Source organism: Hevea brasiliensis, chromosome 1, assembly GCF_030052815.1.
Source record: "Hevea brasiliensis isolate MT/VB/25A 57/8 chromosome 1, ASM3005281v1, whole genome shotgun sequence".
Lineage (NCBI taxonomy): Eukaryota > Viridiplantae > Streptophyta > Magnoliopsida > Malpighiales > Euphorbiaceae > Hevea > Hevea brasiliensis.
In genome coordinates this window covers 24,802,423-24,874,511 of record NC_079493.1, presented here as the reverse complement: position 1 = coordinate 24,874,511, position 72,089 = coordinate 24,802,423, and the positions used below count along the sequence as shown (strand labels likewise).

The 72,089-nt window shown below is 32.0% G+C and overlaps 5 protein-coding genes and 1 non-coding gene across 11 annotated transcripts; 2 read left to right on the top strand and 4 right to left on the bottom strand.

Moving 5' to 3' along the window:
- Positions 1-3,137: 3,137 nt before the first annotated feature.
- On the bottom strand, positions 3,138-6,174 carry LOC110652505 (uncharacterized). Of its 3 annotated transcripts, none has more exons than XM_058144819.1 (2): positions 5,682-6,174; positions 3,138-3,561 (listed from the first exon to the last, which is right to left on the bottom strand). In XM_058144819.1, exon 1 carries the CDS (start codon positions 6,098-6,100, stop codon positions 5,717-5,719), a length of 384 nt encoding a protein of 127 aa, XP_058000802.1. In that variant the 5' UTR covers positions 6,101-6,174; the 3' UTR covers positions 3,138-3,561; positions 5,682-5,716. The 3 variants fall into 3 exon arrangements, with proteins under 3 accessions (XP_058000802.1, XP_058000804.1, XP_058000806.1); XM_058144821.1 differs by having other exon boundaries at positions 3,138-3,541; XM_058144823.1 differs by lacking the exon at positions 3,138-3,561 and adding an exon at positions 5,239-5,255.
- A 77-nt stretch (positions 6,175-6,251) lies between these two features.
- Positions 6,252-15,428, top strand: LOC110652504 (uncharacterized). The gene is made up of 12 exons (XM_021808114.2): positions 6,252-6,475; positions 6,811-6,887; positions 8,928-9,003; positions 9,089-9,161; positions 9,259-9,310; positions 9,775-9,836; positions 11,402-11,465; positions 12,329-12,386; positions 12,485-12,571; positions 13,149-13,242; positions 14,405-14,502; positions 14,969-15,428. The coding sequence occupies exons 1-11, from the start codon at positions 6,378-6,380 to the stop codon at positions 14,495-14,497; spliced, it is 834 nt and encodes a 277-aa protein (XP_021663806.2). The 5' UTR covers positions 6,252-6,377; the 3' UTR covers positions 14,498-14,502; positions 14,969-15,428.
- A 605-nt stretch (positions 15,429-16,033) lies between these two features.
- On the bottom strand, positions 16,034-17,209 carry LOC110666406 (tetrapyrrole-binding protein, chloroplastic). Its single transcript, XM_058144811.1, has one exon. The coding sequence runs from the start codon at positions 17,108-17,110 to the stop codon at positions 16,301-16,303; it is 810 nt and encodes a 269-aa protein (XP_058000794.1). The 5' UTR covers positions 17,111-17,209; the 3' UTR covers positions 16,034-16,300.
- Positions 17,210-20,583: 3,374 nt separating this feature from the next.
- Positions 20,584-20,655, top strand: TRNAT-UGU (transfer RNA threonine (anticodon UGU)). Its single transcript has one exon. It is a non-coding gene; the product is annotated as a tRNA-Thr (tRNA).
- A 651-nt stretch (positions 20,656-21,306) lies between these two features.
- LOC110652932 (serine/threonine-protein kinase-like protein ACR4) lies at positions 21,307-25,017 on the bottom strand. Its single transcript, XM_021808555.2, has one exon. The coding sequence runs from the start codon at positions 24,220-24,222 to the stop codon at positions 21,451-21,453; it is 2,772 nt and encodes a 923-aa protein (XP_021664247.2). The 5' UTR covers positions 24,223-25,017; the 3' UTR covers positions 21,307-21,450.
- A 7,193-nt stretch (positions 25,018-32,210) lies between these two features.
- On the bottom strand, positions 32,211-63,130 carry LOC110650682 (uncharacterized). Of its 4 annotated transcripts, XM_058144790.1 has the most exons (9): positions 62,977-63,130; positions 62,115-62,249; positions 49,831-49,960; positions 49,599-49,702; positions 48,067-49,149; positions 35,117-35,154; positions 34,825-35,029; positions 33,495-33,575; positions 32,211-32,412 (listed from the first exon to the last, which is right to left on the bottom strand). In XM_058144790.1, exons 2-8 carry the CDS (start codon positions 62,247-62,249, stop codon positions 33,573-33,575), a joined length of 1,698 nt encoding a protein of 565 aa, XP_058000773.1. In that variant the 5' UTR covers positions 62,977-63,130; the 3' UTR covers positions 32,211-32,412; positions 33,495-33,572. The 4 variants fall into 4 exon arrangements, with proteins under 4 accessions (XP_058000773.1, XP_058000786.1, XP_058000778.1 ...); XM_058144795.1 differs by lacking the exons at positions 32,211-32,412; positions 33,495-33,575 and adding an exon at positions 47,533-47,666 and having other exon boundaries at positions 34,928-35,029; XM_058144803.1 differs by lacking the exons at positions 32,211-32,412; positions 33,495-33,575 and having other exon boundaries at positions 34,862-35,029; positions 35,119-35,154.
- Positions 63,131-72,089: the final 8,959 nt, after the last annotated feature.

Sequence of the window (72,089 nt, the reverse complement as noted above, 5' to 3'; positions counted from 1 at the left end):
AAATTGTCAGTGAGCCGAATGACCTTCTTCCTCCGCCCGACCACCTCGGTGACCACCACAAGTCTGTGAGTAAAATATTAATTTTAATTGTAATTTCGATATTATTATATGTTCGATGCCCATGCATCACTTATATGCATATATTTATGTAGTTAAACTCTAGGCACGATTTATGATGCATTGATAACTATTAAAGTGCCATGATGTTGTTGTGGTAATTTGGAAGCGGTGTGCGTGCGTTGGCGTGTGATGTGGTGTGGACTATGGATAGGACGGGTAGTCACGGCTTGAGTTCTTCAGGGACCCGATCCTTCGAGGGGTAGTCACGGCTTGAGTTTTTCATTGGACCCTCGATTTGGTTTATTAAGCGAAAGTCCGCTTGAGTTCTTCACGCACCAGTTGGATTTAAGAGAGCTGTATAGGGGATCAGCTCCCATATGTTATGATTGATGCTACAGGGTGCGTGAGTGCTCCAAATTACCTTTTTGATGTTATGATGTGAAAATGATGTTGATGTTGCATTTCACTCTACAGGGTGCATTAGTTTTAGATAGTTATAGAGATTATGGTTAAAATTGATATTTTACTCTCTGAGTCGAACGCTCACTCCTGTTCAATATTTTTCAAAGCTCTGAGGATTTTATTTTTGGTTAACCTGCTTTTCTCCTTCGCAGGTTGTTTATCAATATTTGTGTAATTTTATTTACTCCTAGAATTTCCGCATGTGTTAGAAGTATTTATTTGATTATGGTCTGTAATATTATTATCATGTTGGACCTGTAAACATATAATGATATGTATGTTTGATGGATTGGATGAGGGAGCTGAGCTCCCATTTATTTTTATGAGGATATGAGTATGTGGAGGGTGAGCTGAGCTCCCCAATTGAGTATTTATTATGTTTACAGGTCGGGTGAGTCGAAAACTCCCCGTTGGAAAGTCCATTTTATGGCCGGACTCTGTCCGTTTGGTTTCTTGAAATTGGGCCCAAATGGGCCTTAGAGTTGGGTTAATGAACAGTTAGGCTTACTACGGGCCTCGGGGGCTTTAGGCTGGCCCAGGTCCTAGTGCCGGTCCGGCCCATAGGTTGGGTCGTGACAAATATATATTTATGATATATACTTTTTTTTTGTTTTAAATACTTTAATTTTTTTAAAAAAATTTTAATTTACTTAACCTAACTTTTTACTTATAGTGTTGCATTCTTTTCCAATAATTAGTTAATAAATATAAAAATATGAATGACAGACTTTACAAAATATCAAATTATTTTATAATTTTTAATTTACAATAAATAATATTAACATATTAAAATATTAGTCTTATTATAATTCTTATTTAAAAAAATATTTATATAGATAAAAATCTTAACTCATAAATAATTTTATTAATAGTAAATGATAATATATAATTTAAAGAATTAATATTAAAAATATATTTTTTTGAAATTTTATAATTATAGATAATTTTTTTAACAATTTCAGCATAGTTTTAAAAGTTTTATTTTTTTTAATCTATAGTCAAAATTGAGCTAAATTAGTTATTTTAAAAGTTTTGTTTTCTTTTAATCTATAGTCAAAATTGAGTTAAATTAGTTATCAGAACGTAATTTTGATTGTTGGTTTATCTTATAGTCATAATTTTAACTATTAATTTATTTTAATTTTCACCGTTTACTAAAAATAATTAATATCAAATCAACATATAAAACTAAACATAGAAGTAAAAAAGATAGCATAATTTTTATTAAAAGGTAATTATTATTTTAATATTTTTATTTTTTATTTAAATTTAATTATTACTTATTTATATTTTATTTATTTATTTTTTTAGTATTTATATTAAAGTAATAATCTTTGATTTTATAATCATATATAAAAAAGTAACAAAAAAATTATATGAAAATAAATTAAATCACGAATAAAGGATATAAATAACTTACTAGCACATATAAAAAACTAATATACATAAAAGGAATTTAAATTTAGATATTTTAAAACTATATAATTCATTTACAAAATCTTTTTTAATCTTTTAAATGATATATAAACATTTGAGATATACATAAAAATATTTTATATTTAAATTTTATTAAATAGCATATATAAGGTTAGAAATACTTTTATGTGCAACCATCATTTTAATATTTTGATGTACATATTGAAATTTTTAGATGCATTATATTTTTTTTTTCCTTTTAGATATACCAAATACTTGAGCCTAATCTATTATTTTTTTTATAAAATAGTTTGCAGTTGATGATTACTTCTACCACAATTACAACCAGCAACAAAATTGCAACCTTCATTACCCTTGGGTTTCTTAAAATTTTCATCATTCAATATTATTGCAATAACCTTCTCCACTCTAAATGTCTCATTCCCAATAATTAGTGTTGTCACCATAATTTAACATGTTTGTGGGAGAAAGATTAAAAATAAGATGGTTTTATCTTTATTATTAATTTTCATATCAGTACTAATTAATTGAATAATTAATTTATTAAATATATTAAAATGATCTCTCACATATCATATCATTATCTTTCTTTATTATTAATATAATTCTTTTTCTTTAAATATAAACAATTTGTGAGTGTCTTAAAAATATATAAGCCTTATACTTCATAGTTTTAATACTATTTAAGTGATTTCACATAAGTCTATCCCACAAACAATTTATTATCAAAAGAAACAATCACTGACTATTTTTTCCCAACAAAATCACTCACAAATTACTCAACTACTAACTCATTAATATATATATATATATATATATATATATATATATATATATATATATATATATATATATATATATATGTTGTTGGGTCAAGCATCCATTCAGCGTCTGTTTTACTGTTTTGTGAGGACCTTGGCTCCTTTCTTTTGTTGGGCTGTTGTTTACTTAGGATGTTTGTTGTAGATGGACTTTGAACAATGCAAACCTTGCTTTAATCAGTGAAATGCTAGTTTCTGTTAAGAAAAAAAAAATCCCTTTTTTAATTTATTTTTTAAACTTCCAATTTAAATTTAATCTTTTTAATTAGATTTTAACTCTAACTTCAATCACTATCTTACTTAAGACTCAACTTTTTGACCCAAAATGACTCGGCTTGTAAAATAAGCTAAATCACATTCAAACATAACTATCCAATAAATAATTCAAATCACTAAATTATGATCCAACCTAAATTCATAAAAAATAAAAAGAAAAGACAAAGTCTAAAATAACTCAAACCCCAATGTACCAATTCCAAACGTTCGACCTGACCCCTTTACCATTTCTATATGGCATATATGGATAGCTAAAGAATGCTAAATGCATTCATAACTAGTTGTGAAGTTGTAACTGGTCATCTAAACATAATATTTGGCATAGTACAAGCATGAGTTTAGCAAGCAAATGCACATTTTGGTGGCCACAGTTGCTGCGATTGTTTTCTAATTGAAAAGGGTGGTGATGTTGCCACAAGGAGCGCAATGATCGATGATTCTTCTTGCATTGACAGGATGAGGGACTAGGAGTATCAAAACAGAGGCTGCATATTTAGCAGAGCCACTGCAATGATTAGCAAAACAGAAATAGATAAATCTAAGAGAAACCAATTGCTAGAGGCCATCACTTTGCAAAATAAAAATATTCTCAAGAAATATAACAAATCTCGACTACCTAATTAGTTAGATGTATGATGAAGGGGAAATGAAGAATGAAGAATGAAGAAGAGGAACTGCGAATTCCATCATTACTTAGGATGTAGCATTTTATAGGAAGTTCGAGTTGGTTTGAAATTCTTAATTAGAATTTGCTTAATATTTTATTGTTTAGAACTTTAAATCCTAATCCTAGCAGGATTAATAATTCTACTACAAATATTTTTGTATTCTATGCTTTTTTTTTTACGTTTTTTATGATTTGATAATTGATTTGAGAACTAATAAATAAAAATTTATTTATCCTCAAAATTTGTTTTTCTTCCTCTTTGTTATATACCAGTTTGGTATTCATCTATTACCTGCAAACAATTAAGCCAGATAAGTCCTTAACCTATTGACCTACCTAGCCAACCTTAGCAAAAACTCTGGAGTGGTAGTTTAAGTTCCAGTCGAAGTCTATTGTATAAAAAAAAAAAAAAATCTATGCCCTTCAAATATTTTGATAAAGCATTTCTATAACTAACAATTAATTTAAAAATAAATAAAATTGAAAAATTCTCTCTCTATCCTCCTTTGTTCTATTGGTTATGTTTTGAGAAATGAGAAAGGAAAGGATAAAAAATAAATTGTGATACTAAGCCTAACCCACTTTTAGCTACAAATATTTTACCTTCCTATACAATGTCTGGTGCAAATGAATTGTAGTTTTGCTGATAATTTACTTCCTACATCCTATATATACACCAATATCTCCATTTTTTTCTCCATTGACTAAGGCCATGCCGCAGTGTCTCGTATAGATCCTATCATAATCAACAGTCAATATCTCGCTTTTGACTATTGTACATATGTGATATGACAGTTGCACCTAATAATTTCTGATGCAGCAAAGAGGCAGGAGGGGATCTGTAGAACATTTCCATATCCTTGCTACTGTGATTGTAGATGCATCCTCTCTGCCATGTATGTACCTGTGCTCATTCTTTGATCGGATGCATCTGCAAGTACAATAGCAGCCGATATCTTTTCCTTGATCTGTTTTGTGCAGCATTTCCTGTGTATTTAATTGAGTCTGCTTAATTTCTCATTCCGAGCTCTAGATATTACCTACAGGACAAAACTGCTATCTGAATAGCTCTTTCTCCTCTTTCTCTTCCTCTTCAGTCTTCACCTCTTTGCTTTACATCAGCTATTAGCTTCCTCAATCACTCCAAAAATGGCCTTCACAATAAAGTTGGGCTCAAAATGCAAATGACAAAAGCCATAATATCTTGGCAATTGGGCAGTACACAGAGATCTCTCTTTCATCTCTACCCATGAGCTAACTGGGTTACAGTCCTCAAATTTTTGCTGCAAATAATCAAGCACCTTGCATCATCTAAAGCCTTCCACAAGAAATGGCCATCCATCACCCATTTCCTCATTTGCTTTCCCACCAGTACAATTGTTATTCACTTATAATTTTGGAGAACACGGTTCCATTAATTGACATGGAGACGATCCCTCTGAACCTCCTTCTCCACAAAGGACCGCACATCATCATCACCCACTTTCCATCTCCCCCTGGAGGTTGAAAAGTGGGCCTGAAATTCCTCATATCTATAATCAACTTAATACTTCAATTTCATATTGCAGCCATGAACTCATTGATTGATAATGAGAAACAAATATATATGCACCAAAGAACAACAATAAGACATTGTATGCATAAAATCTACCAGAAACGAGAGAACAACAAAATATGGAAAAACTCAGCACAAACAGAGAACCAGCATTGATATCAGTCATTCCCCAAATTCAAATTGCAAGCTTCTTCTACCTATACACACCCATTGCTTGATCAGCAAAAAAATTGTACCCATCAAAAGACTTTTGAAGAAAAGAAGAATTCACAGTTATAAATTTGGATGCTTGTTTGCTTTCAGACAAATCAGAGGTACTGTTTATTGTTCAAATAATCAATACAAGTATAAATCTAATGAAATAACTAAATAGGCACCACTCCATCAAAATTTTGTGGTATACCTTTCCCTATTCAGTGATCACCTTCCAAGCGTAATCTAACGGGGGCTAACCTCTCCTAATTTCTCTGCCCCATCGACGGCCACGCCAACGCGTTTCACCGAATCGAACAGGGGCAAGACCCTCTTCCTGTAATGAATAGGGCGAGAAAGCTCTTCGTCGAGGTCGATATTGATGCTGGTGACGCCAATCTCCTTGAGGCGGAACCCTAGCTTCTCGCCGACACGCGATGCCATTTTGGCATCCCAGTTGTGGTGGGATAGCGGGAAGCGGTTGAGTCTGGTGCGATACTGGGCGAGGAACTCTTGCTCCGTGGAGGAGGCTATGGCTATGATGGTGGAGGTTGAGGGCTTTGTGACCTGCGCCGTGATTTTCCGGCACGAGAGGACTAGGCGTAGCAGGTGTTGATGATTCGCAGACATTTTTCCTCGCACAGAGAGAGACGTCCGTTAGACGATAAAAAAAGAGAGACGTCAGTCCGGAGAATGACTTTTTTCTGGAGGAATAGCGGTACACGTAGCCACGTAGATCCTCAAACGACACCGTTTTAAAATGGATTTATCTTTTTTATTTTCAAATACAGTTAATGGTCATTGACCGTTGTATCAGGCCTAGGGCTGATCTTGCAAACCTTCCTCGTCGGAAAGCGATGAGCCCTGATTTATCGATTTGATTTTCCCGGAAAGACTTCAGTTATCGATGTCAAAGAGAAGGATGCTCGATTCTGTATCCAATTTGTTCTTTTTACTTTTGCCACTTTTCATCCTTCAATTTTTGTCTGGAATTTCAGCAATCAGGTAATTAGTGCTCTTAATTTCTAATTTAGTTTTCTTGGGCCTTCTGTTAATTTTTTTTTTAAAATTCTCTGTGTCCTATGTTTGGTTACTGAGAAAACAAAGGAAAGTAACTTAATAAGTTTTGCTCTTAAAAAGAGCAAAAAATTGTAGACAGACATTTTAATGTTCATTTAATTGTTTTTCCTTGTATGGGAGTACTAATTTCAAAATTCTGATTTGGTAATGCGTTGAGTAGTTCTAACTTTTTCCTTTATTATCTTATTTACTTTCTTTATTTGGGCCATTCTGCTTCTTCTGGTAGAAATTTTGTGGTATTTCTTGCTATTGCATTACAGGAAGGATATTGGCTTTCAAGAAATAAAAATTTGCAGAAATACAGTTCAAGGAAGATTTTTACTATCTGATGACAACGGTGTGTGTTTTGTTTATGTACCTGGTTTTCTTATTTAGCTAAAATTTTATAGCATTTAGGTTGTCTTGGAATGAATTAGTAGGACATTGTTTTATTTGTTTGATAAATTGAAGTGAGATTGACCTTATTACAAGGACCACAAAGGATTTTTATTTTTTTTATTTTTTTTTAAATTGTGTTAAATAGACAAAAATTTTTGTACTTTGTCTATTTAACACAATTCAACTCAACTTAACCTTTATCCCAAAAATTTGGGGTTGGTTATATAAATTCTCTTTCTACACTCTAAACGATTTTGGGTTAAATCCTCGAAAATGTATAATACTTCTAGATCTAGATCATGTTGTACTATTCTCCTTATTACAAGGACCACAAAGGATTTTTTTTTTTTTTTTTTTAAATTGTGTTAAATAGACACAAATTTTCGTGCTTTGTCTATTTAACACAATTCAACTCAACTCAACCTTTATCCCAAAAATTTGGGGTTGGCTACATGAATTCTCTTTCTCCACTCTAAACAATTTTGGGTTAAATCCTCGGAAATGTGTAATGCTTTTAGATCATGTTGTATTATTCTCTTCCAAGTCAGTTTAGGTTTACCCTTTCTTTTCTTCTTATCCTCTAACTTAATGTGTTTTACTTGTCTAACTAGAGCCTCCGTAGGCTCTAGTTAGACTTGAGACATACGGAGACTACAGTTAGACAAGGAGATATACGGAGGCTCCAGTTAGACAAGTAAAGCACATTAGGTTAGATGATAGAAAGAAAAGAAGGAGTGGACCTAAACTGACTTGGAGGAGAATAGTGCAACATGACCTAGAAGCATTACCCATTTTCGAGGATTTAACCCAAAATCGTTTAGAGTGGAGAAAGAAAATCTATATAGCGGACCCCAAATTTTTGGAATAAAGGTTGAGTTGAGTTGTGTTAAATAGACAAAGTACAAAAATTAAGTCTACCTTCTTTAACCAGAAAGATATACGGAGTCTCCAGTTACACAAATACAGCACATTAGGTTAGATGATAGAAAGACAAGAAGGGGTAGACCTAAACTGACTTGGAGTAGAATAATACAACATGACCTAGAAATATTACAGATGCTCCAGTTAGATAAGTAGAACACATTAGGTTAGAGAATAGAAAGAAAAGAAGGGGTAGACCTAAACTGACTTGGAGGAGAATAGTGCAACATGACCTAGAAACATTACACATTTCTGAGAATTTAACCCAAAATCGTTTAGAGTGGAGAAATAAAATCTATATAGCCGACTCTAAATTTTTGGAATGAAAGTTGAGCTGAGTTGAGTTGAGTTAAATAGACAAAGTACAAAAATTAAGTCTACCTTCTTTAACCAGAAAGATATACGGAGGCTCCAGTTAGACAAGTAGAGCACATTAGGTTAAAGGATAGAAAGAAAAGAAGGGGTAGACCTAAACTGACTTGGAGGAGAATAATACAACATTACCTAGAAGTATTACACAATTCCGAGGATTTAACTCAAAATCGTTTAGAGTGGAGAAAGAGAATCCTTATAGCCGACCCCAAATTTTTGGGATATATGTTGAGTTGAGTCGAGTTGAGTTGAGGTGTGTTAAATAGACAAAGTACAAAAATTAAGTCTACCGTCTTTAACCAGAAATCCTAGAAATTCCATTCACTTAATCGCCTTTTTCAAAAAAAAAAAAAAAAAGCTGATGATATCATAATTGTTTCCAAATACAAACTACTAAAATAAGCAAGAAGCATGTTGCCTGAATGCTAAATCATGTAGAGCAAATAATCTTGAAGGATATTAAAAAATATGGTGTGAGAATTCACTCTTAGAATGTCCAAACGTAATCAATGTCTGCCTCTTCTACAATATAAAATTTGTAATGATGCATTTTGAATGTGCAACTTAATCATGGGGAAAATGCATTCTCTTTGAAAAGGAATTTCCACATTACAAAATGAACACTAAACAGTTCTTGGACATATTATATGATATATTAGTTGCTTGAACTGAATCCACTATCATCTTACATTATGATGCATTTTAGGCCATGTATGTGATGCTTTATCGGTGGATCCACGGTCCCGCTGCTGTCCTGAGAAAGGAGAGAAATTCTCTTGTCAGTGAGTTTTTCCTGAGCAGGTCTCCAACTTTTTGTTCTTTTGACAACAATCAGGAACAGTGATGAAGATTTATTTTTGTTTGCAGTGGATGCAACCTTCTTTCACAGTGTTGCAATTCCTATGAATTTTGTGTTTCATGCTGCCTGAATCCTGCAAGGGTACTTTCTTGACTGCCTATTTGGCTTTGTGGCTTTGCTTTGATTTTTAATCTTGTAGTATGCAAAATAGAGCTTATTTCTTTAATTTATTCGGCAGACACAAGAAGAAGAAGTCATAAAGCTGAAAATAGCCAAGCCAACAACTGCAGGTTTTTAACTTTTTTTTCTTTCTTCTCCTTCTTATATATTTCAGAAAAAGTTAAATCAAAGAAACTTCCAACCTATCAATAAAAGGATGCTTTTGAAAAAAAAAAGGATGGTTCCTGGATAAGATAACGAAGTATTATAATTGTACAATGTGATATTTTACTTTGTTGTATGCATAATTTTGCATTTTCCCTAGAAGATACTATTTTTGGTCTTGGACCTGTATAAGATATGATTTACTAGATCTAATGCAGGAAATTTTTAATTCAATTTTCAATTAAAGTCCAATGATTGCATGCAATTGTTATTGTGATGAGCATTTGGTAGTTGTTTGTAAGATGATGATGATGATGATGATTATTTTCTAGTTGGCTGGGAATTAATGAATTCCAATTGCTGTTTGTGCCTGCGTTTTTTGAATATCTGAAATATGAGAATAACCAGTATCCACATTCCTTTTTGGCAGGGACATATGCAGGCATTTTTGATTTCTGTGCTGGGAGGTGCCGTCATAACTCTGAGAGTGTGGTAAGTGTTACTTTTTGTTTTTGTTGTGTTCTCTTGTAGAATTTATGGAAACATTGGAATGATGTCTATTGGAGGTGATTGGAGTATAATGTCAACAATGTTAGCATTATGTTGGGGGGTACCCAGATGGGAAAAGGGCATGATCTATGTTGTGGAGATGAACCTTTTTAGCTTACTTAGTCAGGGATACTTTGCAATTTTGATAAATATGCAACAGAAGACAGGCATTTGGTCATGGAAAGTGGAAGAACTCATTAGAAAATCAAAATTCAAGACTTTCAGGATCTTCCAAGATTTAGAGGTTTCTCAAAGTGTTTCCTTTCTTCAGCAGAGATAAAAATTGATTTAGAGGAAGAATTTCTTTGATACATGGTTCTATATCTACAGCAAAGCTGATGGGAAGGCTCCAATTCCAATCACCTTTTTAAATTGCTTGTTAGATGGGATTGCTGTAATACTTTTCCTATGTCTTACCTTTTCTGGAGTGTATGGAGTTTTTCCATCATGTTGGATTGGCATTATGAGGCATGCAAGGTGCAGGAATGCTATTCTATGGAAAGCAACTCCTCTGTGCATGTCATGATAAATCTTGCTTGTAGGCAATGAAAGGATTTTTGAGGAGATGAGGACCTTGGTGTAAAATTTGAAGATTGATACTTTGATCACTAATTGCTTGGATGACTACCTTTCCTTGCATTGAATTTCCTACTTCTTTTGTGGATTCCTTGGAATCCTTGCACTTTGGTGTCTAATTTGTTTTCTTATTGTGTTCACCCTTTATTAATTTTATTTATTTCCTCTTGATTGTTTAGATGGACAGGCATTTCCCTATTCTTTTTTTTTTTCAACTGTGTTATTGTATATTGGAAAGAGGATTCTATAATAATTAAGTCCATAAGGAAGTTGAAAATATTGTCAATGTGACAAGATATGCAAGATCATTGGTTAGTGTTAAACCCTTTAAGCAGTTTCCACAAGTGAAAATAAGGAACTGGAAGAGGTCTCTTAGATGAGCACAATGAAGGTTTAGGAAGGAGAATTCCTCTCTTGGATGCTGCAGAAGGCAGAATGTGAATTTGACAAGTGCAACTCTTCTCAACTCTTATCTTACTGGATAGTTTTCCTTGGTGAATTTATGAGTATTTATTTCTTTGGTATTTTATTTGATTTCACTTTGTTCAGCACTCTCAAGGAAGAAATGTTGTGATATCACCTTTATCCTTTGTGATTTATGTGTTCTTTTGAAATTCCCTAATAAGTGAATTTCCTTACTTGTTCATTGATTAATTCTATAAGATAATGGTTGCAAAGATTATATGAGCCGTGACAATAATGATGGCAATGATGATAATCATAATTGATACTCGTTATGAAAAATCAATTCAAACATGTTAAGAATAATTCTAAGCTTAAGATGCATATACATCCTCCATAGATTTGCCTTTACAAGAATGCTAGCGTTAAAAGAAATCTTATGACGGATTTTTATTTGATTGCAAATCATCCCAGTTTGTTAAGATCTGCTAGATGTGAAATTGCACCTGAAATAAGTGTGAATTTTGCAGGTTCATGAGAATGCGTATCTTAGTGATTTCCATCATTGCTATTCCTTGTCATCAAATTCTTCAGGTGTGTGGCACCTTTTGTCATCTTCTTTTCTGCTTCCCCCAGTTTGCCTTATTTTTCAGGTTTAAACCTCTTGTCATATCTTAGCAACGAGATGGGTAAGTAAAACAACTTAAAGTTCAATTGAGTAGAACATCCTTCTACTTTATACATGCTTGGAAGCTTTATGAATTGACTTTTCTTTCTATTGATCTTCTTTCTTTTCTATATTTTTATCCTGTTTTTCCTTTGTGGAGTGATGTGGTGGGTGAAGGAGAGATGTTGTTAATCAATGTTTATTTTTAGCTTTCATTTTTGTTCTTTAAGCTTCAATTTGTTATTTGGCCGATTTTAATAATTTGGTTGCTATACTAACATCACATCCTTGTTAAACTATTATTTATTCAGGTAACATCAAATGCTCCCACCCCTCTTTCTTCTTCTTCTTCTCCTCTCTCTCTCTCTCTCTCTCTCTCTCTCTCTTCTCCTCTTTTTTTTTTTTTGGAGGAAACAAGTCTTCTGATGAGCAGTATTCGTTTAGTTTCTTTTGTTTTAATGTCCTTCGGCCTTCAATGCAATTTGGTAAAATTGTATTGATCTATGAGCTATTTTGATATTTTATACTGATATTGATATTATTTTTAAACTGTGATTACTTAGCTCAAAATAATACTTCTCTTTCTTTCTTTCTTTCTTCCAATTCTGAAAGAGGGAACTGGTTAGATCCCAACCTGCATATGATAATTTAACATGATCTGAATAACATTTCATTGATGTTATTGTTATCTAATTACTTCTTGAAATCAGAGGTTAATTGTTTTATGGATCTTGATCATGTTTTCCATTCCCATTTTGCTAAGTACTTTTTGTTGCCTCCTTTACAACAGGTGCCAATTATACAGAACAAGAAGCAAGACTAGTTGGCATTAATGTAGTTATTGGAAGGTAAGTTATCATGGTGATGGTGATCGTCTCTGTTTCCATTGCAGCAAATGATATTTCCAATTGGAGCTTTTTCCTTGAACTTAATTTCTTGTTGATAGGCAAGGTGAGTCCTGTCATTCAGCTTGCAAGTCAAATGGACAATCATGCGTCTTAAATAAGCTTCTGGTGCTTAATCATTGCGACGTGTAAGTAACGTAAACTTTTATTTTTCTGTTAATTGTGCATTTTTATATGTTTAAATTTTCAGTTTTGGCATATTGTTAATGTTTTCCTAAAAGGAACAAAAAAGTAGGCAGGGGATAAAAGTAAGAAGAAGAAGAAAGAAAGAAACTCCTCAGTAATTGTTTCCTTTCTAGTGTTGATCTATCCTCTTACTATTTTCATATCAATGGTTGTTAAGTATCCAAGTGCAATGGTTGGCATGGAATGACATATGCATCATATTTCTCATGCTGCAACAAAAAGGATTTAGTTTATTGCATTTTTTTAATAATTTTTTTGTCAAAGTGAGGAAATTAGCAATTACATTTCTTTGTGATAAAAATTCATGCCGAATCTGCCTATTGCTTAGCCAATTTAAGTTTCTAGTATCTCAAATATTGACCAATGATTATTTTTCCATATCAAATGCTAGTGATAACACATTAGGATGATATTATGGGTTTAACTTCTCATCCGGTGATAAAATTTTAAGTGTAATATTAGAGCGCATGATTTGGGGCTCATTGTAAATTTGTTGCTTTATATTTTCTTTCTTAACAGTATGCAGAAATATATGAGTTGCAAAGGAACATGTTTAGCAAGCATAGGAGCTGATCAGCCTGCAGAAGTTGTTGACAATGCTCCTAAACACTTGGTATTTCCTCTTCTCTGAAGTTTTATTAACTTTTGGGCAGGTAGTAAAATAGGAAATACAAGCTACAATGCCCGCACAATGTTGCGGTTATAATGTTTTTGTTATTAATATTTTAATAATTTGGTAAAAAAAAATAATTACAGTGATATAATTTTATAAATTAATAGGCTAAAATGAACAATTAGAGATAATTTTTTAATAAAAAAATTTTCTCAAGTCTCATATTCATTATAATTATAGTGTTATTATTCTTTTTCACACTATTGTAAAAAGGCTAAATAATTTTAAAAAATTTGTAAAAAATATAAAAAAATCTCCTTCAGCTTTAGAATGTATATAATTTGATCCTACAATGAAGCAAAATATGTGGTACTCCTTCCTTCCCATATCAAGTATTTTTTAAGGTTTTTGCACAAAGATTAAGAAAATGATTAGATGACCTTATTTTTATAAAAAATACTAGTAATTGGCTAAAGTACCCTTGTATTTAATTAAGATAGAGAAAGGTGATAAAGAAATAAATGCATTATATTTAAGAGATAAATGCATTAGGGCTAACAATAGATAAGGGTAAAGTTAGAAAATAAAAAAAAATGCTTCCTTAATTTTCTAAAAAAGCAAATAAAGTGGGATAAATTTTTTTTTCAAACATCACTTGAAATGGGATGGAAGTGGTACTTTTTTGAAGACGTCAAGGCATCATAAAATCCTGGTTTAGTATTTTGTTATCAGTTGGTAATAATTTATTAATAATATTAAAACTACTTGGTTGGCCAGATCCTAAGTCATGGTGTGGAACTTTAGAAAATTATAGTTGAAACACGTTTGTACATTCATGAAAGATACATATGTTTATGAGGGAACCTTAATTAGCTCCTCATCTTTTTTTTCTCACCATCAACATCTTACCAAAGAATATATATATATATATTCAAATTATTTTGTTTTCTCTATGCTGACTGGGTTTCTTATCTTATTTATATTTCTCGATTTCAAGAACTTTGTGTTGTGAACTATTAATTAAAGAGCTTGGGAGATTCATTTAATATATTTTTTTTAATTAAACTTTTGAGACTAAAGAGTGGAAGTGGACGAGAATATCCTCAAATAAGTTATTTGAAACTAAGCTTTCACATTATATATTTCCCTCCATGTTTCACAGAATCCTGGAGCTTGCTTGTATACTCGAACACAATCAACGCTTTCCTGTGACGGCTCACATCAGTATACCAGAAGACTTTGTCCCTGCGCATAGTGTTCGTAAGTATCAGCTCATTCAGTATATCAGTTGCGAATATTAGAGTTAAATTTCCAATTTGAGAACATTTCTAGTCAATCTAGATGTTGTAAAATTGATGGTGAAGCGGCTGGGTATTTTACATACATGACTGGAACATATACATAGTACACACATATATGCATGCAAGCATAAGTGGTGGGCATTCTGATAACCAAACCGAAGCAAACCAAATTTATATAACCAAAATAACTGAATTTCATATATTCATTTTATTATTATTATTTATAATCAAATATTGCTCGCCCCTAGACATGCACCTCCCAAATTGTGATTGTTTGAAATCCTCTGTAGGGGGTAATGATTGCTTGATGTTCTTATCAATTACTCTGATTTTCCTTTACTTTTGAAAAAGAAATTAATGCATAACCATATGCATAATCATAATTTATCTGCAACTTCTTTCATTATCTACGATTTATTTTGCAGGACTATTCTGTCTGGACAACACGCTAAAGCATGGTGGCCATTCGTTTATGCATGGTTCAGGTTGGCAAATATTACTAAAATGGTACTAATATTTATAGAGAAGCAAAATTTGTAGACAAACAGAAACAAAGATATTCTTGAGTTATATTTGTAGTAGCATAGCATTGTGTAGAATAAGAAGTAGAAGATCATGTTCATCACTCTACCAAAAGCTTTGTTGGGAGATAAGAAGTAGAAGATCATAAAGCCCAAAAACTTTGTAGGGGAGATGATGGACCTAAGAAAGTTCGTACAATTCACGGGAGAATGGTGCAATTTAAAGAGAGAAAATTTGCAAGTGTAAGGTTTCAGACCTCAAATTAGTAGAGTCAGTGTCAGTGCTGACAGAGACCTTAGGTGTTTTGTGAACCATGAGAAATGAATTATTAATAAATAAATAAAAAGTAAAAAATAAGTGAAACATGTGCAAGCACAAACGCCACATCTTCCCATGTCAGATATTTTATCTTACTAACTTGCATCTGGGCTTTCCTGTTGCCACCCATTACCGAAACCCCATGTAGAGCCATAAATTAGTTATGGCTCAATAACAATTTGGCACTACTGTTGAAGTTATTGTTTAAAGAAAAAAAACTTCTCAAATTATATTAATTAAAATTAATTTGAAATTAAATTTGATATATTTTATTTACAACATAATTTTTTTAAAATAGATTTTTTAAAGTAGTGCTTTTTTAAAAAATGTTCTTTTGTTTATCTAAAACTTCAATGTCAAACAAACAAAACTTTAGTATTCAAATACTTCTTGAATTATCAGATAATTGAATTTGAGTGGGGGTATGACACATCCATTTCAAACTTTTATGTAATCAATTGTATTATGGTATAAGTTTAATTTCAATGAGATGAGAGTTTATGGGAAGAGGACAATTACTATGTTTTTTAATTTATTTTAAATAAGAAATGATAATAATAAAAAAGAATTCTATTCCAAAAACAATAAAGTAAAATAAAATTGCCCCACAAGAATTTAAAATATCAAGCAGAAAGCAATTAGAGCAAATATACAAAAGGGCAGGCTTTGATTTGTCCTGGTTCCCCATAAAAGTAATGAAGCATGCGCTCAAGTTAATTAAGAAAGTATTAATTTGCTTTCTATACGAAGCCCTCCAAACAAAGGCCATTGACCGAAAAAAAAAAAAGGGATGGCAAGGAACATTTATCAGATAAAAATTACAGAAAACGTAGTTTGCATTGCATATATTAAAAAACATGATTCCATTTTCTTTTTTCACTGTAATGGGTATCTGCTTGAATTATCAAATGACTCAATCAAAAGCTATAATTTGGTTTAAACAATCTCTTGCTCAATGGCTTTGATGAGTTCTCCTCCTCCCTCAACCCATTATCAGGTTTTCCATGTTTATTTTCTCCATCAACTTCATCTTCTTCTTTGATATCTTCAAAGGCAGGATGGTTAAGAATGCTATTGAGGAGCTGTGTCCCTCTAAGGGCATTTGTCAAAGGCAAGTGTCCTTCAGGAGTGTCATCATTGAGCTCCCAGATGAATTCATTAGGGAAAGATCTGTAGTTGTATTGCACAACCTCCGTATCAAGCTTTTTCATCCACCCAACCTTGAGGAAAAACTTGGTGAAGTCTTTGCCAGCGTTTTTCTGCCATATTCTCTTTTGAATACTGTATCCAAACTTGTTGTTGCTGTATTGTTTCCATAGTTCATCAATCGCTTTAAGGTCTTTCTCTGATATGAACTGAACCTCAGAGAAGAAGACATACCCACGCTTCTGTGTAGCTTCACCTGCCAAGACTATGAGGAGGCGGCGAGTTTCTTCATCTGCTTGGCGGAGGTTTTGGGTGGAGAGGTGCTGGCGGAGGAGGTCAAGGGAAAAAGTTTGGGAAGCTGAAGGAGTAATGGAAGTGGTGGGGGAGATAGAGAAAGTGGTAGTGGTGGAGGAGGAAGAAGATATGGAGAGGGAGAGAGAAGTATTTGTGGCGGTAGAGATGGACGTGCGGGGTTTGAGGAAAAGAGAGGAGGTGGGTTGGGAGTCAGAGTGTTGGAGCCTGAGGAGAGAATGGTGGTGGTGGTGGTGGTAGTGGAGGGATTGGAGGGGGTTGGGGGCCATTTGAAAGAGATGGAGAAGCGTGGTGAAGTTAGGAGGTCATTAAGGTGATGGGGTTGGGGAGGTAGTAGAAAGAAATGTGATAACTTTGTTGTGAGCAAAGGGATGTGGGAATTAATGGAAGATAAGGAATTTGTGAATGGCAATACAATGATGGATTTTGATTGGCTAGATGTGGGTGAGGCTAGATCCTAATCGGATTAAATTCTTCACAAATAAAAACAACATATTATTGCCCCAAAAAGGACTTTACAACAAAACATAAAAAAGCCCACAAAAAAAAATATTGGGTTAACGTCTACAAGTAATTAGGGAAAATTATGTTTGGAATGATTTTATTATAATAATTAATATTAATAAATTTTAGATAAATTCTATTATAATTCACAATTATAATAAGATAGTTATAAGTACATTAGTTTTATTAAATAAAATTTTATTATTTTACAGGTAGTTGATAAATCATTAGTTATTTATACTAAATATTTAATGATGAATATTAGTAGTCAACCATTAATAATTTGAAGCTAATTAAAAATTGATCATTAAAAAATTTTATTTTTTAATGATATTAAAAATTTAATTTAAGAACTGAAAACACTACATTTTTGAAATAGTTTTAATATTATTACATTAAAAATTCATTTATATATTTATCAAATATTTTAAATTAGCTATTGAAAACTTAAAAATCAAATATTGATTTGGTTCTTTATTGCTCAATTAAGCTATTTATTTTATATTTCAATTTTCAAAATTTTATTCTATGTTGAAATTAAATTGTTATAATTCTATTCTCAGCTTTTTGCATAAACCTTTTTAATTTAATAATTTTATCAATTTTAAAAAATTTTGATAAAATAAATAAAGACAACATCTAATTGCATGTAAATTTTTTTAAAAAATAAAAATAAAAAATGCAAAAATTATGTTAAAAATAAAACAAATGATAAAATTAAATACCTAAATGTCGTCCCTTTATCCTTCCCTAAAAAAAGCACTTTCATATCACTGATTTTAATAAACAAATTATATTTTTAATTTTTATTTTTTTTCAATTTTACTTCTGATCAAAATTTTCATATCATTTACTGCATAAAAATTTATTAAATAATATTAGATTTTATAATTTAATGATATTAAAATTATTTAAATAAATAAAATTCTTGATTTAAAAGGTTTAATAAGATTATAAGGAGTAAAGAACATTAGGGATATAATTGGATGTGATGAGATTGAGAGGAGACATCATAATACTTAAGCCATCACATTCCTAAAATTATATAAATTAAAATAAATATAAAATACATGAATATTTCTCTTTTTAATCCCTAAAATTTATATTTCAATATATATATATATATATATATATATATATATATATATATATATAGCTATTAATGCAATATGGATAAAATTAAATTCTTGGAGGTAAGTGAGTCCAGGAATTTCAAGTTTTCAAGAATTGCAAAAAAAATTGACTTGTTCAATTGAGAGTAAGTGTTAACTTCTTGAGAAGTGAAAGACTATTGTTTTTTTCTATTTTTTAGAAAATAAGTTATTTATTATAAAATAGATAACTTATTACTTTTTGATAAAGAAAGTTCTTAAAAATTTTTTCATTTGAATCAAACAAAACCTAAATTACAGTTGTGGCATGAGTAATTATACAATGTGAAAGTCCAAAAATAGTAGAGAAGGTTAACAAGTGCAAGGATAAATTTTGACAACTGTCCCTGAACTTATTTAGTTGTAATATTGCAGTCCCTCAACTTAAAAATGTAACTAAAAATTCCATCAACTTTTAAATTTTGCATAGTAAAATCTCTCTAACCTCCAATTACCAGTTTTTCAATTAGACGCTGACCTGAACAGTTCCAGCATGAAATTTAGTCAGTATTTCTCTTTTTTCTCTCAATCCATGCATTAATTGAATATTTTTTTCTCTATAGATAGAATAATTTTTCATGTATAAAGAGAATAATTTTACACTTTGCATAAAGAGAAGAGAAAAAAAATATTGACTAAGTGCTATGCAGAGCTATTCACATTAGTTTCTAACTGAAAAATCAGTAATTGAAAGTCAGGCAGATTTTACTGTGCAAAATTTGAAAGTTTAGGGAGCTTTACGTTATATTTTAAAGTTAAAGAACTATAGTATTAAAACTATATAAGTTCAGAGACAATTATTGAAATTTATCCACAAGTGCAGTAGTGGAGAAGTGCAATTAAGATAGCATCAAATGATTAATAAGCACAAGAGCTGCTATAAATAAAGCATAATTAAGGTCTTTTGGGTCCAACATATGGCTTATAAGTTGAAGATAAAACTAATTTAGTTCTAACATTTTAGTAATTATCGATCAATTTTAAATAAATTCATCTCACTTTTTATAATCTCTTACTTCTGGCCACTCATTTATTTCCCTGTTGAATTCAATAAAGTAATGGTACTATGCTTTAAGTTGGAATTTGAATTGGTTTTATAGCATCTATGGTGAGTATTTGGTTCAAATCGAACCGAATCAAATTAAATTATAAAAATCAAATTACATATTTTACAAATCAATCCAAATAGAAATGGATTAAAAATCAAATCGAACCAAATCGCTCTATTTTGGTTCAGTTTAGTTCAAACCGATCGGTTTTGATTTTTATTATTTTTTAATTTAAACTTGATTTTTAAGTTATTTGATCAAATTTTTACTTTAGTTTGAACCTAATAACTATTAATAAATGAAATTAAACAATATATATATATATATATATATATATATATATATATATATATATATAATTAAATATAATTCATAAATTCCTCATAAAAATAAATCAATTTAAAAATCGATTTAGTTCGATTTGGTTCGATTTGAATATATAAAATTACTATTTAATTCGGTTCGATTTAACTATTTTTTTTTCTCTTCAAAATCAAACCAAACCGAAGTAACTGAAATTTTTATAATATAAAATTGAACCGAACTGATTGAATTTTAAAATTAAACCGATTAAATCGAATTGATTTTTCGATTTGAACCGAAATTTGCTAACCCCTAATAGCATCAGAACATTAATTGGATAACGGTTTTTTCTTCTACAGTACCTCAACGTGATATGAGCGTGCAAGAAGTTTTCAAGAATCAGTTTTTCTTTTATAAGGGTTAATAAAATAATTTATTTTGGCTTAAATGCATTCTTTTGTAAAGTTACAAAAAAATATTTGCTTGGAAAATTAAAAGTTGGTCATTAAATATTTGCTTGATATTCAATAATGATTGATTTCTGCGTTCAAATTTATATTAATTCTAATTAGCAATTTCACAAATCTTATTACTCATGAATTTTATAAAAAGAATTAGCATTATATTATTATTTTATAATTTTTAATTTAAATTTTGATTTAATCTAAACGCTATCAGAACTCTTCATTTAGTATTAAAGTTCTCTAAGTAAAAGTCTTGCATTTAATATTAACAGCCCCTATAGCTCAGTGGTAGAGCGTCAGTCTTGTAAACTGAAGGTCCGTAGTTCGATCCTGCGTGGGGGCATGTATTGGTCTTCTTTTACTTTTGCAATTGCCCTAAACGACATTAAAATTGAACACGAAAACAAGCAAAACGACTTTCACCAAAATTATCAATACAAATTTGCTTGCTTAGCTTGGAGCAAGCATTCGGTTGATTGAATCGACTGAACTTTTAACAAAATTTTTAATTAATTTAATTATTTAGTAACTTTAAAAATATGAATTAAAATTAAAAAAAATTAAAATTAATTAAAATTAAAAATATTCTATGATTATAAATTGATAATTAAAAATTAAAATTTTTTATTATTAGTAATTAAATAATTAAATTAAATCAAGCTTATTTTTATTAAGATAATCAAATTTCAATAGCCCTTTGAAACCTTAAAAACAACAAGAATCACACTAGCATACAAACACCAGTGCCACGTTTTATAATTTGCACACTTGCATTGTGTAGTATCGCTGATTACAAAAGCAATTTTTCTCTCTTATAATTTTAGGTAATTTAATAATTTAAACATAATTTTCTATTTAACTCATTACTCATTTACATTAAAAAGGAAAAAAAAAAAAAAAAAAAAACAACTTACTGAGACATTTTATGTAGAATTTATCATAAATGACTTTCATATTCCAAAACAACTTCATGTTCTTTGTTAGATTTTCATTCTTGAACCTGCTCTGGTGGTTAATTAAATTTGATATAATGGTTGCTGAAGCTTACAAAATTAAACACAACAGAGACGAGGGAGTGCAAGAAACTAAAATCAAAAAACCAACCACCACAATAAAAAAATCTCAATGTTTGTAAGGATTATTTCAGGATATTATGCTGCAAGAACAATCTTTCTTGAGGAGAAGCAGGTCCAATCTCTTCCTCCAAACACCGTAACCCATCCCCAACATTTCCAGTGTATCCCAAATTTCTTGCTTCTGAGTTTTTCCCATCAACATCTGCTTCTGAGACTGAGGATTTTCTCCTCTGGGAAGAAGTAACACTTGGAAATGTTATCCATGATGGAGCTCGAAATTCGAATCTTTGATCTTCAGCATCTACTACTACATCAGTCTCTGATGCTGATCTATTTGAAAATCTTTGAGAAGATTTCTTGTGCAACCTATTGCTTCCAAGAACCACTTCACTTGGCAATATTAGTTGCTCATTACATGGACTGCCCATCAGCTGAGCAAGGGCACGCTCCAACGCTGTTGTTACTTTATCCATTGATGGCCTTTCCTTGCCTTTCATTCTGACACACTTGCAAGCTACATTTGCAATCCTTTTCAATGCTTCAAGATCTGATGGAGGCTTCAAAACTGGATCTAAAATTGTGGATATATCTCCTGATTTGATTAGAGGAACTGCCCATTCTACTATATTCCCTTGTTCGTATTGCATGTCTATAGCTTTCCGGCCACTAAGGATTTCTAAAAGCAATACACCAAAGCTATAAACATCAGATTTTGTAGTTAGGTAGTGAAGTCTATAGTACTCAGGATCAAGATAGCCAAGTGTGCCTGCAGGTAGTTCAGCTAATGGTGAGTTACTATCAGCTGGTCCTAACAAAGAGAGACCGAAATCAGCCACACGGGCATTGTGTTCTTCATCAATGAGAATGTTAGAAGATTTTATGTCTCGATGAATTACAGGTGGGCAAGCATAACCATGCAGGTATTCAATTCCCCTAGCTGCTTGGACTGCAATGGTGACCCTTCGAATCCAATCCAGCTGCTCTTTTAATGCCTTGTTCTTCCCATGAAGATGTTGGTGCAAGGAACCATGAGCCATGAACTCATAAACCAGAAGCCTTTCTCCACCTTCTTCACAATAACCAAGCAGATTCAGCAAATGGGCATGGTTTAATCTTGATAATACATCAAGCTCAGTCTGGAATTCTTTCGAGTTCTTCTTATCAGATGATCCTATAGCCTTTTTAACAGCAACTACTGTTCTATTCTTCAATATCCCTTTATAAACACATGAAAAACTTCCTTTTCCCACCAAGGATTCTTCTTTGAATCCATTGGTGGCCCTCTCAAGTTCCTCATAAGAGAACACGTGGGCCCTCCTTATCTTACGCTCATCCGAGTCTTGGCGGATCTTTCCATTGTCTTTGGGAAATGAAGCACCACGTTCTTTGTTTTTTTTGGACTTTGCTTCCTTTTCTGAACACTGGCAGTTCCTCAATCTGTAGCGAACGTACAAAGTAGCAGTTGCAGATACAACAATCACCAAGAACACAGCAAAGCCAATCTCTACAATAATGACTGGCAACTGCAGTGACCAAAACCTTTCATCCTTCTTTCCAATAGCAGCATCAGAATACAAGGCAGAACAATTTGAGAAGCATTCTGTCGAATAACAACTTGAACAGTTATAATCACACTGACGATTTGATTTCAAAGTACATTCAGTTTTCTGGTACATCTCAGCAGGGCAACCATTACTGCAGGGGAAGCAGACATGAGAATTGGGAGACTTGCAGGGTGCATTATCATCGTTAAATTCATAGGAACCAGGTGTGCAAGGAGTAGTTTTGCAAAGTCCTGGTGAGACTGCCAAAGGCAGAGAGCTAGGGAACCCAAGACCCCAACAAAAAGGTAGAAGAGATTTCTCAGCAAGAATTCCACAAGTGAAGTAATTTCCAGCAGCAATTTCATACACCTTAATGCCATTAGGAGCTGGGGTGCTTGGTTTTACAATAGAGCCCCAACAAATCACCCCATGGTCATAGCTCTTGATTCCACAAGCATGGAACTTTCCTCCCACAACAGAAAGCATTGGATCACTTGGAGGCAAATCCACATTTCCTTGATTTGAATATGCCACAGAGATCTCTTCCTCAAGGTTCAAGCTTTTTCCCCAACAAAAGGCTCTAGAATTAAGCTCTAAAATCCCACAAACATGATATCCACCAGCTGTAATCCTTTGAAAAGTCATATCTTCAGGAATTAAGCTGATCACATGGCTACTAGTCTCATCACCCCAACAAAAAACACTCCTATTCTGAGACAACAACCCACAGTTAAACTCAGAACCAGCCGAGATTGATTGAATCTGTCCATCAAACACATTGTTCTTGGTCATGTTATAACCCCAACAATCAACAAGAGAATAGTTTCTGTGCCTGCCTGTTAATGGCTTTCTCAAACCGCATAAATGGTAATCACCAGCACTGATTTCTATATACTCAGCTTCCTTGACCATAGGCTGAGGAACACCCATTGGAATATAACCGCTACTTCCCCAACAATATGGCTGGTTAGATCCCATTAGAAGTCCACAAACAAAGCCATCACCAGCAGTCAAACCAATGAAAGGGAAATGAGCTGGAGTGCCATATATTATAGCAGAGTTTGAACCATAACAAGTCACAAGATGAGATCCATCTGATTTTAAGCCACAAAAGACAGAGCCATTCTCTCCATAAGAAATGGCAATGGAAGACATGGAGCCTAGGCCTGAAACCAACCACCAAAAATCTGATAGAACCACAAGTTGAACAAGAACTCCAGCGTTCCCAAATGTGCTAATCTTCAAGACCCAGGTAAGAAAATTTATAAACAAATGGCTGGAAATTTCCATTGCACAAGCTCAACCTTAAAATACAAAAATCAAAGTATATACCTCCAACTTTATGATTTGATAGTTACCCGTCAAAAACTAAAGCTAGGCCAGGACCTCTTGATTGCAACTTGCTTATTAATCAGGCTTTTAAAATGAAGATGAGAAATTCTGATATCGATTAAACCAACAGGAAAATACCAAAAAAATCAACAACTACAGTAAAGCACCACTATAAAAGCTCCATTTGTACAAGTGGTCGATAAAGTTAAGAAAAAAAAAAAAAAAAGAATATGAAGGTAACTCCCATGCATATATGCAGCATTGGCAATGAAGGAGAAACCATATGAATAAGGAATATAGGAGAAGATTTATATTAACACTGCCCAACCAAACTCAGCAAAACCGAGATCAAAAAGTCCCCAACTTTGACAAGAAGCAGCTATAAAAAATAATAATCTCATGAACTCAAAACCGGTAAAGGAATACCCAACTTCTCGTATTGCTTTCCTTTAACACCTACACGAGAAAGAAAGTTGAGTTTTTTCTTTGTCTTCTTGCTCCATCAATAAAGACACTACCCAAGAACAGGAAGAGATTTTCTGCAAGAAGCATTAAATCACACCCACAAGTGGGCTTCTTTAAAGTTCATCATCATAAGTAAAAAATACTCCATTTTTAGCAAAAGATGATTCTCGTAGCTACCCTTTATCATGTTGGTTATAGTATTTAGATGGAAAATGGCTGTGGAAGAAAATTTGGGGTGAGGTAGATTTGTTGATGATGGTGGTTGCAGGAAGTATTGTTGTTTCAAGCAAGAATGGGAGGGAGAGAGAGAAAAATAAATGTCCATAAAAATGGAGCTTGTGAGTATACACATGTGCAGGTGAAGACATTAAATGGGCCGTTAATGCAGTTTGATGTTTTCATGCCCGGATTAATGCTCACACTTAAAATATACTGTAATCATTTGGGATATAATTACGTAATTGCAAAATTAAAAGATAATCATATGCTATATAATTATATATTATTTGGATCGTTCTAAACTCATTAGAATTTATTTAATATTTTGATACTCCTATAGATATTTTGAAATTTTTTATTTATCTCACTTTACTTTTTATTTTAAAAAAATTAAGAAAATATTAATTTTTTTTCAACTTTATATTGATCTCTTATTAGTCCCGATACATATATTTCTTCTTAACAACTTTTTATATTCCAATGATATTATAAAGGCCTAAAGCTCAATTATATGCTTATGATTATTAAGGAAGTTCAATTTAAATTTTTAACTTTTTGTCTAATTTAACTCAGAATTTTCAATTTAAATTTAATTTAATCTAAAAATCAATAAAATAAAGAAATTGAACTTATTAATTTTTGGACTTAAATCAATAAATCAAGAAATGAAATCTCAAAATTAACAAATTGAATTTCTTAATTTTTTATTTAAAACAAAAAATAAAGAAATTTATCCCATAAATTTTAATTTTTGGGCTAAATTGAACTTAAATTAAAACTTTTAGATTAAATTATATAAAAAGTTGAAAATAAGCTAAATTGAACTTCTTTGATAAGTATAGGGGCTTAATTAAACATTTTTTCATATTATAAAAGTATTTTAGTCAATTATTAGTATTTGTTTTTTTTATAAAAATGATCCTATCTAATTATTTCCTCAATTTTTGTGTAAAAACCTTAAAAAGCTATTTAAATGGGATGAAGGGAATAATTATTTGTATTATTATAAAAAATTAATAAATTTAATAAAATATTAAATTATAATAAAATATATTGACAAATTAATTTATGAGCCAAATGTTAAGTTTATAAATAAACTAAATTAATTAATGTGTTTATTAGTTTTAGTTCATTAAATATATTATTTGTAAATTTTAGTGTGTATATATATATATATATATATATATATATATATATATATATGCGTGTTTTCATTTTACCATAAACAACTTTATTTATATAATATAAAATATAAAAAATGCGTTGTGATTTCAAGCTTTGACACGTGACCTTATTTAATTTTTGTCAATTTAATATTTTTTATTTTTCTCCGTTAATAAATGTAGTTTATATCACTAGTTACCGTTAACAAATTGTTTGGATAGAGAGGTTTTAAAGGTAAAGTAAAATAGGATTTTAGGAGATTTTTAGATTATTTGGAATGAGAGTACATAGGAGAGATGGTTTTTTGGTGGTTATTTAGGGCATTTTCTTTCTATTTTTCAATCCACCGTTTTCATGGGTTGAGAGGGGTTAAGGTTTTTATATTTTTATATTATCCTTTTTAAATTTCTAAAAACTCAAAATTACCCCTTTCTTTGTTTTTATGTTTAATTGTTTTATAAAAAAAATATATTGTAATATTTATATTTAACCTTACTTTCCAATACCTTCCCTCCAAATAAAACAATGTTATTACACCTTCATTTACCTTACTTTACTTTATCTTCCTCCCAAAGATAAAACAAACTATTACCTTATTTTACTATATCTTATTATATCTTACTTTACTAAACTTTCCTTCACCCCATTCGAACACCACCACCGACATTGCAAATATATAGGCGATATATGGCAAACATTGTGCTTACATAGCGCTCATGTGGCGCTTATATGGCGAGCATATGGCACTCATGTGGCGCCATGTCAATATTACATGTTCGTCGTGTCAGCATCATTTAATGGTAACTAATAGTTTGGATTATATTTACTAATGAAGAAAAATACAAGGTATTATATTAATAAAAATTAAACTACGATCCCTTATGTGTCAAAGCACCAAACCACAAAGTTTTTTTTTCTTTTTCCTTCATTTATTCATAAGTTCCATAGTTTTAAAGGAATTGCATACATTTTATATCAATTAATTTATTTATATATTTTAATATAACTATACTAAAAATATAAATATAATAATAATAGAGATAAAGAAAGAAAAAGAAAAAGTCATGAAGGGAGACTATTAATTCAGGCAGAGAAATCCAAAAGGATATAAAAAGAGACTACTAATATATGAAAAAAAAAAAGAAATAAATAGTAATAAGAGAGAAAAATAAAAAAGAAAATGAATTACAATTTTAATGTAGCTTTATGAACGTCTAATTTTATCATAGTCCTCTAAACATTGTTTTTAATATTTTATAAATAATATTTCATTTGCAGTGACTAAATTTAACCCCAATTTCAACATGATTTCTAAATTATAATTTATACCAAAGAAATTTTTAAAATTTAATTTATTATAATAAGATCACTATTGTATTTTAGTGAAAATTTGAGTCAAAACATTTAACAAGATATTCCTGATGATCAAGTTACTTATACAATTAAAAATAGAATATAATATAATTTTCTTATATTTAATTAATATTTTTAATATTTTATTGAAATTAAAATTCATTGAGGATGAGTAAAATCATTGTCCACTCATTAAACTATGCATCTAGCATTGTCAATTACCAAATGCCAATCAAGTCAAGAATAACTGTCACTATTTGGTGTATTCCACTTTTACTTATTTTAAAATAAATAAAATTATATTATTATGAAAAATATGGTGATTTAACGAAATTTTACGATTTATCTCATTAAATTTTTATAAAATATTTTTTCCATAAAATGATCAATTATGAAAAATTTTTAATTTAATAAAAAAATAAAATTTATTCAACATTTTAAATTATCATATTTTTCATAATATTTTAAATTTTAATTAAAATAATAGATTTTAAATGTGAAATGAGTATACCTTTATAATATTTTTTAACATTATTAACCAATATTATATATGTTTTTTTTTTACGTAAAGAAATTTTATTTTTTTCTATAAGGTAATAAATTTTTTGTAATTAACTATTATATGGAAAAAGTATCATTTTACAAAAATTTAATAAGATGAATTATAAAATTTCGTTAAATCATCTTATACTCCGTAACAAAGTAATTTTATTTTATTTTAAATCAAGTAACCATAGAATACACTTAACTATTATTTTATGAAATATATTAGTGTGGATTGTGTTTATTTCTGTTATATTTGTAACTCATAATTCTAATAAGATTTAGAGAGATTTTTTTTCAATTAGAGTTTGAGAAATATTTTTTAATAAGATAAAAGATTATTTCTTATATTAAATAAAACTTTTATTATAGTGATATTTTTTAATTGAGTTGTATTTCTAATTAGATAATTATTGATAGAGCTAATACTATAAATAAGAGTATTTATAAAAAGATTATTTGGTTTTTGCAAATAAGAGACTTTGACTTTAGGTGAGAAAAAATATAGAATTTAAGACGGATAAATTCTTATCCATTAATGAGAAGATTATTTCCCATATAGTAAAAGACACACTTTGTGTTATATAATATAATTAAAGTAGTATTAGATTATATTTAGATAAAAATGAAAGGAATTAATTAATGTATATATTTATTATGAGCAATTTAACGTGTACAGTTGAGATGATGAGTAATTAATTTTAAGTTTGTAATTAATTTTTTTTTATTGAATATGTATTACTATATTGAGAGGTTAAATAATGTAAATATTGATGTTTTATTTATTTACTTCATTTTTTTTGGTTTACACAATTTTAAGTTGCACAACAGTTTCTCATATCAAAAGTTAGTTACAAAAGGTAACCCCCATTTTCAAGACTACACTTACTAAAGAAATAACCAATTTAATTAATAAAATTCATATAGATTAATTTATCCTTCTCATATATAATTATTATTTGTCTATAATTTAGTTTATATATATATATAAAAGAAAAATAAAATAAAATTAAATGGAAAACATCATGTGGCAATTTCATAGACAATATTATATAATAATACTGCTATGTGTCAATTCTTTGCGAATACCTTCTTGCTTTATATATATATAAATTTTATATATTTATTTTAATTATAATTGTTTTAAAATAAATAATTAAAAAAAGAAAAAAATAACTCCGCAATTTGATTGTATTATTAGCGTTGGTATATTATATGTTTTTTTTTTATTTATAATGTTAAATAATTAAAAAAAAATCAAAATACACTAATTCAACTTCGTATTTTTTTTGGAATAAGTAAATTTATATAGCTCATAAAATTTAATCGATTATTATAGCGATATTGAACTTTTTACGTATTTTTCATTGATTTTTTTTAATATACAAATAGTTTCGATTGGAATTTAAATTCAAGACTTTACCGCTAAGTTAAAGCTCATGGATTATTTTTGGATTGAGTTAATATACACTTAATACTAACAATAAATTAAAATTTTAAGTAGAATAATTTGATATACATACAACATGCATGCTTTAATTAAAAATTAAAATTTAATGAATTTTGATTCATAATGTAATTTTTTTTATATACTTTATTTTTGTATAATAAAACTCAAGTTTAATTAAGCTTGACTTATAATGTAATTTTTTTTTCTTTATTCACTACATTTGTGTGTGCCTTTTTTCCTTCGATAGAAAAAAAAATCTATTTATAAGTGTTTACATTTTTTGAATTTTCATATGAAATAAATATCATTCTTATGAAAGTAGTTGTACGTAAATATAATTATTAAGATTTTATTATTATTGCCAATAACAAATGAAACAAATACCCTTATAAATTCAATTATATTTATATAGATTAAGATAAATTAATTTTTTTTATGTTCAATATTAATGCATACTATAATATTTAGGATCATTAATATCATTTGTACATAAAAAAAAATATATTTTACATTTTATTGTATATGATTTTAATTTTCTTGCGTCATTTAGTTTAACTGTAAATTAATTATAATTTGTTAATATCTTTATGTGCATGAATATTTTTTTTAATTCATTAGTCAATTTAGTTAAGTTGTTAATTTTGACCATAAAATTATAAGAAAATCTAATTATATTTTTACATATATTTATGTAAAAATGCCTCTTAATATTAATTTTAAGTTATTTATGTTTTAGACTTTTAAAATAATAAAAACGAGACAAAGATATAAAAAGGAAAAAAAATTAACTAGTATTAATTATATAATTAATATGAATTAATTAAGAATACATTATTAAATTTATATTTATATTCTTAATCCATAACATATATAATAGGATCTATAGTTTAAAAAAATAAAAATATTTATTAAATATATTAAATACATTTTAAAATTATGACAATATAAAATTTTAAGATATTAATATAATAAAAATAAAAAAATTATAATGATAATGCGCTAAATTATAAAATATATTTTAAAAAATTATTTTTTTTAATTTTATGAATAATTTTTGTTCACATTAATCTTGCTAGACAATCTCACAATGCAAATTAATATTATTTTAAATTATAAAAAAAAAGTATATGCAAATTAAACTTTGAAAAAAAATTGAATAAATTTATTCAATGAGCTTGCTTTTTTATTAATTTATTTTAATTTTAAACATTTTTACCTATTTATATTTTTAAAATTTATTATTATATCATTTTCTATTATATTACATTTAAATTTATAATCATGTTATTATTCTATATAAAACGTAACTTTCATAAAATATGATCCTATAAAAATATAATAATTTTAAATTATAAATATTGTCATCTATATAATCAATTAAAATAAAATTTATTTTAATTTAAATAGTTAAATATAATATTTATAACACTATAATAATAGTATATTATATATAAAAAATTAACAAAAATTATATATAAAAAATTAAATTACGAGTATGTATAATAAAAAAAATAATGTGCAACGGACGATATAGAAAAAACTAATATATATATATATATATATATGTATATATAATCATTCAAATTATGTATTTAATTATTGTTATTATTTAAAGATTATGGGAATTTAAGTAATTTCATCAAATTATACATTTTAAATTTAAGAAACTTGTTTGACCAAAATCTCTATGTACTTTCTTCTTGTATGATTGGAAGGAACGAGTGGCTGGCTGTACAAGACCTTAAGGAACGCGGTCTTAAGCTCCATCTGTTTTTATAGAAAATATTTTTTTTTTTATAATATTTCAGTATATAAGACATCAATGAAAAATATTTTTTTTTAAAGAAAAATTAAAATATTTTTTTTTAAAAAATACTTTCTTAATTAAAAGAAAAAGTTATTTTTTTAAACTTTTAACAATTATATATATATATATATATAAGCTCCATCTGTTTTTATAAAAAAACATTTTTTTTTGAAAATATTTCAGTATTTAAGACATCAATGAAAAATATTTTTTTTAAAGACAAATTAAAATATTTTAAAAAAAAATACTTTCTTAATTAAAAGAAAAAGTTATTTTTTTAAACTTCTAACAATTTTATTAAAATGTAAAAAAAAAAAAAAAAAAAATATATATATATATATATATATATATATATATATATATTATTAATTTAATATTACAACTAAACAATGAAATATAGTGAAATATATTGGAAGACATTTTTCATTTGCCATGACAAACACGAAAAAAGGAAAACCAGACAGGATTAATGAACTACAACTAGTCCAACCCTCCTTTGTAAAAACAATTATGACCTTGGAAAATTCAAAATAATTCATTTCAAATAAAAATTTGATGAAAATCTTTTAAAAAAAACTTTAAAATTTGCACAGAACTTCCAACCGTCTCAAAATTTATGGAAACCATATAAAACAATCCAAGAGATTCCGAATAATCTAAATCCAACCAATTGGACCTTTTAGCGTCTTTTGCAATTAAGCAAGCAATATTGTCTTTTGGTTTACTGTCATTACAAAGAATCAAAGTTATTAGACGAGCATTATATTGTAGCTGTTAATATCCATGTGTTATGCTTCATTAACACTACATTTCCACTTCTGTGTTATATTTGCTTAGGAATTATAAGCATTTTATTCTAATATAATGAATTAATTTCATTCATGGTAAACCTAAATCAACCCTAGTTGAATTGTTAGACGTATAATAGTTCTCTGCTAATGAAAGTTATGAGAATCATAATGCATAAAAGAATGGAGAAGCGAAAAAATCCAAATGAATAAAATCAGGGCTTAATTCCTTAAAAATACAATACAAAAAATTGAATAGAACATAACAGTAACTACTAGCATTTGATTATTTTTAACACCTTGTAGAATACCTTTAGTAATTTGATTACGTGGCTATTGCTCTCCAAAGAATGTAGAACCTGCAATTAAAAGAGAGTTTAAAAGGCATGCTTAAAACTAGAATGACTAAAGGCTAAACACAAAATTATTAAAGATGGCATTCACAATTCAAACATTATTTTGTTTTTCGCTCAGCTACCAGTATGGTTTGTTTGGTGTTAGAATTGCCTTATGGTCAAACCCAAGGTTGAACCAACAAACCAAATGAAAACCAGCACTGACTTGTGATTTTTAACTAGTTGTCTAGTTTCAGCAAAATTTGAAAATCTGAAACCAAGGACAATTCTAAATTCTTATAGTTTAATTGCAATAATGCCCCTGAATTTTATCGTTTCAAAATTAGCACTTATATCCTTATAAGTTCTGCTTGTGACCCAACATTTTAGTCATTCTCTATAAAGTAATAAATTTTTTTTTTCACGACATTTAGTCCTCCATTTTTTTATATTAGATTACATTTTAGTTCCTAAAATTTAAAATTTAGTTGCAATTTAGTCCATGAATTATTATCTTATAGAACACTTTAATCCCTCAAAATCTTGTATTTTTCACTAATGATGGTATAGGGACTAGAAGTAAATTTTTAAACAGCAAAGACCAAAGAGTAATTTAAGGAAAGCTTTAGAAGGTTTTTCCGTAACTAACAGAACTCTTATCTGTACACTAAAATAGGCACCAATAATATCACCAAGCCACACTACTGATTTTGAAATGCTCAGCATTCTTTATTCATCATAAGTTCACTTATCTGGTCCGATGATCAATCTGGTTCTAAAAACATTGATTTGAACTTGTATCAATCTTTATAAGTGTGCTGGGTATAGGGCTAGAATATATATATATATATATATATATATATATATATATATATAAAGTTTGGAGTGATGTTGAAACTAGTACAATTCTCTTCTACATGACTTTATAACATGACCATGACCTTTCAATTGGTAAGTTCCCCTACTGGTAGGGATTCAGAATTGCAAAAAATGAAGGATTTCTCAATATCAGACTCATTTTAAACATTACACAACAATTGAAGAGGACTAAAATTTTCACATCCAATGGCTTTGCAGAAAGAGACGGTAAAGAGGATCAACTGTACCTCAAAACGGAAGACTCCTTGATAAATAATGCCAAATGGACCAATTCTTGTAGTGTAGCTAGGATTTACACAGTGAACTCACTATAAGGGAAAAATGCAAAAGGAATGGATTACTTAACATGTCAAAAATTGTTAAGGCATAAGCAAAAACATTTGATGAGAAAACTAGCTACTGAAGTCAAGATATAGCAGTCTCCCATAGTGGCAAAAATATAAGGCATATATTCCTGCAGTGGTGAAAAGTAGCTCACGCATTCCAATATTGAACTTCTGCATATGACTTGTTGGTACAGTGACAATGCACAGAACAGACTTGGAAATAGAATAGAACTGAGTTCAGCTGATATCCATTCCAGTTTTCATGTAATAAAATAATTTTTTTTCCTTTTGATAATTCATTTGAAATCATCTGAGTTTGGATTGAACTGCTTTAAACTCATGTTCGTTTTTATCTCTGACTCATGGTTGCTATAGGCGCACTAAGTACAAAGCAGTCCTAGAGCCTGACCACAAATTGGGTAGTAGGAAGTCTTCTCAGTATTGTGAGATATAAGTTTTAGTATAGACTTTTGTGTGTTATCCAAGTAAGAGGGAGAATCCAAAATATTTTAGCAGCCAAATTAACCGAAATTAAAAGATAAAGTATTGATTAAGACCAGTCCTGAGTTTAGTAAATTTATGATAAATTCTTTTAGATCCTCTCTCCTACTTGGATAACACACAAAAGCCTATGCTAAAACTCACATACATGAAACCTCTCTCTCTCTCTCTCTCTCTCTCTTTCTCTCCACACATACACACACAGACATAAGCACACAAAAACCATACTGAAAACATCATATGGGAGTTGGTTCAAACCAACCAGGAAGGTGGCCATACTAAATATGATATTAGATAAAGGACATCCAAACTTTGCTGATTCATGAGTCGCAAACTCTTCCATAGCATATCTTACATCAAATAGATGAATCTCAATCTTTGCATCATTTTCCTAAGCATCAAACAAATTGTCCATGTCCTTGCAATCTGTTTCCACAATAACCCTTGCAAACCCAAAATGTGAGCAAATTGTAAACCTTCATAACTGCTAAGATTGTTAATTTTTGTCAATTTTGTTAAATAATTCTAACATCTTGAATTTAGTCCTTTATGAATTTTCATTTTTTGCACCTGACCTCTCTCAGTTACACACCTATGCTCCAGGAACTCTTTGGGCTTTACCACTGGAGTGTACCTCATACCTTTAATAACTATGTATGATGGTTGTATAGCAATAGTTGTTCTTATGCAATAAATAAATTATGGAAAAAGTGATGTGTAAAAAAGGCACCTTAGAGACAAGCCTCATGGATCTTCTGGGAAGAGCTTCCACTGCAGAATGCTTCTTGCTTCTTAAAATTTTTGCATCATGTTTACTGCAGCTATTTTGACCCTCACTGTCTATAAAAGGCCTCTTTCTGCAAAATTCTTCATTTGATTCGAGATTATCAGACTGTAAACAAGTTTTCTCAACTGAGTTGTCAACTTCTGAGCAACTGAAAGGGACATATCTGTATATGATCAGTTCACAGCAATAATATAAAAGCAGTACAGCAAAAACTTCTAAGAAGAAAAAAAATTACACTGAACTCTCCATCACATTAACAATATTGTTCCATTCCTGCAAAACAAAGAATATAATTACAACTCAGCTACTTGGCAAAAACCCGCATATCTGTGCATCTTAGCAACAAAAACTTTAGGGTCAGATAAGAAGAATCATAATTTTCCTTTTTAACCCATAAAACATTGCAATAACATTCATTAATTTAACTGACCAATTAGTTCACATGTTGACTAGGCCAAGCAGAATGCGGTGAAGACAAAAAGAAGATTTCTCCCTAATGAATTAAGTCACTCGAGATATAATTTGCAAATGCATAAAATATGTATCATGGAATACTCACTAATTCATAACTAAAGACATATATTAAGCAAGAAAAGCTACCTACAGTTCATTGCTCTACCAACACATAAGAAAAAGAAGAAGAAACTAAAATCATAAAAGAGTGACAAAGAGGTGCTATAATCATGTGAACAATGTTGCTATAGTTAGTGTATATAATTTAACCAATTTAGTCCCAGTGTACATAATTTAACCAATTTAGTCCCAAAAACAAAACTGTCCAGTAAAGCAGTGGAGAACTTCAACAAGATAGTAGACAAGAACCAATCAGATGCCAAGGTGGCCCAAGTAGAGTATGCCAGTATGGTGCTTACAACATAATATTGTTAGAACATTCACCAACATTTTTACATCTGTACCATCACTGAAATTGGCATGAGCTCTAAGATCATCTACAATTATCAAATTTGACACTTCCATTCAACAAAGCACCAACCTTATTTGCTCAAGGTAAAGAAATTAATGGATGGAATAAGCGCATATTACTATTTTAGTAAAAAAAGCAGACAAAGGTGGCTAAGAACCACATCTGAACCTTAACTCCATTATTCTTCTGAAACAGGAAATCATGAACATGAGAAACATAGTTGTTAAAGAAATGCCAAAGGCATAAGAAGCTAGGGTTGCACCCCTGCCACCTCAACCCGTAAAAGGCAGGTAAGGTTCATCAGACTTTCCCATGAAATGTGTGCCGTGCTAATATTTTTCTCTAATAGTTTTTACATTTCTTCTTCCTTCTCCCTTCTTTTGTTTTTCTTATTTAAATGGTATTTCATCCATAGATCTACACCACTGCTTTTACTACTGATGTGAGCCTACCATGTTCTCATTCACCTCAGAAAAAATTAAAACAACAAAAGAAAGAATCTATCTTAAGATTAGAAATCAGAACTGTCCTGCAGAAGAAGTAAACAAGCTGCTGGTTAGGGACACAACCAGGTTCTCTCTCTCTCTCTCTCTCTCTCTCATCAGCCTTCTTCACTTTATAATTTCCTTTTCCTCATGTTCCAGCCTCTCTTTTTCCCTTACCTGCCCTTCTCCTTCACTCAATCCAAACAACGATGACCCAGGACCTCCTTTTCTTCATTCCAGAGAGATGGTCTCTACTGCATGCCTCTCAGTTAAGAAAATTCTTTTCTCAATTATCTATTCTCTCTCCTTTTCTAAATGCATCTCTAATGTCTAACCACATTTTTTATATTTTTTTTCCTCTCATTTTTTGGCATCATGTTTGGAATGATTCTTGTGCTATAACTCCATTCAATTCTATTAAAATTCAAATGATTTTTATATTAAATTAAATTCAAATGATTTTGTTTGGAATAAATTTTAAAATAATAAAGTTCATTTGAATTATATTGTTTGAAATATATGAAAAGTAAAATGAACGTGCTTATATTCCTATTTTGCTTTTATTTATAAAGAATAAATATAATTTAATTAGAGGTGTTTCCAGTTTTCGATAAGAGACTTCATTAAATAATTGAATTTTTGCAAAATCATAGCACTTACGGCGTGCATTCATCTCTTTCAAATGACTTTTTTTTCAACTAAAAGAATTAAAATTCTAGCAACTTCTAAACATGAGAATTGGTCAAATAAATTCAATTAAATTGAGTTGATTTCTTTCATTTTTTGACTTTCCAAACACAATAAGGAAGTACCCGAGGAGAAGGGTCACATTTGCAAGTGATCGAATTGAATTTGATAACGATGATGAAGAAGACTATGTTTGTGCTTGATGATAAGCAGTGATTATTGTTGTTTGAGTCTCTTTCAACAACTTACTTTTATTTTTATTTTTATGTTCAAATACATCATACTTAGACTTGAAGAGATCTTTGATTTGTTATGAAAATGAATTGGGAAAGGGAATAGAAACAGATGTCTAGATTAAAAAAAATCTATTCCAAGCGTGTTTTTGAAAAAAAACCAACTAAATTTACTGGGAATGTTAAAAATTATACTTAGAAGTAAAACTCTTTTCCACATAAATTCAAGTTATTCAAATGAAAAATATTATTAAAAAAAAATTTGAATTCCTTGTGAACCAAATATTCCAAAAATTACATAATATTCCCATTTCCAAAGCTAACCAAATATAGCTTAAATGTTTTATGTTATGAATATGAGTAGTCTTAAACAGAATTAGTGTCGTTTATTATGAATGCCTTCTCTCTCTTTTTTTTTTGCACCTTGCTATGGAATGTCAATTTTGTATATTTATTTATATTCCTAACTCATAGCATAGCAGATATGTATTAGCTTAATTATAGGATTACTTTCCTTCTTAGTTAGGATAACAATTGTATAAATATGTTGTAATCCTTCTTTGAGAAATATGAGAAAATATTTTCACAACATGCTATCAGAGCCATTGCGAAGGAAATTCCTGCTTTTTTTTTTCTCCCTTTTCTATTTTTCTCTATGTTTTTTGGCTACTGGAGAATTGGGTCACCACCAACTGTGACCAGATGTCTCACCTCTCATCCCAAACGCCAGCTGGGTCGCCGGCGACCAACTTCCCGAAGCTCTGGTCACCAGTGGAGCCGAGCGTGATCCGCATGCGCCGACAAAAGGATTAACGCAGTTTCACGCACCGACGCGTCAGAGTGCATGTGCCGTTCGGTCGCCATCCGTTTCTTTTCCAAACACTTCCGACGGCCTCTTCTTGGATAGGTATAAGTGATGAAATTAGAGAGAATTGAAGAATTTCTATATGTATTTTAATGTATCAATTGATCTTACAATGATTCAAATTTATACACCAAGGCTATAATCTCAATAGGAAAAAAATAAAAACTAATAAATACAAATATCCCTAATATCACTAATTTACATTCTAATTTACAGTTAATACACTAATTAAGGGATTCTAACACTTCCCCTCAAGTTGATTCATGTATGTTGCACATGCCCAACTTGTAAACTAGGGTATGAAACACCTTACAACTTAACCCCTAAGTGAACACATCAGCTAACTGATCTTTTGAACCTACGTAAGAGACATTCAAGGAACCATCCACAAATTTTTCTTTTATGAAGTGTCGGTCAATCTCTATATGCTTGGTCCGATTATACTGAACTGGATTATGAACTATACTGATTGCAGCTTTGTTATCACAAAATAAAAACAAACCATTAGCTTCAAACAGTTTTAATTCCTCCATCAATTTCCGTAACCAAAATAACTCACAGATACTTTGAGCCATTGCCCTAAATTCGGCCTCTGTATTGGATCTAGCTGTCACATTTTGCTTCTTACTTCTCTAAGTGACTAGATTACCACTAACAAAAGTACAGTATCCTGATGTCGATCTCCTATCATGAAGAGACCTAGCCCAATCTGCATCTGTGAAGGCTTTAATCTGAAGGTGACCATACTTTGAGAAAAGAAGTCATTTCTCAGGTGTAGATTTTAAGTATCGCAAGATGCAGAAAATAGCCTCCAAATGAGATTCACAAGGAACATGCATATACTGACTCACTAAACCAATTGCATATGCTATGTCCGGTCTAGTGTGCGAAAGATAAATTAGTCTGCCAACTAACCTCTAATATCTCCTTAAATCCACTGATTTTCCAACTCCAACTTACAATTTATGATTGGCCTCAATGGGAGACTCTGCCGGTTTACAGCCCAGCATTCCTGTTTCTTCCAACAGATCCAAGATATACTTTCTTTGAAAAATAAAAATTCCCTTATCTGATCTGGCAACCTCTATTCCAAGAAATTACTTAAGCCTTTCCAAATCTTTGATTTCAAACTTCTATGCTATGGACTCCTTTAAAAGAGCCATTTCTTCCTTATCGTCAACAATTACCACAATATCATCCACATAGACAATAAGTAGTGTGATTTTGCCTCTACGATGTCTCATAAACAAGGTATGATCAGCATTGCTTTGGCAATATCCAAAGGAGATCATCGCTTTACTGAACTTATCAAACCATGCTCTAGGTGACTGTTTTAGACCATACAAAGCCTTTTTCAATATGCAAACTTTCCATCTGGTCTTCTCATCCTCAAACCCTGGAGAAATTTTAATATACACTTCTTCTTCCAAGTCACCATGTAGAAAGACATTTTTAACATCAAACTACTGCAAGTCCCACTCAAAATTCGCTGCACATGACAGCAGAATTCTGATGGTATTCATTTTAGCAACAGGAGCAAAGGTCTCTTGATAATCTACTCCGTACGACTGTGTGACGTTTTTTGCTACCAATCTGGCCTTATACCTCTCAATTGAACCATCTGCTCTATATTTCACAGTGAACAGCCACTTGCATCCAACTGGCTTCTTTTCCAGTGGGAGAGTAACCAGTTCTCATGTCTCATTCTTTGCCAAAGCTTTCATCTCTTCCACCATAGCTGCCCTCCATTTTGGATAAAGACAAGCTTTCTTCCAATCCTGTGGGATAAAGATAGAGAAAATAGACAATAGAAAGGCTCAGTAGGATGGAAACAGAGAATTATAGGAGATGAAATTAGAAATAGGATGTTTAGTATAGGTCCTAACACCTTTCCGGAGAGCAATAGAAATATCAAGATCATTATCAAAAGAAGAAAGAACAGACTAAGAATCAAAATTAGACTCATCAGGAGCCAAAGGAGACTCATCACATACCTCAAGATTTTCAGGAATTGAATCCAGAGGTTCCAGTTGATCAGCAATCTCCTGCTCAATGGCTATATCTATCTTATTTCGCCTAGTATATATTCTCAAATCTGGCCTTTTCAGTCTTTATCGAGATTTCGGTGACTCCCCCTAAGTATGATTGTTAGGTATAGACTTACCTAGATTCTCCCCCAGAAGTTGAAGGTTGGGAGAGGATGAGGATGAAGGAAAATACACCTCTTCCTTCCTATGCTCCCCCTGAAGAGATGGATGAAAATAAGATTCAGATTCCCTGAAGATAATGTCCATACTCACAAAATATTTCTGTGAAGGAGGATGATGACACCTATATCCCTTCTGAGTACTAGAATAACCAACAAAAATACATTTCAAGGCCCAAGGTTCTAATTTCCCACTATTAAGCTTATGAACAAAGCAAACACAATCAAATACCTTTGGAGGAACGGTATATGAATTTTTACCCTGCAAAACTTCTAAAGTACTCTTAAACTCCAATATCCGAAGAGGCATCCTGTTAGTAAGATATGCAGCAGAAAGAATAGCATCCCTCCAGTAAGGTTTAGCATCATTCATGGTAAACATAAGAGACCTAGCAACCTCAAGTAAGTGTCTACTTTTCCTCTCAGATACCTCATTTTGTGAACTAGTATTAACACAATAAGCCTGATGTAAAATCCCATATGACTTCAAATACTCCTGAAAAACTCCATTCATATATTCTGTACCATTATTAGTTCTCAATATTTTAACATGAGCATCAAACTGTTTACTAATCATTTTATGGAACTACTGAAAACAAGAGAAAACTTCATTTTTCCCTTTCATCAAATATACCCAAGTTAACCTACTGCAACAATCAATAAAGATCACAAACCATCTATAACCCGATAAAGGCACAGTTTGAGTAAGCCCCCATATATCAGAATGGATAGATATAAAAGGAACTGAAGCCTTATTATTTATTGCAGGATAAGATTGTCTAGTATATTTAGCAAACTCACAAGCATTACATATTAACAATTCATTTTTGCATTGTTTAAACAAAAAAGGATAAAGCTTCTCTAAAATAGTAAATGAAGGATGTCCTAATCTCCTATGCCACATGATAATTTGTTCCTCAGTACCCATAGATTGCCCCAACATAGCCTGGCCAACATAATCATTCAAGAAATATAGCCCATCTTGCAGTCTACCACTTCCAATCATTCTCCTTGTCGTCAATTCCTAAATTACACAGTGAGTTGAGAAAAATTCAATTTTGCAGTTTAGAGCTTTTTGTGATTGAACTGACAGACGAGATTAATAGGAAAGCTAGGCATATGTAAAACAAAACTAAGACTTATATTAGGAGTGCATTTAACAGAACCTATTCCAGAAATACTAGATAAGGATCTATCCGCAATGCAGCCTTTTTCTTTTCCTGAACATGAAGAATAGGATATGAATTTATTTGAAGAGCCTGTCATATGCTTGTTTGCTTCGAAATTTATAACCCAGAAAGAATTATCAAGATTGGCAAGAAAAGCATTACCTGAGTTAACGAAGTTAGGAGAGGCAATTGTGGTGGATTGCGATTCAAGTTGTGATAGCAAACGCCTTAGAGTCTGTACCTCTTCATTGGAAAACATCCCAGTGGTAGCAGTATCTTCAGACAGATTCACAGCCTCGGATACATTAGCTGGTGGTCTAACAGAGCCCATTCTTTTTCCTCCATGCCCTTTAGTGGACCATCCACGCAGTTTCCAACAGTGTTTCTTAGTATGCCCGTTTTTTCCACAATAGTCACAGCGTAGCTGATCCTTATCTGATGAATCATGTGACTATTCACGTGAGGAATTAGCAGCTAACCCTGCCTTATCAACAGACATAGAATGAATCATGGCACTCCTCCTGCTCTCTTCCTGCTGAACATAAAAGTATGTCTGTCTTAAGGTAGGTAAAAGATCCTTCCCAAATACTTGAACCCTAATTTGATCATATTCCACATTCAACCTAGCAAGAAAATCATAGATCCGTTCTTTCTCAATCAACTTCTTAAATTTAACTGCATCATCAGGACATGAGGCCTGAAAGTCCTGGTAAAAATCTAATTCCTGCCATAAACCACTCAATTCTGTAAAATATTGTGCAATAGTTAGCTCACCCTGTTTTATACCATGAACCTTGTTTCAAAGCTCATACACTTGTGCATCGTTCCCAACTTGAGAATAGGTTTGAGAAACTCCACTCCAAATGGCAGCTGCACTATTCAACAGTGAATATCCACGAGCTATATGTAATTGCATGAAATTAATAAGCCATGACATGATAAGAAAATTTTCTGACTCCCACTGACTGTAGGTAGAAACAGACTTTTCTGGTTTTTGCTTATCTCCAGTAAGATAACCCTACAACCCTCTAGCTTGAATAAAAAGAAGATACGATCTAGACCATACAAGGTAATTTGTCTCATAAAGCTTTACAGGGCTAATAATTACTGAGGGATTCTCAGTAACAGTAGTCATTTTCCCTTCAACTACTGAATTTTTTCCATCAAACATAATTCAGAGAACTGATTAAAAGAAACAGTAGGCAAAACAAATACCCAAAAAACAAAATTGCAAACCAAGAGATAGGAATGGGCTAGGCAGAGACGCGATACACTATGAATCTCGTCGAAAAAAGGTACAGCCGGAAAAACTGACCAGGAATAGGCTCACGCGTCGGTGCATGTACACGGGGCGGAAAACTTCTGTCGGCGCTTGGGATCACGCGCCTCACCAAATGGCAGCGAGACTCCAAGTAAGGATCGGCGATGAGGTGCTCTTCCTTCCAAGAGGGATGGTAACAACTACCTTCCCTCGACAGATCCGCTTTCAAGGCTTACCCACACAAACCCTAACTATTTCTCACTGTTCTCTCTCTGCGGAAAAAAAAAATTGCCAGATAAATAGCTAAAGCTCTGATTCCATGATGAAATTAGAGAGAATTAAAGAATTTCTATATATATATTTCAATGTATCAATTGATTTTACAATGATTCAAATTTATACACAAAGGCTAGAACCTCAATAGAAAAAAAATAAAAGCTAATAAATACAAATATCCCTAATATCACTAATTTACCTTCTAATTTACAGCTAATGCACTAATTAAGGGATTCTAACATAATTAAGGGATTCTAACAATAAGTTACCCGGCGTGTAGCTCCTTGATTCTTGTGCCTTTTGTGATTTGAAGGTTTAAAACGGTACTGTTTCCACTATTTTTTGACAACCCTAGCATGTTCTCTTATTTCTGAGTCATCTTGTATTTGCTTTGATATTACTTTCTGTGATTTGGTGTGCATCTTGGTAGTTTTGAAAAAATTTTGGGTAATTTGCTCCTTGATAAATTAGTTGTGTTAAGTTTCTTAGAATGGCAAATACTAAGAATGTAGTTGCTAATGTGATTCCTGTGATAACCAAAATCACGGAGCACAAACTTAGTGGTTTCAATTATTTAGAGTGGAGCAAGACCGTTCGTATTTATTTATGAAGTATTGATTAGGATAATCACCTTACCAAAGATCCTCCTAATGATGATACAAAGCAGACTTGGATGAGGAAAAATGCTCGGTTGTTCCTACAGATTCAAAATTCCATTAGCGGTGAGATAATTAGTTTAATTAATCACTTTGAGTTTTTTAAAGACATGTTGAATTATGTAAAATTTTTGTACTCGGCCAAAAAAAATATTTCTCGTACTTATGAAGTATGCAAGGCATTCTATAGGGCAGAAAAGCAAAATAAGTCTCTTACGGATTATTTTATGGATTTTATGCGAGTTTATGAGAAACTCAATGTATTGATGCCATTTAATCCTTATGTGAAAGTCTAGCAGGCTCAAAGGGAGCAAATGGCTGTGATGTGTTTTCTCGCAGGTTTTCCTCCAAAGTTTGAGACTGCCAAATTTCAAATTCTTTCTGGTTCTGAAATTTCTCCTCTGCATGACATTTTCACTAGAGTACTTTGTACAGAATCTTCCCAACCTTCCCATTTTGTTAACAGTGCTTTGGTTAATTGCAATGATAGTGAGAGTCAGAGCAACAGAGGAGGGTTCAATGGCAATAGGGGTAATCAGCGAAGTGGGGAAGTTGCCCATAACCGTGACTCAGGAGGCATTGTGTGCTATTATTGCCATGAGCCAGGACGTAAAAAAAGAACATGCCCACAGCTTCAGAATAAGAATAAGTGAATTTAGATGGCGAATATGGCAGCCAAGGAGTCTACCATAGCTCCTTCTGAAAAAACTATTTTAGTTTCAGCTGAAGAACATGCACAATTCTCTCAATATCAGGCATCACTAAAGCCCACTAATTCACCAGCTACTGCTATTGTTGAGTCAGGTAATTCCACTACATGTCTTATGTCATCTTCTTCAAAGTGGGTCAATGATTATGAAGCTACAGATCACATGACTGGTAACTCTAGTCTTTTGTCTCAATTTCAACCACATTACTCGTCTTCTTCTGTCACTTTAGCTGATAGGTCCAAATCTTGTATCATGGGTACTGGTGTAGCCAATATATCACCCTTAATCTCTCTGTCTTCAGTTTTATGCTTAACTAAATTTGCTTTTAATTTACTCTCTGTTAGTCAACTTACTCGTACCCTCAATTGTTGTGTCTCATTTTTTCCCGATCATTGTCCCTTTCAGGATCTTACAACAAAGCAGATTATTGGTAAAGGGTATGAGTCTAGGGGCCCGTACATCATTGACAAGCAGGTGCCAAGATCTCTTGTGTGCTCTAGTGTCTTAAGTACTCTCGAAGTTCATTGTCGGTTGGGCCATCCTTCCCTATCTGTCATGAAGAAGCTATGTCCACAGTTTTAGTCTTTGTCAGTTTTAAATTGTGAGTCAAGTCAGTTTGCCAAACACCACCGTTTACCTACAGTGTCTCGAGTTAATAAACGGGCTTCGTTTCCTTTTGAGTTAATTCATTCTGATGTATGGGCATGTTCTGTCATTTCTAAAACTGGGTTCAAGTATTTTGTTATCTTTATTGATGACTACTCTCGTGTTACTTGATTATTTTTAATGAAAAATCGTTCAGAGTTATTTTCTATCTTTTGTGCCTTCTATGCTAAAATCAAAACACATTTTAATGCATTTGTTCGTACCTTGAGAAGTGATAATGCAAAAGAATACCTTTCCAATAATTTTCAGAATTATATGTCACAGAATGGTATTATCCATCAGACCTCTTGTGTTGGTACTCATTCTCAAAATTGAGTTGCCGAAAGAAAGAATCATCACCTTCAAGAGGTAGCTAGAGCACTTCTTTTTCAAATGAAGGTACCTAAATATTTTTGGACTGATGCAATCCCCATGGCTTGTTTTCTGATTAACCATATGCCATCATCTGTCCTTCACGGTGACATTCCTTATAATATGTTGTTTCCCTCTAAGTCTCTGTTTTCCATTCAACCTCGTATCTTTGGGTGCACTTGTTTTGTTCGTGATGTTCGTCCGCAGGTTACCAAATTAGATCCCAAGTCTCTCAAGTGTCTATTTATTGGGCACTCTCGTCTTCAAAAGGGGTATTAGTGTTTTTCTCCTACCCTCAATAAATATCTTGTTAGTCTACCCCATTTTTTCCTCAATCATCTGTGTATGAGAGTCAGGGGGAGGAGGATGATCTCTTATTATATACTACGTCTAATCCTCTCCCATCATCTAATCCTTCAACCTCAGTACCAGTTCGGCCTAAACCTCCAGTTCATCATGTTTATTCCAGAACCTTTCCCAGGAGGATGGAAAAGATCCAAGACTCAGACTCAAACTCTCTACCGGCTTCTTCTTTGGAAGATCCAGTTCCTGCCACTGGTCCTGATTCCGACCTTGATTTACCAATTATTCTTCGTAAAAGTAAACACACATGTACTTATCATATTTCATCTTTTGTTTCTTATAATCAGTTTTATTGTTCTCGGTATTTTGTTACTTCTTTAAACTCTATCCATATTCCCAAAACTGTTAGTGAGACATTATCCCATCCCAGCTAATGTGATGCTATGAGAGAAGCGATGGAGGCTCTAGAGGCTAATGGTACATGGGACTTGGTATCTCTGCCCACTGGTAAGAAGGCTGTAAGTTGTAAATAGGTGGTCACAGTGAAAGTGAATCCCGATGGATCTGTAGCTCGGTTAAAGGCTCGTCTTGTGGCAAAAGGATATGCTTAGACCTATGGAGTTGATTACTCTAATATTGTTTCACCTATAGCTAAACTCGTTTCTGTTCGCTTGTTCATTTCTTTAGTAACTATATATGATTGGCCCTTGCACTAATTGAATATCAAGAATATTTTTCTTCATGATAACCTTCAAAAAGAGGTATATATGCAGCAACCACCTGGGTTTGTTGCTAAAGAGGAGTCGGGCAAAGTTTGCAGGCTTCACAAATCTCTTTATGGTTTGAAACAAAGTCCCCGAGCTTGATTTAGAAGATTTAGTGAGGTGGTGCAGCATTTTGGTATGCAAAAGAGCAATTCTGATCATTCTGTATTTTTTAGGCATTCTAAAAGTGGTCTAATCTTGCTTGTGGTATATGTTGATGACATTGTCATTACTGGAAGCGACTCTGCTTGCATTTCATCACTTAAGTCATTTATATATTGATTAGAAAGCTGAATTATCTAACAGTGACTCATCTAGTTATTGCTTACTCTGTTAGTGTTGTGAGACAGTTTATGTCTTCCCCTACTGTTACTCATTGGGAAGCTTTGGGATAGATATTGTGCTATTTGAAAGGTGCTCCGAGTCGTGATCTTTTGTATAGCAATAATGGGCATTTAAATGTTCAAGTGTTTTTCAGATACAAATTGGGTAGGATAAAAGATTGACAGGAGATCAACAACAGGGTATTGTGTTTTTGTTAGAAGAAACTTGGTGTCGTGGAGAAGTAAGAAGTAGAGCGTGATTTCTCGTTCAAGTGCTGAATCAGAATATCGGGCTATGGCACAATCCGTATGTGAAGTTATGTGGGTGGCTCAGTTACTGGATGAGGTTGGTCTTACGGTTCCATTACCTACAAAATTATGGTGTGATAATCAAGCAGCTCTCCATATTGCTTCTAATCCTGTGTATCATGAGCAAACTAAACATATCGAGATTGACTGTCACTTTATTCGAGAGAAGATTCAACAGAAGGTCGTCTCAACACGACATGTCAAAACAGGAGAGCAATTAAGAGATATTTTTACAAAACTACATTTATAGCAAGTTAAGTATGATTAACATTTACGCTCTAACTTGAGAGAAAGTGTTATGGAATGCCAATTTGCATATTTATTAGTATCCCTAACTTATAGCATAGCAGATATGTATTAGCTTAATTATAGGATTACTTTCCTTCTTAATTAGAATCACAATTGTATAAATATGTTGTAATCCTCATTTGAGAAATATGAGAAAATATTTTCACAACACACCTCATCTCTATCAGGTATACCCTTGCACTTAGCAACCTAGGCTTCAGATCCTTTGTGCTTTAATTTTTCTTGTGCCCTTCGTAACAACAATGAGAAGTTACAAATCCACCTGGTTTTCCATTTATGGTTGTCCTCTGATAATAAATAAAAAAAAAAATCAAAGAATTTTGTGATGGGAATGTGAAAACAATATGATTGATTTCAACAATGAAAATGGAAGTTAGTTTAAGAGTCCCAGTTAGATCAATTTTTCAACCTAAATTCTCAATAGTTTACTGTCAATTTCAACTATTGCACACTGCCTCATAATTTTTCTGATCTTCAGCATGTATAATAATTTATTCCTTAAACTATGTACTAATATAAAGAGGCATAGGTAAGCAAATAATTAAAAGATAAGATACAGCTACATGCCCCATTTCCAAATCTAAATGCACTAAAAATATAGAACGTGCACAAATGGAAAATGCATTGATTCCTATTTCACCAAAGGTAGAATTTTCATCAGAAAATAAAGTAGAAAAGGTCATATACCCGCTCTTCAGAGCATGTAGGCGAATGGTTCCCACACTGATCATTCTCACTTGATGTGGCTAATGCAGCTTGCTCATTTACTATATTGTGCTTTGAATCATCCAGGTCCAAGAGTTCACCATTTTTATTAGGTGAACATGATGTGTCTTTGTGGTAATTTCCAGCTTCTGACAACTGCATTTCTGCAGAACTACTGGCCAAGAATCCAGGAAACACAACACAATTATTCTCAAGATCACTATTGTTTTGCCGGGTTGAATTCTCACAAACTTCATCATCTCGCTTTGAATTCTGATGCTCAATTGCAATAAGATCTACTGAGCCATCGGATATGGTGTTAACAGCAAAATTACAGGCTGTCTTTTCTGTTGGAGTATCAATGATATCTGAATCAAGTATAGTACTATCCCCATTCTTAGTGAAGGATTCTATATTAGAAATTATTTGGTTCTGCACATTAGATCTAGGTTTAGATGAGATAGGTCCCTGATCTTCCCCTAAGCAGTCTGATCCCTCCACACTACATGGTCTTGTCAGCAAGATTGCTGATGATTTATTACCTCCATCTGGATGATCAATCCCTATATTATTTTCCATAACCAAACTTGGAGAAGGTTTGCCTTGTCCACGGCCATCCTCAATTTCATCAGGATTTACATTTTGAGGAAAGGAACTTTTTATTTGTGTATTATCACTTTCTCTAATGCACCCAAGCTCTTGATGAATACTTCGAGACTTGGTACTGTCCACATTCATAGTTAAAGAAACCTGATTTTTGTATTTCTTAATCCAGTCTGAGGGGCTTGAATTCAGATCAACACAGAGTTTGATTCCCTCTTCTGAACTGACATGAAACTCAAAAGAGGCAGGAACCTTTGTATAAGTTCTTATTTTAGGAGAGGCATTCTCTATAGGACAGACACCTACATTTATGTGTCCACAATGAAACTGGGGTGTATGCTCCATGCGGCCACTGAAGCTTGACGGGGTCTCCTTATGGATGACACCACCACCAGCACTTCGAGAAACAAATTGAGGCTGGGATGGACCCGGAAAATAATCAATTGCGCCACCAAAGTCTTCCTGCATTGACACAAATAGAAAATTATTACAGAGTTTGCAGCCATTCAAACAGCAGGCAAAAAAGCCCAAATGATAACATACTCCTTTAACACTAAACGACCAGCCAGGCACAAATTTTCCACCATTTTTGCTATTCTCTTAAACATATTCTAAAGTCACAATTGAGAAAGTTATTTTCCATATTCATTATTATTAAAGTTACACTGGATAGGATAAGATCGAAGAAGAAATTAATCTCATTTCCAATGCAGGTTTCATTCCTTTTGTGAGAACCTATAAAATGGTGCATTTTGATAAACCCACAAAGCTTTTAAGGCAGATTTAGAGACTAGTCATTTAAAAGGGAGGAAGATGAATTATGTAAAGCCTATGCAGCAAATTTTCACCCAATGAACACTTTGTGAACAATATTTTATTAAAAAAAATACATAAATGAAATATAATCAAACCTTGTCATGAGCCCCGAGTCCCGTGCGGCTTTCCAATTCTTTGGATTTAGTGCTTATATTTCCTCCGTTACCTTCTCTAGGACAAGATCTCTGTTGAAAGCTATCTGCAACAGAAGCATTTGATCAACTTTCATCAGAATCCAAATCGATTTGGAAAGGGAGACACCCAAAAAAAAAGAAATTACTTTAATTTTACAAACTTTGAAGCAAAAAAAAAATGTAAAGTGCAAACCTTTTATCATATTTCCTGTCAAATTGAAAGGTGCTTCAGCATGCCATGTTGTTACTGAAGATGAAGGAAGTAAAACCTCTTGGATCCCACCTCCGGTCTTGCCTAAGGATGTCAAGCTTAAATCATTCTTCTGCAAATTTGTCAAGCTTCAATTTAGGGTGTAAGCACTAAAAAGAAAAGCATTTTAGCGTATTTAAAGAAAAAAAATGTGAACACCAAAACAATTTATTAAACAATCACATGCCACACAAATGCATGGAACTATTTCAGTTTCCATCAAGATTTACCGCTTCAAATTTGCATAAATCTCTAGTTGCTTTAGAGGAATATAGTGACTGGTAGTTAAATACAAGAATTTAACAAGTGTACAAATAATAAGGATAAAGATCAGGAGATGGTAAGGACAAAAACAAGGAGGCTTGGTAAAAGCTATTCTCCCTAGAAATGCTCACCCTTACAAGTAACAATAATGACAAATGGGTATAATTGAGTATCCATATTCAAATGCTAATAATTTCATGTAAGTGAACCTAGAGTCAAAGAAAGTTACCACATCCCCAAGATTGTTGTTTGTTTATTAAATCTTTAAGCTCATTTTCATGTTAAGAATCACAGGCCTAGGAGTCTGGATTAATGAACAAGCAGCCTACATGCTAAACTAGGTAATGCAAAATAGGAAGATGATATTCCTAATACAATTTAGGAATTATATTCCATGTAAAATTAAGAAATTTAAGAGTTTTATTTTTTAGGAATTTTATTCTTATTACGTGTACTGTTTAGGAATTTTATTATTTCCTAGTTTCTTTTGATTTAATTTAGTATTTCTAATCAGGATTGAATTAGGGTTCTAAAATCCTAAAATGATTGGGATTCCTAATTCCATAAATAAGACTTAAGGTTTCTATTGTTGTTAGAAAAACTTTGTCATGACAATTTTTATGAGATCAATAATATCTTGAGAGTTAGTTCTCTCTTCAAGGATTGGTCCTTGATTTCTCATAGTTTTTTATTCTTCTTTATTTGTTCTACATCAATTTAAGTATAAGAGCCTAAATTTAATCCAAATTTCCATAAGCTCCCGCAAACTTTTAGTCCTTCCACTGTACCCTCAAAATTTCCCTCTACTCTTTGTCCAAAACTTTCTGCCTCGTTTACTGTTTAAAGGAAAAAAAAAAAAAAAAAAAAGAAACCCAAACAGAAAATAGAAAGCTTTGAGAAACAACAAAACCCAGCAGGCACTCCCACCCCTCACCATACATCACCATCTGGCCATCAAACCCAAGCACTGCCGCCACCAATCTACCGGCGACATCCAGGCGACCCTTCCAGCGCCTTTTTGATCACTTGCAACTTCACAGAAAAGAAGATTTGGCGGGGTCAGATCTTGACCTAAATCTAAACCTGCAAGCTTTCCAAATTTCTCTAGCATCTAACCCTCCCTAGCCCTTCTCTAATCGCTGATATGCCCACCTCTGTTGTCAGAACTGCTGTCCGACTTCCCAACTGCAAAAATCCATTGGGTCAAGTCAAGGAATCTGCTGGATTTTTTTTTCCTAGAAGAAAATAACTCCTAAATTGCTGAAGATTCAGTTTTCTTCAATGAGATATGCTTCCTTAATTTAAAATTATAATGTGGACTGAAAGATTACAAGATGACATTGATAATTCAAAGGTACAAGATGAATTATGGGATGCAATTCAAAGAATACAAGATGAAATTGATGATTATTATGAACAATTTGATGAAGTGTGTTATTTGATTGATTTGTATAGAGGTCCTAACTATGCTTCTTGTGGTTTACTTGATGAGTACCGAAATATTCAACTAATCTTACAATATAGGAAGAATGCACTTAAAGAATGTAAGAACAAGTACCATGATCAAGCTCATCAATAAGTTAAGAATAAAGAACTTGAAGAATTTGAAGCATGGAAAGAAGTACATCTGTTCCAATTGAGAGAACAATTGGATATAGTAAAAAGTATTGAAAATATAAAAGCAAAAAGTCTTGAAAAGTAAGCCAACAACAAGAGAAACTTGAATTTGAAAAGCAACTTGAGGTTGAAGATGAAATTGAAAATGAGCAACCTGAAGAACCTAAGATCGAAGAATCTGAAAATTTGAGTATTGAACATAAACCTGTTGAAGAGCCTATTCTAGGGCAAGAAGTTGATGAAAATGCAAAAGCTAAGCTTGAGGAGGAAGAATTGCAGAACAAGGAAGATCACTTTATGGAAACTTCAATGGAGATTGAAGAAAATCAAGTTATTTCTATTAAATTGAAAAGCCTTTTGTAACATACAAGAGAAAGAAGTTTAGAAATAAAAGGGAAGAGAATGTTTTGGAGGGAAATGTTTTGCAGGGAAAATGAGTTAGGCTGTTATGTAGCTGGAGTCAATTATGGAATTTGTTAGAGAAAGTAAATAAATAGTTGACTCATAATTGTAGATGATCATTTTGAATCAAATACAGAAATTAATCTCTTTTTTCTCCTCTCTTCTCTAGTCTCTTTCTCTTTCGACCTAATTCTTTCTTTCTTTCTTCTGTCAAGAGGTGGAAACCCCTGAATTAGGGCTTTCTACTAGCAAATTGGTACCAGACTTTCAAAGGGTGGGCATTGCTTGCTTCCTGGTTCATCCGAGTCACATCCATGTCCAGATTCAAATTTCTCTCTTCTTCTCTCTCTCTCTTCTTTCCCTCTAATTTTTCCTTCTTTCTCTCGAGATTTCTCTCTTTCTTTCCCTTTATATTCATCCTTTTCATTTCTGTAGACCCTGTTCTTTTCTTCTTCTTCTTCTTGTTACTTCTTTATTTCTTTCTTGAAATTTTTGAATTAAATTTCTTTCTTTTTCTGTTAATTTCTGGTTCTTTCCTCTATTTTTCTTCTTAGTTTTTGAAATTATTGAAAATTTTCCCCCTATTCTTGAAGAAGTTCTTCCTATTTTATTGATTTTCCCTCAAAATTTCCTTTCCCTAAGTTTCTATTCTGTTTTCCAACAATCAGATTTCGACCTTTCTTGATTTTCTTTGCTTTCTTGAAGTTTCTGAAGTTCTTCACGTGTGGGCTTTGATTCCAAAGGTTTGTGGGGGTGTTGCAAGATGCCTAGGAGTGTAGTGATGAGTCAAGAAGCTGTTAGAATGGATGAATTGGAGGAGAAATTCCGAATCTTGCAAGAAGATACTAATAAGAAGATTGAGCAGAAGATGGAGGAAATGAAGAAAGTATTACTGCATGAGATGCAAAACATTATGAGTGGATTTTTTTTCTGAAAAAGGGCAAGGAACTATTAATGAGGAAGTTGAAGGGAAAGTGGTGCAAGAAGGGCAAGGAAACAAGGGAACCTCGCCAATTCCCAAGGTGGGAGCAAAAGGAAATCCAAAGGAGCATGTAAGTGTATCTTCTTGTATGGGAAATGAGGAGGCATTAGGGCTGTTATCAAAAATTTAGTTGGTTACTTGTGATGGCAGTGAATCCAGGGTTTGGCTTATAAAATGTGAGAAGTATTTTGAGACCTATAAGGTTCCAAGGGATCAAAAGGGTTGGAATTGCTGCTCTTTTCTTAATTGATAGGGCAGATTCTTGGTTTCATAAGTGGAGCAAGGGAAAGGCAGATCTGTTGTGGGAGGAATTTGAGAAGGAATTCTACATTAGGTTTGGGGATGAAGGAATGGAGCATATAGTAAAAGAACCCATGCAATTAAGGCAAGAAAATAACCAAATTGGAATTCATGGTGACATGGATATCAAGCTTCCTCATCAAAGTGTTGCAATTTTAGATAATGAAGGCTGTTGTATTGCTAAATACACAACTCCGGTAGAAGATGCTATGGCCATCAGAGCTTTGCCCAATCAACATTCTATCCAAGTAAGATATGTTGGTGCAATTGAGTACAATTTGTTGTTGGGATTACTGAACAAACAAGCTACAGAAACAGAAGTTGAGAAATCTTCATCATTTGTCCATGTTGAAGATGACTATCTCATGTGTGATGAAGTAAAGATTGGTAGCAGTGTCTTAGCATTGGGAAATTGCAATCATTAACTGCTCAAAAAGACTGAGTTTGAAATTAGGAGGAGGCAAAGGAAGAAGATGTGTTCCTTCGAATATTGTCATCATTTACTGCTCAAAGAGAATGAGTTTGAAATGAGGAGAAGACAGAAGAAGAAAATCAGGCCCTTGCTGCAATTATTTGTTTGCCAAATGACTCTCCAAGTTGCTGGCTCTAGTGTTCTATTGCTGCAATAGAGGTTTCATGTTTCACTACTAAAGAAGAAAATACGCAGTAATATCACTGCAATTATGGATCTTCCTGCCTTGAATAATGATCAGACAGTATAAGTGATTCCAGAAAGGCTGCTACAGACAAGAACAGTCCTGAGGAATAGTCTTCCAATACTTCAAGGCCTGACTAAATGGTCACACTTCATTGAAGAAGATGCAACTTGGGAAGACTCTTCCTCTTTGCAGGCTCAGTTTCCTACTTTTCCACCTTCTTGGGGACAAGAAGGTTCTCAAGGAGAGGGAATTGTAACATACAAGAGAAAGAAATTTAGAAATAGAAGGGAAGAGAATGTTTTGGAGGGAAAATGAGTTAGGTTGTTGTGTAGCTGGAGTCAATTATGGAATCTGTTAGAGAAAATTGTTAGAATCCCTTAATTAGTGTAAATTAACAATAAATTAGAATATAATTAGGAATCATTGTATTTATTGGCTATTATTAGTTTCCTATTTAATTCAAACCTTTGTATATAAATTAGAATGCTTGTAAATCATTTTAGTACGAAGAAATATAAAAGAAATTCTCCAAATTCTGTATCTTCTACATGGTATCAGAGCTATGCCAAAATTTTTTTGGCATGAACAATGTAGTTCTGGGTAGTTTTTTGTGGGTCAAGCTTCTACATCATTCTAGGAAAGGAGGTGACTGTCACCACCCACCTGAGGAGGAAGGATACCAACCGATCGGCCTACGCATAGAGTCCCGCCACAGTCCGGTGAAGCGCGCGAGCTCACGCGCCTCCAGAAGTCTCATGTCATTCTTCGCGCGACGGCGAGTGCACCCTTTTTCCGGCGATTTCTCCGGCTGCGCCTCTTGCTGACGACCTTCCCTATCCGGCGCGCCTCTAACCAACGTGTTTTCACACTTGGTTTGCACATTTTTTTTTTTTTTGCACCTTCTGTTGCCCAGTTTCTTGCTTTCTGTCTCAGTACCTATTTTTTTAATTGAAAAATGACTGATAAAAAGAAGAAAACCTCTGAAACAAAGGCTAGATTTATTGATGATAGTCTCTCTTTACAAATTAGTCCTATAAAGTTGGATGGAACTACTTATTTGGCATAATCTAGATCCTGTTTACTGTTCATTCAGGCTAGAGGATTGCAAAGATATATCACTGGAGATAGGAAAAAGCCAGAAAGTACTAGTTCTACCTACAGCCAGTGGGAGGTAGAGAATTCTCTTGTTATGTCACGGCTCATCAATTCTATGCAACCTCGTATAGCTCATGGGTATTTACTGTTGGACAGTGCAGCTACCATTTAGAGTGTTGTTTCTCAGACTTATTCTCAAGTTGAGAATGATGCACAAGTTTATGAGCTTAGAAACAAGGTTCATAGAATGAAACAGGGTGAGTTGACTGTTGCTCAGTATTATGCAAAATTGAGTGGTCTATGGCAAAAGTTGGATTTCTATCAAGACTTTCAGGCTTCATGTCCAGCTGATGCAGTTAAGTTCCAAAAATTGGTTGAGAATGAGCGCATATATAATTTTCTTGCTGGGCTAAATGTGGAGTATGATTAGATTCGGTCCAAATGCTTGGTAAGGATCCTTTGCCCACCTTAAGGCAGACATACTCTTATGTTCAGAAGGAGAGCAGAAGGAGTGTCATGATCAATTCTACAGCTATTGATAAGGCTGGGTTGACTGCTAACTCCTTGCGAGAACAGTCACATGGTCCATCAGATACGGATCACTTGCATTGTAACTACTGTGGAAAATCCCTGCACACCAAAGAACAATGTTGGAAGCTGCATGGCCGCACAACTAAAGGGCATAGAAAAAAAAGGATGGGCTTTGCTAGACCACAAGCAAATGTATCTGAGGCTGTGAGTGTTTCTGAAGATACTACTTCACTGTGATGTTTTCCAATGACGAGGTACAGACTCTAAGGCGATTCCTATTACAGCTTGAATCAAAATCTACTACAGTTGCCTCTTCTAACTTCGTCAACTCAGGTAATGTTTTTCTTGCCAATCATAATAATTCATTTTGGGTAATAGATTCTAGAGTAAACAAATATATGACAGGCTCTTCAAATAAATTCATATCCTATTCTCCATATTCAGGCAAAGAAAAAGTCCGCACTGTGATGGATCCTTATTTAATATCTCTAGAATAGGTTCTGTTAAATACACTCCTATAAATCTTAGTTTTGTCTTATATGTGCCTAGCTTTCCTATTAACCTTCTGTCTATCAGTTCTATCACAAAAGCTCTCAACTGCAAAATTGAATTTTTTCCCCCTCACTGTGTATTTCGGGAGTTGAGAACAGAGATAACGATTGGTAGTGGTAGACTGCAAGATGGCCTATATCTATTGAATGATTGTGCTGATCAGGCTATGTTGAGACAGTCTATGGGTGCTGAGGAAGAAATTATCCAGTGGCATAGGAGACTTGGATATCCTTCATTTACTGTTTTAGAGAAATTTTATCCTCTTTTGTTTAAGCAATGCAAAACTGAATTGTTTGTATGTGATGCTTGTGAGTTTGCCAAATACACTAGACAATCTTATCCTACAAAAAATAATAAGGCTTCAGTTCCTTTTATGATTATCCATTCTGATGTGTGGGAACCTACTCAAACTGTGTCTTTATCGGGTTATAAATGGTTTGTGACCTTTATTGATTGTTGTAGTAGGTTAACTTGAGTATATCTGAAGAAAGGGGAAAATGAAGTATTTTCATGTTTTCAGCAGTTTCACAAAATGATTAGCACCCAGTTTGATGCTCATATTAAAATACTGTACTGAGAACTGATAATGGCACAGAATATATGAATAGAGTTTTTCAGGAATATTTGAAGTCACACGGAATTTTGCATCAGACTAGTTGTGTTAACACTAATGCTCAAAATGGAGTGTCTGACAGGAAAAATAGACATTTACTTGAGGTTGCGAGGTCTTTTATGTTTACAATAAATATTCCCAAACCTTACTAGGGGGATACAATTCTTTCTGCTGCATATCTTATTAACAGGATGCCACTCCAGACTTTAGAGTTTAAGAGTCCTTTAGAGGTTTTGCAAGGTAAAAATTCATATACTGTTCCTCCAAAGGTCTTTGGTTGTATTTGCTTTGTTCATCAGCCTAATAGAGGGAAGTTAGAACCTCAGGCCCTCAAGTGTGTCTTTGTTGGTTATTCCAGTACTCAGAAAAGGTATAGGTGTTACCACCCTCCTACACAGAAATATTTTATGAGCATGGATGTTTCCTTTAGGAAATCTGAATCTTATTTCCATCCACCTCTTCACAGGGAGCATAGGAAGGAAGAAGAGGTATCTTTCCCTTCTTCTTTGTCCTCTCCCAACTTTCAACTTCAAAGGGAAAATCTAGGTTTAAAGCCTACACCTAATAATGATACTCAAGGGGAGTCACCTAAATCTCGAAAGAAACTGAATAGACCAGATTTAAGAATCTATACTCGACGGAACAAGACAGATATAGCCATCGAGTAGGAGACTACTGATCAACTGGAATCTCTGGATTCAATTCCTAAACATCCTAAGGTATGTGATGAGTCTCCTTTGGTTCTTGAAGAGTCTAATTTTAATTCTCAGTCTACTCTTCCTTCTTCTGATAATGATCTTGATATTCCTATTGCTCTCAGAAAATGTGTTAAAACCTGTACTAAACATCTCATCTCTAACTTCATTTCCTATAATTCTCCGTCTCCATGTGTAGTGGGTTTAGTGAGTCAGTATATGTATGATCCTCGTGAACCTCATTTGGAGGTTATTTTTCGCATCTTGCGATACTTAAAATCGGTATCTGGGAAATGAATTCTTTTCTCAAAACATGGCCATCTTCATATTAAGGCCTTTACAAATGCAGATTGGGCTGGATCTATAGATGATAGGAGATCGACATCTAGTTATTGTACTTTTGCTAGTGGAAGCAAGAAGTAAAATGTGACAGCTAGATCCAGCGCAGAGGCTGAGTTTAGAGCAATGACTCAAGGTATTTGTGAACTATCGTGGTTACGAAAGTTGATGAAGGAATTAAAATTGCTAGAAACTAGTGGTTTGTCCTTGTTCTGTGATAACAAAGCTGTGATCAGTATAGTTCACAATCCAGTTCAGCATAATCGGACCAAGCATATGGAGATTGACAGACACTTCATAAAAGAAAAAGTTGTCAATGGTTCCTTAAGTATCTCTTACGTAAGGTCGAAAGACCAGTTAGCTGATGTGTTCACTAAGGAATTAAGTTGTAAGGGGTTTCATACCCTAGTTTGCAAGTTGGGCATGTGCAACATACATGTACCAACTTGCACATGCACCAACTTGAGGGGGAGTGTTAGAATCCCTTAATTAGTGTAAATTAACCGTAAATTAGAATATAATTAGGAATCATTGTATTTATTGGCTATTATTAGTTTCCTATTTAGTCCTAACCTTTGTATATAAATTAGAATGCATGTAAATCATTTTAGTATGAAGAAACATAAAAGAAATTCTCCAAATTCTCTGTCTTCTACAAAAATAAATAAATAGCTGACTCATAATTGTAGATGATCATTCTATATCAAATATGGAAATTAATCTCTTTCTTCTCTTTAAATCCTCTCTTCTCTACTCTCTCTCTTTCTCTTTCTCCCTAATTCTTTCTTTCTTCTGTCGAGAGGTGGAAACCCCTAAATTAGGGCTTTCCACTGACACCTTTCAACTGTTAATCTATTTGATTTTGTTTGTTTAAATCCTTTTAGAGATGCAAAGGAAAGCATGAAGGGCTTGATTTCAAGCTTCTTGCTACCATATAAAGAATAAAGAGTTGATTGTTCTCCTAATGCAATTTCTGATTCTCTTGCACTTCAAGACTCGAAAACGAGTTTTTTTCCAACCAGGAGAGAATAATGCAAAATAGGAAGATGATATTCCTAATACAATTTAGGAATTATATTCCATATAAAATTCAGAAACTTAAGAGTTTTATTCTTTAGTAATTTTATTCTTATTAGGTCTATTATTTAAGAATTTTATTATTTCCTATTTTTTTTTATTTAATTTAGTATTCCTAATTAGGATTGAATTAGAGTTCTAAAATCCTAACATGATTAGGATTCCTAATTCTATAAATAAGACCTAAGATTTCTATTGTTATTAGATAAGCTTTGTTATGACAATTTTTATAAGATCAATAATACCTTGAAAATTAGTTCTCTCTTCAAGAATTGGTCCTTAATTTCTCCTAATTGTTTATTCCTCTTTATTTGTTCTGCATCACTAGGTTTGGTTTGTCAATGCTTATATGCCCTTTATAATTCTCATAGGCCCAATTGTCACTGGCCATTTCATGGGGTGGCCTATCCAAAATTATTAAAGGCTCAATGCGCACCAAAGTACCAAGGTGTCCTAGGGCCAAGGCGCAAGGCACGCGCCCGAGCGAGGTAAGGCACAAATTTAAAAAAAATATATTGAAAATTAAAAAACATTATAAATATTCTATCACACTTCAAGTAACATAAAACTACACAATGCAACATACAAACCAATTTATAATACTATAATTCAATTATAATAATAGAAATTAATAATTTATGATAAAATAAACTCAATTATTATAATTCTAATAATTTATAATTAACCCATAAAGCTAATAAGAAATTTGAAGTAATGGAATTAACATCTCTAACATGCTTTTACAATTCACATGTTAACATTCTTTCACATTCATAATAAACAAAATAAGAAATTTAGACAAAAAAAAAAAAAGAGTATATAGGTAGGAAAAGAGCATGGCAGAAAAAAAATATATATTGCAGCTTCTGGGCCTTGGACCGAAACACACACACACACACACACACACACACACACAGGTATATGGGTAGGAAGAGAGCATGGCAAAAAAAAAAAGTGCAGCTATTGCTACTGAGACAAGGACGAAACACACACACACACACACAGAGACAGACAGAGAGAGAGAGAGAGAGAGAGCACTCAGTAAGAGAGAAGAAGAAAAAGAAAAAACACGAATATTTAGAATATATCTGGCTACTAGAAATCACAAGTTTGAGCTCTCCTCCTCCTCTTCTTCTTCTTCTTCTTCTTCTTCTTCTTCTTCTTCTTTGGTGGATGATTGCTGGTTATTGACTTTTAAAAGAAACCCTAACTTTTTTTTACCCTGTGCCTAGACTCCATAGCGCGCCTTTCTACGCCTCGCGCCTTTCTACGCCTCGCGCCTTGGTGAGGTGTCGCGCCTCTCCTTCCGTCAGGCGACGCCACCTATGCCTAGTGCACCTTGCGCCTGAGGCGTGCCTCATAATAGTGGGCCCATCTAACTTGGTTTTAGCTTTGCGCTTGTGCTCAAGGTCTAGTTCTTTGACTAGCTCATGGGTCCACCTAAATCTAGCTCAGCTTTGGCTTAGCTCACAGGTCTAGCTCCCTTTTAGGCTCAACTCACCATGCTTTCAAGTCCTGGATCTATGGTTGTTGGGTCTCACGGCTCTAATACCAAGTTGTAAATCATGGGGTCCATGAGCGTGGATCAACAAACAAGCAGCCTCCATGCTAAACTAACCTTGAAACTGAGCCCTCAATCATCAAAATGGCCCAGGACATTTTGGTTTGGTTTAATAATGCTTATATGCCCTTTATAATTCTCATGCATTGCCGATGTGGGATTTTGTTCCCACCTTCAATATTCCAACATTTCAAATAAAATGTTTAGTATGGTACAAATTGACATATATAAACATGGGTGGAATAGCTGAAAAGATAATGTCTTTAAAGCAAGAAATGGCCATCTAAATATTCACTTTTACAAGTAGTCCCAAGCAACTATGCTCAAGTTTAATACAGAATAATTAAACCTCATTAAGAGCTTGTCCAACCAATAACTCAGCTTGGATTGTTTCATTCACAACCACCCCCCCCCTCCTCTCCTCTTTTCCCCCCTTCTAAAAGGCTGTAAATAAGAATGATGCCTTACATTTTCCAATACGTCTCATGCCTTCTAAGAAAGAAAATATCGGACACAGTAGCTGCTACAAAGAAATTTATGCAGAGGCAATGAAATAATTTTAAACTAGATCCTGAATGGAGGCAAGCTCAAGAATGAAACTTTCTCAATTGAACACTAATCAAACTGATTGCAACTTGTGACAGTAAGCAAGCTTAAAGCAGCAGAAACAGCCAGAAGAAAAAAAAAAAAAAACACTATGAGATAAGTGTGAAACATGTGTCATGACTGGCAAGAGGAGACACCTCTGTAACTAGGTTCACATCTAGGTAACTCCTTGACCAAGCAATAAAAATTCCTGAGCAATATGAAGCTAAAACATCTCAAAAAGCCACGGCAATTCCTAGCACACAGGACTTTTTGCATTGTGGGCTCTGTCACTTTGGAGAATGTCAAGAGTACATTTGCAGAGAGGCTTTTTCTAGGGTTAGATATAAATCACAAACAATAGCCTTTTAATTAATTTAGAATGGTCAAAACCTGATTCTATTAGGATTAGATTTTTCTTTTTTTAATCTTTTGACTATGTTAGACTTTATTTAAAATGGTCATAACCTCATTCTATTTGGATTTTACATTCAACACCTTATTCTATTAGGATTGTATGTTCAAGACCTAATAAATATATGCGTGTGTGTGTGTGCGTGCGTGTGTGTGTGTGTGTGTGTGTGCGCGCGCGCGCGCACGCGCGCATTAGAGGCAAAATCCTGAGATAAAAAAAAAAAAAAAAAACCAGTTATTTAACAGTTATTTTCATGTTTGTATAACAAGAAAATCACCCTCTTTGGTCAATCTGTGTGTGTGTGAATAACAGTTATTTTCATGTTTGTATAACAAGAAAATCACCCTATTTGGTCAATCTGAGTGTGTGCGCGCGCGCACACATGCGCTTTCTAATATAACAGCCATTATGCAAAAATTATTCAAAAATCCGATGTGCATCAGTTCAAACAAGGGCAAAACTGCACATTCACAAGCATAATATCTGATAATGGATGAATGCAAACACAATAAATCAACCAATTTGCTCAAATTGCATTACCTGAAAGAACGAGAACAATGATTTACCCATTTCAAAACTTGACTTTCTAGCAGGCAAGCCAAATTTCTTGCACAAACTTTGAAGCTCTTTCCTTGAAAGACTAGAATAGAAGTCTTGACCTTCCTTATTCGACATCTTCCAAATTCAAAGTAATAACAAATAAGAACAGTTTTTCTCAAGTATGAACATGATATTCTATTAAAAGATGCAAAATCTCGTTTGAACAATTCTCCAAAAAATTACTCATAAAACTCCATACTCAACTCAGTTATCGTAAATAAATCCAAACCGAAAAGCTTTATTAATTAAAAACAACAAAAACACAATTAATAAAAAAAAAGGCAAAAAAAATCACAATACTCCAAAAAAACGCAGACAAATCACAAGTTTCTGCTTGGTTACCAAGAAAGAGAAGAAAGTACAAGAAATTTGGATTTTCAATTTCAAATTTTAAATACGATATTCTAAATCAACTCGCGTCTCTTTTTTGACTTTAAGAACTAAATAGGAAAATTCAACAATTTTCTTCTCTCATTCTAGGAAACTAAACGAAATAATGTATAATCCTTCTGCTCGTCACACAGAACCACAGAAGAAAAAAAAATATATTGAAACCAAACAAACGCAGCGAAGAGCTCTTTATTCACTTCACATATCAAAAAATGATATAATCTAGAAGAAAAGACTTGATTTACATCTTCTTTAGTACATTTTCCTAGCAACCAAACAGAGCGAGCTCATTTGAACTCCTCTTTTTCCATTTATTTTACTTCTTTTTTAATCTTCCGATGAAACACATATATTAAAGAGTAAGAACGAAGAAGAAGAAGAAGAAGAAGACAATTACGTGCCTGCTATTTACCTTATTGGGAAATTTTCCAGGAAAGTTGCAGAGAAAGTGAAGGAAACGGCAAGAAAATTTACGTTTACTTAGCAAGAAAGAATCGGCTCCTCAGCTCCTACGCGCAACGGGCTTCTAAATGACAAAAAATCTAGGCTTCGTGTTTCTCACGATATAAAAAAATTAAAAAATAAAAAAACCAAGACCGAGAAATGGCATTGTTGTTAATAAGGCGAAATATTGTGGTTATATTTGTAAATCAAGGAGCAAGGACGTTGGAGCCATAATTGTATGCTCACTAGCACGTAGTAAGAAAAAGTTTAGTTGTATTTAATTGGGCATTGGTGCCAAATTGCAAAAAATTTGGCCAATAATAATTGTCCATGACAGGTGAGGGGCAAAGGAGTTTAATGAAAACGAAAGCACATGATTTGAAATTGTTAAAGCTGGCAGCCTGGAACAGGTAAAGCTAAGCCAAGTTTCCTTGGATTTGAACGAAACGGGAAGGTTCTACCAAATATAAATGCACAACAAGGCCGTACCACAAAATTAAACTTTCAAATTTTTTATTTCATAAATATTTCATATTGCTTTCAATTTTAGTAATAAATTTAATTAAAAATAATTAAATTAATTTGTTCAATAATTTTAGTATTTTCATTAACTTTAACAAATTTTCTATTGATAAAAAAATATAATAAATAAATAATATATATCTTAATTTTAATTTTTGTTCTCTTTATTATACTTTTAATTCATATTTTTCTCATCATTTTATCTCGAATTTAATGCTTAATAAATGAAAAAATAAATCTATTAAGGGATAATATCAAAAAAAAAAAATCTTGGACTTTGGGGTTTTTAACAATTCTACCTAAACTTTATTTTTTAATAAAAATACCCTAAACTTATAAATTCTTTACAATTGTACCTTCCAGTCAAATAACCTGTTTACTCTCACGTTAACATCACTAACTCTAAATAATTACAATAATTAAGTAAAACTGTAAAATATTAAAAATGAATAAAAAAAGAAAGGAACCCATCTTTATAACTAGTTTCCTCGCTCGCCGGCATGGTATCAGTGGGCAAAGTTTAACAGGTGGTTTGATTCAATCCTCCATTTTCCATCATTGAAGAGACCTCAATCTTACATCCTAAAAGTCATTATGAAAGAAGCCTTCCTCTTACATGAGGAAGAGCTGATGCGGATTTGGTAGTGTCAAAAAGAGATTCTCAAGAGCTTCAACAACATATATTATTGGACATGAAGATAGAATAAAGCGATGGAGATCATTAAACTCACTGTCTATTTTAGTAATGAAACCATGGATCTGCATGTGAGTTTGGTGGTACCTAGATTATCAAACTCATTGTAGCTTATCAAGAGTTGCATGTCAATTATAGGAAGCAATTCATGATTCCTTACCCCAATTCAATTTCCAAATATTGAATACCCTTATCAATTACTATCTATAAACACATCAAAACTGCAAGCCCCTCCGTTAGCTCCACCTCACAAAGGCCATGGAGCTGCCTTACTGCAAAAAAAGAGCCTTACCCATATTATCTCTAAAAACCACCCCACAAGCAGATAAACATGATTCTTTGTTGACAAATGCATTGCATATACAAAATTTGTTAGAATTTGAGTATGAAAATGCAAGAAGAGCTAGGAAGGAGATGGTTGCCAAGTTTAATTAATCGACTAATATTGTCTAGGTGGGTTCAAATTTTATTTTTGTGGGTTTTTCCTGAATTTATTCACTCCATGGTCTGCGTTGAGGGGTAGGTTTTTATTGGCTCTGTCCATGATTTGCTGGTTCCATTTTACTAGTTTGACTAATATGATGATGATACCAAAAAAAAATGAGAGAGAGAGGAGAAATTGAGATTGAGAAAGGGAAAAAAAGGTAAAGAAACAAAAATGTAGAGAGAGATAATAGGGGAAAGAGGGAGAGGGGGAGAAAGAGTTAATTAATTATTATAATTAGGCCTAATTACTGTAATTAGGGTTTTTTTAATATGTTATTTTAGGGTTAATGATGCTGATGTGGCATCTTTAACGGGTTATTTGACAGGAGGGTACAATTATAAATAAGTTGTAAGTTTATGTTATTTTTGTTAAAAAAAATAATTTGGGATAAAATTATTAAAAACCCTAAAGTTCAGGATTTTTTGGACATCATCCCAAATATTAATAAAAAATATAACCAAAATAAGTCTAATTATGATTTCCAAAATAATAAGTATTTGATTCAGTGAAATAATATCTTTATTTGTTTTATTTGAGAATAATTGCTAAAATGATTAAAAAATTAAAATGATTGACTAATATTAATATCGTTAAAAAATATTTAAATAATATAATTAAGTTAATTGTTAATATTAAAATTAATGTGAAAGTTTAGCACTAAATTGTTAAAAACTAAAAAGTTTTGCTAAAATTGAAAAAAACTTAGTTTTGATTTTTTTAATCATTTAGCCTAAATTTTACTTTTTCAATGCATATTAAATAGGGGACATTATTAAAAAAAAAAAGTTTAAAAAAATTTATTTCCTTATAAAATTATAAAAGAGAATTACAAAAGAGATCTTTAACAATGCCATTATCGCACTTATTTCCTTATAAAATTGTTTGTTTTTGTTAGATTTTTTATTTATTGTTATAAACGGTAACATTGCCATTAATATATAGAAAAAAATTTAAGAAAAATAATATTACTTTGGATAAATTATACATTTAAAATATTTAAAAAAATTCAAGTTATATTAAAAATATCAAAAAATATTATGTTAAAAATCAATTTACATTGTAAAAGTTTACGAATATCAAAATACTTTTCTTTTTTTTTTTCCATAAATTATAAAAAACTTATAGTTTATAACAATCAAATTATGAAATAAAAAATTTACACTATATTTATAGTCTAAATGAAGATTTTTTTTTATTTTCTAATTTAATTGTTTAAGAACTATGGTAAAGTTAAATTTATAACATTAAAACTATAATAAAATTTATAATGTAAATTAATAAATTAAAAAAAATAAAATTGAAGTTCGAATACCCTTTAATTAGTGCTTTTAAATTAATAAAAAAATTATTTGTAATTTGTGTTGCAATTTCTTCTTCCCCTTAAATTGAAATTTAAATAGCCTTTAGGTACTTTCAGATTTCTGCATACAATATTAGAAAAAATGTTAAGCATTCAACCATTACAAAAAAACGGTTGAGCATTCGGCAGCTTCCTCACAGGCAAACAATAAATTCTTATCGTTAACCAAAATCGAAATCATTATCCGTGCTCGGGCTATGCATGATTATCAGGAAATCGAATCATACCAAATTGAATTTATTTTAATATTTTGATTCAGTTCTAGTTTTTTATTAAGAATTAAACCGAAATTATACCAAATCAGAATCGAATTTATACATATATTTTTCTATTTTTTTATATGTATTATATACTTTCAATATAATTATATGTATTTATATATGTATGTATAATTATAAACTCAATACAACTTAATATTATATTTTATTTTTTATATTTTTTTAATAATATTAATTATAAATACATTAAATTATCTTATATTTCTTAATTATAAATATACTATTATCATTTATATTTATATTTATATATATATATATATATTAATTTTTAATTATATTTATATCATATAGTTAAATATTGTATGATTAATAAATAGTTAAAATGTGATATACTTATATTATTATATTATATAATATATTTAATCCAAAATTAAATATACATTTTATAGTTAAAAATTATATAATTTAGATATAACTGAAAAATATATTATATGACATGTTATGTATTAATAATCCAATTCAAAACTTAAATACTAATTTAAGAATGACTTTTTAAGGAAATAATTACATAAAATTATTTTAATAAATGATAATCGAACCAAAATCATATCAAATCAAAACTAAAAAATCGATAACTGTACTAGACCGAAATTGAACTAAATTAAAATCGTATCAAAATTTTAATTTGATTCTAATTCTTAAATAAACTCTGAATCTAATTAAAATTGAACACCCTTAATCGGCGCTAGAACGCGAATAGACTTAAAGTCATCGAAACCGTAAAAAGTTTTAAGACTTTTACTTTAATTGGGTCCAAAAGACCTTCACTTCTTTACTCAATATAACCAACAATTCTTTTCTCACATTCGCTATTAATTTCCACCACATCTATATGCACATATTTCTCTTAAGCCCAATGGGCTATGGACAGACTTGACATGCTCCAACTTTCACTGCTTTGAGGCAATTAAAGTAAACATGGAAGAGCGACTCTAAAATCGTCAATAAGACTTGCACACATTTAATGGCTATGCACAATACTAAATTACAAAGAATAATATTGTTTCCATAGGCTCCACCAAAAGACTACATTTGAGACTCGCCTTGAAGTGCTATCATCAAAATTGTTGATTGTCGAATTGTTCTTGCCCTGAAGGGGTAGACAGAAGAAGGGGTGAATGGCCAATCACAGTGACTAGAAAAAATATAGAAGAAAAATAAAACAATCCGTGAAATAATCTTTTTTTGTACGTAGACATAAGATAAATAAATAGTTCAATGAAGAAAATAGACCGCTGTTAAAATCATGGTAATTTTAATAAGTTCATTTTTTCATATAAGCCAATCATACACTTAGTCTAAAATCGATGTGGAATCCTAAAAGATTAGTCCATGGGGCACGCCTGGCTCACTCATGGACCTCAACCCTCAGACTACATAAGACTCCCTCGCTTTTCACTCAAATTCTTTTTTTTTTTTTTACATAGACATAAGACACAAATAATTCAGTAATGAGAATGAATCGCTATTAAAATCATGACAATTTTATTAAATAATCCTTCAAGTGCATGAATTTATACAAGCACGTGAGTTGCATGCTATATGTGAACAATATAAGAATACGTAGACTTCATGACCCTCCCATGCAACAAAGGAAACCCTAAAAAATGCCCAAGTCCTAAATTTCCACAAAGCCCAAGCTAGCAACTAAAGAACATTGAAGCATCATAGAAACACTTTTGGAAAAATAAACTTTAGTTTTTATAGCACTCACTTTTTGATCCGAACTTAAGCAAAAAGCATCAAGCACCTCCTTAATAATACTTACGTGAGAATGACAAGCTTCAGCAAATAGCACCAAATCATGCACAAAAATAGGTGAGTAAGACCCGCTCCATTACTACTAATATTGATAGGTTTCCAATTGCCTTCATTAGCCGTAGCCATAATGCCATGGGAAAGCCTTGCCTCAACTCTTGGCCTGGAAGAAAAGGGTTAGCCATATTCCCAATCCAGAGCAATTGAAAAGAGGCATTAGTAACACAGCTCATTACCAAAGAAACAAAATCTTGGGGAAAACCTGCAATAGTAAGAGTATCTTGCAAAAGACTCCAATTGATACGATCATAAGCTTTTTCTAGATCTACTTTAATAGCCATCATACTCTTCTTGCTCTGTCTCCTAGCACAAAGCTCGACTGGTTTGGTTAGGACTAACCAGGTAGGAAGAAGCCTTTTCAACCAATGCATAATCACCTTAATCATTATTTTATAAATCACATTACATAAGCTAATGGTTCTGAACATCGTCATACTAATCGAACTCTCCACTTGGGAATAAGAACTAACAAAGTCCTATTCATTTCCTCTTCAATCTGACCATCACTAAAAACACGAACCACCTCAGAACAAATTGAAGCGGCAACCACATTCCACTAGTTCTGGAAAAAGCCTGCATGAAGCCCATCAATACTAGGTGCTTTCCACAGCTTCATAGAAAAGAGGCCTTTCCTAACTTCCTCCCGTTTGATAGGCATTGAAAGACCAGAGAAAAAGATATCCTTCTGACAAGGGAAAAAATTTATCAAACTCACAAATAAGTCTGTCAAGATCCTCATTTTAGTACACCATAGAAAAATGCAACATCACCATTTCTTTTAACTTGCTTTGCTCTTCCATCTACTCCCCATTCTCAAGCTTCAAAATCTTAACACGGTTATGCTTTCTTCTCTTCAAGGTTTTTAGATGGAAATATTTGCTACTACGGTCCCCCCTTTGAACCCACTTACTCCTTGACTTCTGGAACCATAAAATCTCTTCCCTGTACGTAGAGGACCATCTCCAATTCTCTTTTCAACTCCTTCTCAAAAGTGGACGATCTCATGCTAGCATGATGCTCCAACACTCTTTCTACCTTAATATGCACCAGCAAAGATGATTTCTGAAGAAATATATTGTCAAAGCATGCTTATTCTATTCACCCACCTTCTTAGCAAGGACACATGTCATCTGCACGAATGGAGCATGCAAATGCCAATTCTTCAACGCAAACTTTGGGAAGTGCTCATGCGAATGGATTAACACTTTTGTGAAAAAAGAATAAACAATATTAAAACAAAAGATAAAAAAAGCACCAACATTGCGTTTTAATATGTATAATAATTTGGCTCGGTTGTTAAAAATTAAATAGTTTTTTTATTTCCAAAAGTTAGATTAATTTATTTAATAATACTAAAATGTGCAATTGCTTGCCACATCTTTTAATTTGAGAATTTAAATAATTGATTTGGAATTGAAAGCTTTGAAGATCTAATTTAAGATCATTAGGATCTGATCAAATAAATTCAATAATATATATGTATATAATTTATTGAATTTATAATTCAAGTCTACTTAAGCGTTTGTTTGGTATTGCGTTTAGAGGTTTAAAACTGTTTTTCTGAATAAAAGCATTATTTTAGATACTGTTAAAAAAAGCAGTTTGAAAAAAACTATTTTATTAGTTTAATATTATTATCACTAAAACTTATCAAATTTATTTTTAAATTATTTTTTAATACTCTCTAACTAATATATTTAAAAAAAATTATTTTCTTAACAGTAGTTTTAACAGTAATGTTAAACAGACTTTAAGTCTAAATTAAAGGTTTGGATCAAATAAGTCTTTTTTTTTCTAATTTTAGGATAAACAATTTGATTTGTAAAAAATCATGTCCCCAAAATCAAAAGAGGTGTACTTATTAAAGTAAAAACTTTAATTTGAATCCTATTGGACTTGGATTAAGTCAGCTATATTCAATTTATATGGTAAAAGTTGGGCTTCAAACGGGCCATAAATCTCATAAGATCAAAAGCAAACCAGTTTATGGCCTAACTGTAGAAGATGAGCTATCAACATTGCTATATATATATATATATATATATATTAGCATGTAACCTTTACTTTTCTTCGGATTTTAAAATATCAAAATTTGATCTCATATATAACATGGAATTTAATTCCTATAAATTTTCAACCGCCACAAATAAACATTACAGCAACCGTCAGCTGTTTTTAAGCCGTTAGTAGTAAGTGATTAACTATTTATATAACTATTAAAATAAAAATATTCGATAAAAATAACTGTTGAATTAGGGTTATATTTAGCAATATTAACTATTTTGGTAACTATTAGCTGTCAGATATTAATTGTTAATAGTTGACATCTTATATAATGATTGAAGGCATAAGTGTTTAATAAAAATAACTATTGAATTAGTTATTCATTGTAAAAATAGTAATATTAACTTGTTGACTCTAGTTAAAACGCCCCATCAATCTCTAAAAGATAGGAAATGTAATTTTTCATGAACTACTACTTCAACTTTTAAATAATATTATGCCACTAAACAATATAAACAAGAGAGATAGTCAAAACACTATGCGTTATTTTGAAAGTTGTTGTCAAATAGAATATTTATTTAAATTTTTAATAATAAAAAATAAAAAATATTTAATAAATAAAAAATAGAGAGTATCATGTGCCAAGGTCACATAAATTAAACTAAAAACTCTTAATTATAGAAATAGTAAAATAAAAAACTTGGGTTGCGCCAAGTTGACGATTTCTAATTTATCCAATTAATTTTATGTGTAATAGAGAGAGAGAGAGAGAGAGAGAGAGGAAGGCCGTCCAGCTATTTAAGAGGTGGAGAAATTGTATGTAGAAGCAGACAAAAGAAGAAAAATAAACAGAGATGCATGGAGACAGATGTGTTTCCTCTCTAAAAACAAATTTCTTACATTGACACAAGTTGTCTCTCCTCTATGGAGCATCCTAGTGGCCAAGTCAACCCAACCTTTAATTAATTATTAGATTCTGCTAGATTAAGATGGGGCAATATATCTAATCACAAGTTTATATATGCCTCACCTATTATAGTTCTTCAATTTAATGCAACTTCAATTCGTAAGCATTTAGTATTTTCATACATTGCAAACATGTTAGCTCAATGGTAAACAATGAAATGCACAAACTATAAGAAATTAAAATGTACTTATCCCAAAAAATTTTTAAATTTAGAAAAAGATTTTCCAAATCTCTAATCTCTTACCCTCTTTCCATGCTTTTCGTCTCATCTCGATCTCCATAATCTTACCAATGGTCCTCCTTCAAATCCATCAAATTCCAAAACCTAATTTTTTTTCAATACCTGCATCTCTTCGCCATCGTCAATTATGCTTCCTTCATTTTCTTCTCTTCCACCTCCTCCATCTCTTCCTTATTTGATGTCATTTCTTCTTGCTCCTTTTGCTCCAATAGGTCCCTTTGCATTTTTTCTGTCTCTCTTGCATTCACTCTCCTTTTGCTCCTTGTGGGTCTTTTAGTTCCTTGGCATCTTGATCAAGCATTACTTGATCTTGATCTTCAAATAATTAATTCAATAATCTAGGAAAATTGATTTCTTACAAAAACGATGCCTAAAAATTGAATGAATTATACTTAAACAATTTAATAAAAATGAAAATTCACAGTTAGTCTTCACATAACAAAATTTTTGTTTTTCATCTACGAATATGTTTGAACATATATGAATCAATTAATTAGTTTAATTGAAATATATGGACTTTAGTAGTGTTTTTAAAAATATATGAATCAACTAATTAATTTCAGTAAAATAAAAGGACTAATTAGTAATTTGATTAGTATAAAAATCCATTGACTAACAGAAAATTTGACAAAGAACTAAATAGGTTAGTGGAAGCAAAATACAGGGACTATATAATATATTTTTCAAAATTCATAAACCAAGTAGTTAAT

Bases quoted from the DNA above. Each gene is read 5' to 3' on its own strand.
- LOC110652505 (XM_058144819.1), bottom strand. From the start codon at position 6,100: ATGTCTGCGAATCATCAACACCTGCTACGCCTAGTCCTCTCGTGCCGG.
- LOC110652504 (XM_021808114.2), top strand. From the start codon at position 6,378: ATGTCAAAGAGAAGGATGCTCGATTCTGTATCCAATTTGTTCTTTTTA. The intron at 6,888-8,927 runs GTGTGTGTTTTG...GATGCATTTTAG, and splicing joins TTTACTATCTGATGACAACG to GCCATGTATGTGATGCTTTA. The intron at 9,162-9,258 runs GTACTTTCTTGA...TTTATTCGGCAG, and splicing joins GCTGCCTGAATCCTGCAAGG to ACACAAGAAGAAGAAGTCAT.
- LOC110666406 (XM_058144811.1), bottom strand. From the start codon at position 17,110: ATGGCCCCCAACCCCCTCCAATCCCTCCACTACCACCACCACCACCAC.
- LOC110652932 (XM_021808555.2), bottom strand. From the start codon at position 24,222: ATGGAAATTTCCAGCCATTTGTTTATAAATTTTCTTACCTGGGTCTTG.
- LOC110650682 (XM_058144790.1), bottom strand. From the start codon at position 62,249: ATGTCGAATAAGGAAGGTCAAGACTTCTATTCTAGTCTTTCAAGGAAA. The intron at 49,961-62,114 runs GTAATGCAATTT...ACAAATTTGCAG, and splicing joins CATTGTTCTCGTTCTTTCAG to AAGAATGATTTAAGCTTGAC. The intron at 49,703-49,830 runs GTTTGCACTTTA...CTTCTGTTGCAG, and splicing joins GACAGGAAATATGATAAAAG to ATAGCTTTCAACAGAGATCT.